Genomic DNA, 66,274 nt, shown 5'->3' on the forward strand with positions numbered 1-66,274 from the left:
TTTTCAAATGTTAAAGGTGCACTTACTTCAAGCTGTGCTTACTGAGTTGTCACCTCCAGTTTGTCATTACTGAACTATACTGTTACGGTTGTTATCACACGAATTGATCTGGAAATAAATGTTCTATTGAATTGAATTGAATGATTTTTCTCACTAACTTCTTGTCAAGAAAGGACACGGAAGATCGGAAACGACCATGCACCACACAAAGGGGTATTTGGATTTCTGTGATAAATCACTAATTTCTTGATTAATTTGACTGCTATTTAAATTCATGATCTAGGAATGATTTGTGCAGAACCGATTAATTAGAAGTGTTTGATAATCGATGCTTCATCCATATTGTAAACAATAAAAAAAGTTCTTATATCGCAAAAGAATCCCTCCACCAGGGCCCCTCCCTTTCAAAACAATAACTTGCCACCTTTTTCCCTTTAATGGACGAAAAGAGCAACGGCATGAAATCATCATGTCAATTATATTGTTTTAAAAAAGGTAAAGCGAGAAACATAGTTTGTGTATGTGCAGAGATTAACAAATTACGCGCTGGTACAGTACTGGTGGGTACAAAAGGCCCTTTCATCACGAAGACATACCGGTAGTCCTGCCACACCCCCGCATTAAGCCAATCAACGTCATCAAACATAACCCGGAAGTCCAATTTGAAGAAACCGCGCGAGAATTATACTAGGGATACACAACGCATGCGCGGTGTTTCATCGACCCTCACACACACAACACACACACAGCGCCGGATCGTGTGTTTCCAATGTGTGGATGATGACACCGCGATCGCGCGCTTACATGCTCGACTCCGTCCGCGATCCGATCCGTACAAGTGTGCATGCAGATCAGTTTACCCAGCCAGCCCTACCGCTACCTGCGCCGTGCCTGATTGACGAGACAGCTAGACCACCACACTGTTGTGAGAAATCAACGCGTGTTTCACTAATTTCAATCGCCGCAAGACAAACGGAAGCCGGCATCTCTTCTTCGCTAAGCCTGATATTCACCATAGATATAGTAAAGATGTCTAACCACGTAGCTGTAGAGAATAATTCGAACTCTGCCTCAAGCAATACGAAGAAGTTACGATCACAGCCCGTCAACAAAGTCACTGTCGTTCTGGGCGCCCAGTGGGGTGACGAGGGGAAAGGAAAGCTTGTCGACTTACTCGCTACAGAGGCTGATGTTGTTTGTCGATGTGCGGTAAGTAGGCCTACCACAATTCAACAGACACAAAAATTGATGGTGAATTAAATAATGCTATTCAGTAGCCTATGTAATGTTTCACTACGAGATCAATCCCAGATCAGGATCAAGCTCTGAATAGATTCTATCTTACTAATAATTTGCGGAAGAAAAAGCAATCAGCAGATCTTGTCCTGTCGTTATAACTTGACCGACAAGTAATTTATGTCTAATTCCGCGAAAAACTTCTCATTTATAACTAGAGATTGTAATTTGTCATTACTGACAAATTTAAGGTGATCCGATATTAATCAATGATTCGAGTCCTGATCGCAATAGGCATGACCATACTTAGAGACATTGGCCGTGTGATGTTTGGATTCTCATTTAGAAAAGGGAGTCATATCTGCCATCTTTGGTACTAATTCTGTATACACTAGATAACGAAGATACAGCAGCAAATACATATGACCTTTGACCCACCTTTACACTCCCAAGATGGCATCTGAGGAAAAAGTGGCTATTTTGTGAAATGATTCTCGCGACATCGTCTATACGTGTGCAAAATATGGGAAAGATAGGACAGGTATTCACCAAGATACAAGATGAAACATTTATGACCTTTGACCCTAATTTACATACCCAAGATTGTGTCCGATCAAGTAGTTGTGATTTTATGAAATAATGTACGTGACATGAACTAAACATGTGCAAAATATGGGGGTGATAGGGACTGTTTTTCTTGAGTTATTGCAAAGAAAGTTGCAGAAAGAAAGAAATATCTCAATACATCGAAGATAAGCTTTAATTTCAACCAAGTTTTTTAATATGATCCCGACATTGTATGAAAAAAACGAATGCACACATTCGATCGAGCAAAGTCTCAGCTACAACATACAGTGTATTAAAATCTGAGACAAATTCAATGAAGGGTAAGTGAGCTAGTGCTCGATAAAGACAATCATGTCAATTTTCACATCTAGAAAAATTCCCTCCCATAGAGATAACACGTCATAGCGAAGATAAAGAAAGAAGTACATATGACCTTTGACCCCACTTTGCATGGACAAGATGGCATCTGAGCAAAAAGTGATTATTTTGTGAAATGATTCTTGTAACATGGTCTTTACGTGTGCAAAATATGGAAAAGATAGGACATGTATTCACCAAGATACAGGATGAAACATCTATGACCTTTGACCCTAATTTACATACCCAAGATGGTGTCTAATCAAGTAGTTGTTATTTTATGAAATAATGTACGTGACATGAACTAAACATGTGCAAATTATAGTGGTGATAAGGTATATTCTTCTTGAGTTATTGCAAAGAAAGTAGCAGAAAGAAAGAAATCTCAATACATCGAAGATAAGCTTTAATTTCAATCAAGTTTTTTAACATGATCCCGACATCGCATGAAAAAATGAAGAGCACACTTATGATAGCCCAAAGACTCAACTACAACATATTAAAATCTTGGAGAAATTCACCAAAGCAGAAGTGAGCTAGTGCTCGATAAAGATAGTCATGTCAATTTTCATTTCCAGAAAAACTGCACTCCCATACTATAGAGATAACACGTAAACTGGTCAAATTTGACAAGGTTACTTTCAATCCATTCTTTTGAGGTGATGCCGTCATCCAATCAAAATTATGTTATAATAGTTATGAAAGAACATTAAATAAGCTACAACGTACTGAAATCTGGGTGAAAATCGGCCAAGGATTAGTGAGATACGCTCGAATGAACGTGAAATTTGATGACGTCATTTTGAAACTTTACTTTTTTTACTTCATTAAGGAATTTGATATCTTTTAATCATTTTGCCAGCATTCCCACCCCATGAAATGACATGTACAACTCATCAGCTTTCAGAATATGTAAAGAAAATGGGGGGTCACCGTCCATCCTGACGAGTAAAATCGGGTTTAAAATTGGCGTTTTTTTTTGCATAGTTGCACTGTGTATCCCCATTGACGCTCACGCGGAATTTTGAATTTGACGGGCCCGTATGACGTCATATTGAGTCGGATCGACTTGAAACTTGGTAGAAATAATCCTTGACATTTCAAACATCCGATCCGTGTGAAAAAAACTGAAAATTTCTATTGCATATGAGCTGTGTGTGCGAATATGTGCATGCGCGTACGCGTCCGTCCAATTTTTCCAATTTTTCAAAAAATGCTCCAAATGGTCTGAAATGTGTGCAAAAAAATTTTGAGCTCGATTTGAGCATACAAATATTTTAACGAGCGCGTTTTAAGATAAATATGAATTTTGAGAATATGAGTAGAATCTGCTTAACTTAAAATATATGTGACGTAAATTTCATTGAAGAATTCCATTCTATTAAAGGACAAATTCACCTTCATAAACATAAGGATTGAGAGAATGCAACAATATTAGTAGAACACATCAGTGAAAGTTTGAGGAAAATTGGACAATCGATGCAAAAGTTATGAATTTTTAAAATTTTTGTGTTGGAACCGCTGGATGAGGAGACTACTACAGCTTGTGAGTCATATGCGTACAACAGTATAAAGAAAATGTAAAGAAAATTCAACATATTTTCACTTTTTTTCGCATAATAATAGAGCACTTGACTTGCCTCTTTCTAAAGGCAGGGGGAATAATATTACCCATAACATTTGTCGGTAACGAGTCGGGGGAATGTGTACTTTTTTCAAAAGATGAAATTTTGTGAAATTCTCTTTATATTTTCCTTATATTGTTGTACGCATGTGATGTCTAAGTTATTCACACACTGCAGTAGTCTTCTCATCCAGCGGTTACTGCACAAAAACTTCAAAAATTCATAACTTTTGAACGGATTGTCCGATTTTCCTCAAACTTTCAATGATGTGTTCTACCAATATTGCTACATTCTCTCAATCCTTATGTTTATGAAGGTGAACTTGTCCTTTAATGAGATATGCATGAAAATGTGTTTTCATATAATGACGTCATAGTGACGTCACAGTCGACTGATCACTATGATTTTACTTGATCTGTCGTCTTTGGGACACGATACATATATGGTATAAGTTTGACAATGATAGGCAATGCACTTTCTGAGCTAACCTCTGCACAACTTTTGCGGAGAAATAACAAAGAATCAGTACAGACAGAAGGTGATCCGAAGGATACTCGGATCACCTAAAAAGAAGAAAGAATCCGTACAGAAACAGAAGGTGATCCGAGAGGATACTCGGATCACCTAATAACATTTGCTGGGTCAGTTTTTCACTTCTTAGACAGCCAACATTGATACATACACTATTGCAACGATTTTTAACCGTTCTGGTTAACGCAACTGACCCAGCAATTTATGTCATTGTTATAAAAGAATTTTTTTGTGGAATTAGACAGACTTGTCGGTCAAGTCGTTAACATGAGAAAACTGAGTTGTCATTCGAACCGCATTATCCTGAATTCAATATTTAATGGGCCTAGAACCTATATTTGGAATGAACTGTCTAGTTAGTTATAAAGTCTGTACTACATCTAAACAACCATCCAAACTATACATGGATATGAAAGTGCGTCGCGAATCGGCAATCTTCATATAAGTTCATGAATAGTGTTAAACAAAATGAATTTTTTCATGAGGTGTGTGTCTGTCTGTATGTAAGTTTATGTGAATACAGTCTAACTGTTACACTTATCATGGATGTTTGTTTGCACTCTAGGGGACTGCATTTCTTGACTGACTTCTTTCCCTTCAGGCATGGTGAAAAATTATTTGCTATTCACAGAGATATTGACACGTGGAACAGTGTCATATTTTTTAAAGATGATTTGGCAAGACTTCCTTATGTTGCACCCCCCCCCCAAAAAAAAAAAAAAAAATAGTGCACAATCTGTGTGGGACTTTGAGTGCGTGCATCTGAGAGTGAGCTAACAGTAACAAGGGTAGAATGTAGAGTACTGTATGTAGAATGATATGGACAAATTAAGGGGGGGGGGGACATAAGGAAGTCTTTCTGGTGGTTTTTGCCAGCTTGTTGATGCATTTAAGAATAGATCTACACTGGATGAAATATCAGGATATATTCTGAGTTATAGGGGATGTCACATCAGCCTGTAATAGCACCATGTTTCTCTTCAAAACAAGCACATGAGTCAATTTCATCCTTGTGAAAGGCTGCATAGCCCTTTGAAGATTACAGAAGAAGAGGGAGAAAGGTAGAGTTTAGCTTTGAGTAATCTGGCCCTTGACCCTCGCCATCATGTTCAGGTGGACTATAGCTACGGTCATACTGGTCAAACTTTTAAAAGAACTCCACAAGTTCTCAGAATTTTGCCAATGTGACGATTGTGATCAAAAACTTTTTGTGAAATTTCCCACTAAAGCTAGGGAAATTTCCTAACGCCCTGCAAAATTTGAGCAGTTGGAATGCACACAGCTGAAACTTTTGAAAAAAAGCAATATTTGTCACGTGACCAGTCCTATTCCTGTTTGCAGTGTCTCTGATGCTGTTGGGCAGCGCACATTTGTTGTTGTTGTTGTGCGTGTGCACCAGTGGTCCAAACCGATCAAGAACTGATCTTCGAGAAGTTTGGCCACCGGTGTGAACAGACAGCAAACTTTGCGAAGTGTCCTCAAATTAAAACTTCTCATTGTTTTGCAAGTGTGACTGTTGCTGCGTCTACTGGTTAAGATTATAAGAAGAGGACTTTCCTCTGTTTTGTTTTGTTTTTTAATTTGGTGAGCTAGAAGACATCAATTTTTAGTGGCCTAGGGCCACCTCTAATGGCGAGCCCTGATTATTGTCTCTTCGTTATTGAAATGTTATTGGCACTATTTCCTTCAAGAGACTGGTAGGCCACATAGCCGTGATGGCTATTTTGAGTTGTCTGTAAGCTGCCTTGTTGAAATGGTGCCAATTTTAACCATCCCATTCAGTGCTACAGAGAAGATATATGTTGACTTCTTATTTCTGTCGTAGTTCATGTCAACATTCTGTTGCAGTAAAGTTTTCGGGTGGGGGGGAGGGGTTGGGAGTGGGGGCTGATCATAATGAATCGTTGCCATGAGAAAATGGCTCTCAGTTTTGGTGAGACAGGAGACTGCTACTATAAAGTTCTGTGTATGTATGGTACAAGCTCTCATAATCTTGACTAGTATGAATGTCAGTTTGGAACTAAAATCCTGATGCAGTAAGTGAAAGCCACACCATTAATTTACAGCATGCAGTGCAAATTTCTCATCAGTTACATGAAACCGTGTGCATTCAGCTATTTTGTTATTTTTTTATCTCATTTACCTGTAGATGTATACTTACTGTACATGGGGGAAAAATAGAGGAATGCAATAGATCATATAAAGCAAGACCTACTGTATACGCTATAATTTTCGCGTACATAAATTTTCGCGAATTGCCGCTGTCACACATTTTCGCGAGTGGTTAAATTCGCGATTGGGGGACCAGAGAACATATGAAGTGGCGAAGAAAGTGTGAATTTTCAATTTACTAGCAAATAAGAATGATATAGTTATACACTGCATGAAAAAAAACTTACCAAACTCTGCTAACTAGTAAGTTGGAATTCAACATTTTTGAAGTGGTTAAGTCCATCGCGCTAGATTTCTGACGAGTGGTCCCCTTGCGATAATGGATTGGCTCTCTACAGTATCCGTAAGTAGACTTGGATGTGCTATATGTATGTAAACAAGCTTAGCTAGCCAGTATGGTCTGTTCGGTAAACCTTGACATGGTATACTAGTACTGAAATGTTCGTATCATCAAGGCAAGGGATTCAGTTTGGAAGGTAATATATTTGTGTGTTGTTAATTTCGCGAATAGCTCCCGACTCGCGAAATTCGCGAAAATGAAACCCCCGCGAAATATATTTAGCGTAACAGTTAAGTAATCAACAAAGAGACAACCTTCAAGCAACACATTTAAGAGACAAGTTGTATTTTGTATATATATACAAGATAACTTTCTTTTTTTTCGGACTGTGGGCAAGACGTGGGGGCCCATACTGCAGAGACTTCGTTTTGATCTTTGGCATAAATCTCCAAGAGCGAAGTGAGGCAAAATTGACCACAGAAGTGAACAGTAAAAGATTTTAGTTGAAAAACAGTGGCATCCTGTAAATCTTGAGATTTACTGGGAATGACCAATCACAGCTCATACAACATATCCAAGGCTCAAATCAATCTTAATTTCATAGATATGCAGCATCTAGGTACATTGCTCACACCACACATACATGTGTCCTGTAGCATTAATTTCTTTATCAGCATAGGCAAGGAGGTTCGAGAAATGGAGTCACAACAGTCTTATTCGCTTTGATCCCATGCTCGAAGCCGCCACTCAAAATATTTGAAGTATGTGTCAAACTGGATCTGCCGCTCAGATGCGAAGACAATTGACTCGTGTCTCATTGCATAATCACCAGCCACTTTCCAAGGTTGATACATATGTCTTTGTGATGGTAATTACTTTTCGCTATCCCTAGTACTCTACTTACAAACGATGGGCGGTAGACAATGGTAAAGGCATGGGGGTGCGCGAATAGAAATTGCTCAAATATTGCTGAAATAGATATCAAAATTACTCGACTGTACACGTACGTGTCTGTACGCTAATCTCACATATTAATTTATGAAGAACTATACTTGAAGATGATACCATATCAGTTTCATTTGGCGGAAATAAGGAGAAAAGTGATAAAACCGGCTTTCCATGAGGGTAAAATGTCAAACACTTTCACAAAATACAGCTCAGATCTACACTTTTGCACATATTTTCGAACGGAATTAACTTTTGTTTTATATGCTTTATCATTAGGTGAAATTTCATTGCATTTGATATATAAACGAGCAGCATATACCCGATATTATGTTAGCGTTAAAAATTAATCTTCAGATTGGTCAGAAAGATGGCAGCTTCAAGCATCGAACATCAAAAGCACAAATGCACCTGTGGAATTCTTTTGTCCATCCATGGAAAACTGACAGCTGATTGAATGATTATAGTCAGTTGTAACTCCATCTCTCGAACCTCCTTGGTATAGGCAAGTCTCAGTTGTGTGACCAGTGTACAAATCGCATTGATTAGCTTCTGAGACACACACCGCTGCCTTAACTTGAAACATACACACCTGACGTTATACAGGATGAGTTATCTGGTACAAGCAAGCAATGTCAAATACACTGTATGTGGAGTTTTGATGCACCATTGTTATAAATGCTGTTTGTATTCCTCCTGTGAAATTCTGGATTATTTGACTGCGTTTTGATGAGCAAAATAACGACAACAACAACAAAAGTCAAAATGCAAAATTTTCAGTCAGACACTTCAAACATTGTATGTATTCTGTCATGTGTATGAGAACTGTTGCATGACAAAATTGCAATATTTATTTCTGACTCTAGCAACTGTCAGCATTCTATTCTAAGCTTTATTGTTCATTTCCTTCCCCCTCTTAATTCCAACCACATCTTTGTGTTACAGTCAGTCTTATTCATTTATTGCAGATTTCAAGGCTATTTCTGCAACATTTACTCTTTCTATTCATTAGTGGATTTGCAACTTATATTGTACATGTAAGTCAGCCAGGGGCACACAAATTCCTCAAATGCTCCAAAGTGTAAAAAAAAAAACAAACACTTTTGTGCTTGTGATTTTGTTATTAGTGAAGGATCACACTCTATTCAACAGTTAGCATTCTAGGATGTATCTTTTTTTTTTTTAAATTTGTTCTCAGGAACAAAGTGTGTATGTTATTGTTCTTAGGTAAGAGTCACAGATGCAGTATTTGCATGATGAAATGGCTGCATTTGTATCGGATGCAAATCAATTATGTATACCGTACGTATAGTTATCCCTGTATAGAGTGAAATTGCAACTAAGGACTTGTAAGACAATTTAGCGAGTTGTTGGATTTGCGAGTGAGGACCACCTTTATGGAATGAGCAGAAAGTGTTATCTTTTTTGTTGTTGTTAAAGTGAACATTTAAGTTCCACCATCAGACAGTCATACTGTTTATCTGTGAATTAAGGTTTGAATTTGCTGCTGAATTTGGGAACTTTGTTCCACAGTTAAAAAGTCAAAGTCCAAGGCCAAATTTCTTGACTTCAGTTTCAAAACCATGGAGAAACAGTTGATGAAGATCAATTAAGTATCAATTCAGTCATACTAGGTGACAGGGTTAACAGTAGTGCCAGACAGAATATATGAAATTTAGAAATGTCAGTACATTACTTTCAATAAATTTTTGTGCTTAGCCCATTGAGGACGAGTCCCGAATATACTCGGGCAAGCATCTACGGGAAATGCAAGTTGTAGCAAAAGCAAACCGTCCTCAACGGGTTAAAGAATTTTTTTTTCTCTCTCTCTCTCAGTTTTTACCTGTAGCCTCCTGACAGAAGAATCTATTTTCCCAAGTGTACTATCACAGCTGCTGAAAAGGGTACAGATAAACATGTTTTTGTACAATGGAGTTAAATGATGTTTAAAAGCTTTGGCTGCTGCAATGCTTCTATATTGCATTTTGAATGTACTTATTTTGAACAACACAGAGGAGTGGTTTTCCTCCTGTAAGCTATATGGTCTACCACTCCTTTTGAAAGAACGTGGAGACGTGAAATGGTTTTAGAAATGACAGTTGTGTCAGATTTCTATCAAAATGCCCCCCTCGAATGTGCTGGCCTTGATGTATCAGTTCAGTGAACCACATATTTATTGATTAAATGAATTCCTGGTGCTGAGATATCTTTGCAAAACATGGTGGTGTTATTTACAGAAGGAGAGTCTAAGAGAGAGAGTACTGTATGATACAAATAATGGCTTATGCACCTTTAGTTGTGGGGGGTGTCTAGCCTGTTGCTGTGTTTGTGAACTCAACAGAGGATGAAGGTGACAACATGATGGATTGAAAAAGACACTTGTGTCAGATTTCAATCACAGTGCTCCCCTTTGGTCTGCTGCCTTTGAGAGATCAGAAATGAATGGTCACACATTATTTTGAGTTTAAATTCCTTTCATTAAGGATATTGACTTAAATACAATGTCAGTGTTGTGCCCCTTGAATTGTGTGTGTGTGGGGGGGGGGGGGCAGTCCAGCCTATTGCTGTATTTGCAAACAAAAAACGAGGATAAAGATGACAACATCATTTATTGATGGAATGAACACCATTTCCACTCCCTTGCTATTTCCGCCATCAAGGAAATAAACAAATCACAAATGGGTATTAATGGAGGGGAGAAACATGGTATAAATTTTGTAGCACAACCCCCTCTCAGTGGAATGGAAGAGTCCAATCTTTCAAGTCTGGTCAAAGTAAGAAAATGATGCAACATGTCTTAACCGGGGGTGCCATCATACCCCAGATTATGCCGTTGTGTAGCACCACCTCATTTTCATAGAAACCTCATCGCTATAGGCCCGGCACAGTCGCACTTCGTGAGATTCGCCGCTACCAGAAGAGCACCGAACTTCTCATCCGCAAACTTCAATGTTTATTTACCCACTACTGTAAAATGGATAAAAAAGCACAAGTGATTTTTCGCGCTCAGCCAGTTAAGATGTATTTTGTGTGTTTTTAATTCTGTGGAATCAAGACACCTCTTGTAGGTCCTATGTACACATGCAACAGTGTAATAGCACCCAAGTTACTGTTTATACATTGTAGTTAACGCAGGGCTGCACACTGGCGACGGTCCGACGGTCAAAGACCGGTAAAAGTCACTGTCGGACTGGTAACTTTTCAGGAAATCCACAAGTTACCGGTCCGACATGACCATTAAAAAAAAAAAAAAAAAAGCATTGGTGGGGTCAGTAGAAAGAAAAAGAGCAGCCCCGGTCAGGGAGAAACAGAATGCAAGATATTGCACTGTTAAACAAGTTTTACGCAAGTTTTCGTTTTTGTCTACCGGTGCAATTTGTACAGTAAACATATTAGTTTTGAGCACTAGCAGTCGACCAGTTATTCGCGCTCGTTTGCGCATTTGGCGCTGCTCACGCACTGCCATGCAATGCAATACATACAAAGCATGTACAGTGTATTTAGACTGCTTTTCGTTTGCTTGCGATCGGCGGTCATGCCAGACAAGAAACATTGATAGAAGCGCACGCATTTCTGGGTCATTTTACTCATGATTTTTTTAACGCAAGATCGATCCGATCCCGGCTTCACAGCAGCGTGGCAGTTATGTTATAACTAATTTGCTTGTGTCAATTTTTAGAAAAAGTAAAAAGATATTCGATATTCAGTGATACAATAAATGGATCTGATTGCATTAATTTTCATTTTACACAGTCATTTCACAAATGAATATTTTCATTCGTTCAGAATGGTCTCATAATGAAGATAGGCGCAAAAAGGATCACGAAATCGGCCCTTCCGTGTACTTTTTAAGAACGCATGCACAAAATGTGAAGAGAAAATACTAGGGAGAAAAAAAAAAATCATGAAATCATCGCAGTCCCGCTTACATATTTGAGGTAGAAATCGTCCCAAAAAGGATCATGAATTCGACCGGCCGCGTCGTATTTTTCAAAAGCTTACTTACGAAATGCGAAGAGATTATAGAGGAGAAAAAACAAAAACAAATAAAGGACACATTTGGTGAGTGCATCATAAAAGATAACAGCCGAATAACAATTCATAAAATCAACGCAATCCCGTTGAAATTTGAGGAAATAATAGGCGCAAAAAGGATCTTGAATTCAGTCCTGCATGCCGTGTTGGTTATCAAAAACGCATGCACAAATGCGACGAGATTATCGGGAGAAAATTAAAAACACATTTTTACCCTTCTGGTGCGTGCATTACAAAAGATTACATCCGAAGTTATTCATGAAATCGCCACAATCCCGCTGATATTTGAGGTAGAAATAGGCGCAAAAAGGATCGTGAATTCGGCCGTGTCGTATACCTTTTAAGAACGCATGTACGAAATGGGAAAAAATTAGCGGGAGAAAAATAAAGGACACATTATTTCACCCCTTTTGGCGCTTGCATCATATAGATTACAGCCGAATAGTAATTCATGAAAATTTCGCAATCCCGTTGGAATTTGAGGAAACAATAATAGTCCCGCTGATATTTGATAGAAATAGGCCCTAAAAGGATTGTGAATTCGGCCGTGACGTATAGGCATGTACGCAATGCGAAGTGATTATTGGGTGAAAAATACAGGACACATTTTTAACCCCTTTTGGCCCCTGCATCACAAAGATTACATTCGAATTATAATTCATGAAATCATCGCAATCCCGTAGAAGTTTGAGGAAACGATAGGCGCAAAAGAATCATGATTTTTGGCCGTGTCGTGTATCTTTTTAGAACGCATTTACGAAATGCGAAGAGTTTATCGGGGAAAAATAAAGGACACATTTTCAACCCCTTTTGGCGCGTGTATCATTTAGATTACATCCGAAGTCATACATGAAATCATCGCAATCTCACTGATATTTGAGGTAGAAATAGGCGCAAAAAGGATCGTGAATTCGGCCGTGTCGTATACCGGTACCTTTCAAGAACGCATGTACGGAATGCGAAGAGATTATGGGGAGAAAAATAAAGAACGCATTTTCAACCATTCTAGCTGGTGCGTGCATCACAAAAAGTTTCATCCGAAGTAATTCATGAAATCGCCACAATTCCGCTGATATTTGAGGTAGAAATAGGCGCTAAAAGTATCATGAATTCGGCTGTGTGGAACATCTTTTAAGAACGCACTTACAAAATTCGAAGAGTTTATCGAGAAAAAATAAAGGGCACATTTTCAACCCCTTTTGGCACGTGCATCATAAAAGATTACAGCTGAAGTAATTTATGAATCGTCACAATCCCGCTGATATTTGAGGTAGAAATAGGCACAAAAAGTATCATGAATTCGGCCATGTGGTGCATCTTATAAGAACGCACTTACGAAATTTGAAGAGTTTATCGGGAAAAAATAAAGGACAAATGTGACCCGCTACAACAAAAGGATCCTACAGTCGCTGAAGGGTAAGCCGAGAAAATCGAGTTTGAAGTCAAATCACCAAAATCTGTCAATACGTTCGGATTTCTGTTTTTAACATAATTTTGTAGTCTAATGTATCTTCTATCATCTGCCGAAATTTCGAAGCTAAATGATCAAAGAAAAGGCCTGAAAATAACATTTTTCTGGGCCATGCTTGGCTCGCCCATCAGCGACTTTAGGATCCTTTTGTTGTAGCGGGTCACAAATTTTCAACCCCTTTTGGCGCGTGCATCAGAAAATATTACAGCCGAAGTAATTTATGAAATCGTCACAATCCCGCTAATATTTGAGGTGGAAATGGGCGCAAAAAGGATTGCGAATTCGGCCCTGCATGTCGTGTACCTTTCAAGAACGCATGCACAAATGCGTATAGATTATCGGGAGATAAATAAAGAACCCCTTGTAGCGCGTGCATCAGAAAATATCACAGCTAAAATAATTCATTAAATCGTCGCAATCCAACTGACCACCAAGAGCAGGTTACGCAGCAAGTTCGTGCGCCAATGTTTAGAAAAAGTCACAAACGCATTTGATACAATATGATTTTGTTCATTATCATTTTACACTGTAATTCACAAACAAACATTCTATTTTTATGCCTCCGCCACGAAGTGGTGCCGGAGGCATTATGTTTTCGGGTTGTCCGTCCGTCCGTCCTTCCGTCCGTCCGTCCGTCCTTCCGTCCGTCCGTAATGAATTTTGTGGACAAGGTAACTATCAAAACCTGTTGAGGTATCCTAATGAAACTTGGCATGTATGTGTATTAGGGGGTGAAGTTGTGCCTATCAACTTTTGGGTGCACATGCTCAAGGTCAAAGGTCAAAAGGTCAAGGTCAAATACATAAAATTTCACTATTTCCACCATATCTATTGAATGCCTGAAGATATTTTCTTGAAACTTAGTGTATACATGTATTACCCAATTAAGATTCTCTGGTGAAAGTTTGAGTCATGAGGTCAAAGGTCAAAGGTCAAAAGGTGAGGGTCAAATACATAAAATTTCACTATTTCCACCATATCTATTGAATGCCTGAAGATATTTTCTTGAAACTTAGTGTATACATGTATTACCCAATTAAGATTCTCTGGTGAAAGTTTGGGTCATGAGGTCAAAGGTCAAAAGGTCAGGGTCAAATACATACAATTTCACTATTTCCACCATATCCATTGAATGCCAGAAGATATTTTCTTGAAACTTAGTGTATACATGTATTACCCAATTAAGATTCTCTGGTGAAAGTTTGGGTCATGAGGTCAAAGGTCAAAGGTCAAAAGGTCAAGTAAAAATATTAAAACTTCTTTTTTTTTTCCGTACCTTGGAAAATTGTTCAAGGTATCTTATGAAACATAGTGTATACATGTACTGACTGGAAGTGATTATCGAGAGAATGTAGGGTTCATGGGGTCAAAGGTCAGGGGTCAAAGGTCAAGTGCAACACTTCAAAATTTTACTATTTCCCTCATATTTATGCAATGCCAGCAGGGTTATTTTTTTTTTTACACTTGGTGTATGCATGTGTAACCTAATAGAAATTCTCTGGAAAGTTTTTTTTTTCTTCTTTTTTTGCCCAAAAGGTCAAAGATCAAGTGAAAGTGCTGAACTAACTTTTTCCTCCATATCTCGGAAGTGGTTCAAGTTATCTTGAGACTTAGTACATATTATGCATGTTCTACCTGAAAGTGATTATCTTATGAATTTTAGGGTCAAGGGCCAGATGAAAATGGTAACAATTTACTATTCAATTCAGAAATTGCACTTTTTCTCCACACCTGTACCGTGAAAATTACTCAATGCCTAAATGTATGAATAGGTCAAAGTCAAGTTAAAGTCCTTAAATCCCTAGATACATGCTCTCCTATTCATCCAATTAAACCTAGGTCAAGGAAGGTGAACATTCAACACATTTGTGACAAACTTGTCATTTCAATATTTTGCCAATTTCGTGAAAATGTAATCACACATTGTCCACATGTACTATCTAGACCTATTGGGAAAATCATGCATTATGGCGGAGGCATACCAGTCGCCAAAGCGACATTTCTAGTTTCCTATCTTTTTTTAAAATTTCTTGTGCAATAAATAATGCAAGTTTTACAAAAAAAAGATATTAATCTGTAAAATGTACATGGGTGGGGGGGGGGGGGGGGGGGGGGGTGTACATCCATAGAAAACAAGAAAATAAGTTTGCAATTCATTTAATGGTTTTTTTTTTAGGTTGTCATTGTTGACCGGTAAATTTTCTGTTCGGACTGGTAAAAAATGGTAAAACGGAGCATTTACCGGTCCGACAGAGACAGGTTGGACCGGCAGAAAAAATGGGTTAGTGTGCAGCCCCAGTGGTTAACGGTGTTCTTTTGGACTTACTGGCCATGGGGGTGTATTGTTGGTTTACCTTACCCCCTTGGTGAGTGTGCAAGGTTACCTTTGCAACTTCTTCTATTGTGTATTGTCATTTTATAACGATCATCATATAAAAGAACCTGCTAGGGGCTTACTTCAATACCGAGATCAATAAAAAGAAGGTGAAGGTAATTTTTTGTTTTGTTTACTTTGTTTATTGAGTGTCTGGTTGCTGGCTCACTCGTTCCTACAGCCAGTAGTGACACAGTTCAGGAGAGAATAAAAGTTGCAATTATTAGTGCCATGGGTATTGAGCAGCTTGGGCACAAAGATCTATAGCTATTTGAATTGCAATTTTAGTGTTGGTGGGGGTGTAGGTGTGGGGGACCCAAAGTTGGTCAAAAGATAGAGCTCTACATACTATACGTGTGTAGTCTTCTGTTAGCTATGTGTACAAGAAACTGTTTGGCATGGGATGTGGATGTTAATACTTGTGTTGTTTGTGGTTACAGAAGAAAATGAAATGGATGATCTTTTTGTGGGGGGGGGGGGGGGAGGGCTAACAGTTTGAAATGGTTCATTCTCTTGATGAACAATTCAAAAATAAGAATTTGTGAATTTTGAGCCTTCCATTCACACTGAAGATGGAAGTGATAAAGGTAGAAATAGTTTTCAAGTTTTGCTGCTGTAATGCACCACATTCTTATACACTTGGCTCAGTAGTCTAAGTACTGTAAATGCAGACATTTTTGCCGTGCATTGATTTTCGCATATTTCATGTCACTTTTGGCTAGCGTGAATTTTAAAATGTGAGAAAATATCTAGCTGCAATTTTCTCTGCTCATTTTGAACCTGGTTGACAATTGCACAATGCAGATATTTAAGAACCATGAATATGCATGTTTTTGAGCTGCTCAGCGTCAAGAATTAATCGCGCAAAAATAGTGATGTTTACAGTAGTCTACTATATTTGTAGGCTGCACCAACGGCCATGATGTCACACCAGCATGTTTCGTGATTGGCAACGGGGAGGATTCAAAACACCAGGTAGAAGTCATATCTATTATAATTACAAATTTCATGATTTTTCTGCGTTGCAAAATGTTGACAGTAAACTTCCTGCTGAGTTACAAAATGTTGGAAAATGGCACACTGGTCTGAACATTTTCCTGGCAATGCTCTGGGTGGCATATTGGTAAAACTGCTGGTATAGATTGATGTGACATACAAAATGTTACATTCATTGAACATTCTGTGTAACATTTTATGACGGTCATTAAAGTCAGACAATATGGAGAAGCGTTTTATTGGCAGTGTACACTGTATAACGTAGCAACTTTGGCAGATAGGTACATAAACATACTGTGAATTTACTCTGTATGTACAAATGTACGTGTTAGTGGGCCTGTGTCTACAATGTACTTGCGTGTAGTGTATGTCTGTTTAACCCGTTGAGGACGAGTCCCGAGTATACTCGGGCAGGTGTCTATGGGAAATGCGTGTTGTAGCAAAATCAGTCCGTCCTAAACGGGTTAATTGTGTTGCTTTCCTGTTATACTGTAGGTTCTTAAAAAAATACTTGTGTGACGTACAGTTGCAAGGTGATTGAAATGTGTCTGTTAACCATCACATGTTGATACATTGGTGTATTCCATTGCTTCCACCTGTGGTGTTAAACCATACATCTTGATATAATTTGTTTTTGTAAATCAGTCAGAATATCCCCTTCAGTTCTTGTTTCTTTGTTTCCATGAAGGTAAATTAAAAACAACAAAAAATATATACTAAAGAACTTTTCTAGCTTTAAACATATGTGACCCGCTACAACAAAAGGATCCTAAAGTCGCTGACGGGCGAGCCAAGCATGGCCCAGAAAAATTTTATTTTCAGGCCTTTTCTTTGATCATTTAGCTTCGAAATTTCGGCAGATGATAGAAGATACATTAGACTACAAAATTATGTTAAAAACAGAAATCCGAACGTATTGACAGATTTTGGTGATTTGACTTCAAACTCGATTTTCTCGGCTCACCCTAGCGACTGTAGGATCCTTTTGTTGTAGCGGGTCACATATCAAGTGTTCAGACCTCCAAACTGTTCTGAACTTAGTGGAGAGTTGTTTGAATTTTATCGCTTACAGTTAATTGTCAATATCATGTGGATGTTACCCATGATATATTGATGCGAGATTCCACCTTTGTGTGAAAAATGCAACTTGTATTTCTGCACAAAATTGTTTCAAGCCAAGTTTTCCTAAATGTTTTTTCTTTGTTTGTTTGTTTGTTTGTTTTTTAAATATTATTACCTGTTTCCTGTACCCGCCTCAACCCCCCCCCCCCCAACATTGCACTGTGGTGGTCAGTGCAGGAACATGTGACTGGGTCAGACTGACATGATATATGAAGGACCAGGGTCCCATTTCATAAAACTTGTTATCAATAGCAACTGCCACATTTCTCTGACATATTTACTCTCAGCAAGTGAGGTGCAAGAATTTCAGTAGCTTATAACAACTATCGTAACTTGTCATTAATAACAAGTTTTATGAAACGGGGGCCCACGTCATACTGAGTCCTTGGTAACCATGAAAGTGCAGAGTGAGTCAAGTACAGTGACTTTTTATCATGGAAAAGGGATGGGTTGCATGCAACTATGTATAAGCTGTGGAAGTCAAGTTTGTTGGACAGTGTCTTCCTTGGTACCATTTAGGTGACCTTTAACCTTTTCCTGAACAGCTTGATGTCTTTCCTGTCCTTCTATGGTGTCCACTAATTGGGGAAGATGTTGAGTAATTGGTCATCAGTCTTGAACTCCCCGAGATGTGACACACTGGCCGAGTACCACGATAATGATGTTAAGAGATAGCGGCATGCTGGAAAAGGTTTACGGGTCATTGAAGGATTGGTTCGGACTTTGTAAATGTTGGTTGCGCAGGAACACCATGGTGTTTTGGCATTCCTTACGATGTCTGCTTTGTGTTTGTTTGGGTTGTTTATTTTCATGTTGAGGATTTTCTCAGGGTGTGTATAAATCCTTTGCTTTGTTCATGAAGTCTGCACCATGAAGCAAGTACATGTATAGATAATTAGGTGATACGCTATCAGCGTATCACCTATTGTGATTGCCAAAATTTCTCTTTTTTTTTATTCTTCTTTCTTTCTGCCACATTTTGTGTCGTCAATATCTCAACAATGACATTACAGAATAACATGACATTTTCAGTCAACATGTCTCATGACAAAATCTAGCCACAATAAGGTTTTCATGACAGTAACATATCTATGACGTCATCTAGGCGCCATTTTGTGATTTTCGGACCTTGTCACATGATCGATCATAACTTCATAACTGGATATCATTTCTGTATCATTTTCGGTGGACATAAAGTTCAGGTCACGCTCTATCTTACTTTTTAACGCTAGTTACCCAGGTCTTCATTACGCGCGCGTTTGCGCGCGTCAAAATTTTAAAAGGCTCAAAACGACTTCCCAATGGGAAATCTCGAAGTTTCAGACAATTTTAAGCGTTTCAAACATTTTCTCGCGTGCGCGTCCGTCCGCGCAATTTCGCGCGCAGAGGGCGTAAGCAACATGAAAATGCATTTTTTTTGACTGATTTGGATTCCTGATACTTTGAGTAACAATATCCATTGATTTCCGATCGATGTTGACCTATAACAAAGAAATGCACTGGCGTCAAAGTTGAAATTCCGCGCGCGCGTCTTTCTGCAAATATAGTGAAAAAACATGTCTTTGTTTATTTCGGCATAGCTCTTTAAATCGTCCATTGACCCTATATTTCTATTGCATATTACAAAAGCATATGAATTGGAAATAATGTTTCAAGTACCAATATTGCCAGGAAAACTCATGACGTCATCATATCATCATCTGAAATCAAAAAAGTGGAATTAATTTTTTTGAGGTACTGTTTCTGTCATTCATTTACTCGTATCTCTGTTGTTTAAGCTCAATATTATCCCAAATTCAGATATGTTGTACTTTGAACATTTGCCTTTTAAGTCCATATCATGCTTTTGATTTTTGATGACGTCATCATACCTTAAATTGTGATTAAAGGTAAAGACGCAAAATCGGACAAGTTTACGTGTATTGTCTATGGGAGGTGAGGTTTTTTTAAACCATGCATTGACTTAACAACGTTTAAGCACCTTTATCTCAGCTGATTTTGTTTCATTTCCTCTGAAACTTAAGTATGTTGTAGCTGTGACAATAAGCTGCAGTAATCATGCATTTTATTCTTTGAAATCTCCTCATGAGGTTGACAATTTTGCAATTTAAAACTGAAAATGAGAATGGAATGTGGACGAAACGATTCCTGATTCATCTTTCACGTACATAAATCTACGTTCCTCTAATTTTCTCGTCGAGACGTATGGCCGAGTGGTTAGAGGCGTCGTCTCAAAAACGTGAGGTTGCACACGTACGGGTTCGAACCTCACAAGAGCACGAAAGAAAATAATTATTTTTTTAATTTGTTTTTTCTTCAATGGAGTACTACACCTTCGTCCATGTAGAAATCACGTTCGCATGTAAACACAACTATACGCACACACTCACATAGTATCCCTTTGTTTTGCGTTGGAGACTGCATTACTTCGACTGCTGCAAAATTTTGCAGGCTGGGCTTTTCAAACTGATTTAAAATATTGTAATAAAATGAAATTTGTTCATATCAATTCAGTAACACAATGTAGTCGTGGTTACTTTGTGCTGATTTATACATGGAACAAGCTATACATTGTAAAAAGGTATTTGAATTGTTCCTTTAAGTCAGTCTTCTGTATTGATGATTATTTGTCAATTAGTGGTTTTTGTGGAGTTTCAGATAGTGATAAAAAGTATAGATGATAAGTACAGCGATAATTCCTACAGTTAGTTCAAAGTTGTGTTACAGAGGTTTGATACATACATTTAGCATTGTGTGTGTGTGTACGTGTGTATACAGGTTGGCCATATGACACATTCTAGACAATTAATCTTAATTAATTAGCAAACGTGATCAGCTATGGAACTGAATATGGTACTAATGTATGATGTTAATGATTCTAATTAAACTGTGACGAGTTTAAAGGGATAGCTTAACTGTGTGTAAAAATAAAGCAATTATAAGGAAATTTTAGGGGAATTTGATAACCATGCCTATAATAATTTCATACAGGTACTAATAGCTGCCTCATGTTCATGTGATCGATCGTCATGTCAATAGCAAACTGACAACGTACGATGAATATGTTATACATTGAACAACTTTCAAGTCCATATCGTTATTTTCTAATATGATGACGTCATCATGCTAGAAGGTGTGGTTAAAGGCGAGATATCGAAATCAGCGAAGATTGTACGTTATGTCTATGAAAGGGGATTTTTGTTTTTTATCCATGCATTGACTCGATAACGCTCGAGCACCTTTACCTCACTTGATTTTGATTTCCTCTGAAACTTAAGTATGTTGTAGCTGAGACAATAAGCTGCAGTAATCATACATTTTATTATTTTTTTTTTAATCTTCTCACCAGGTTGAGTATTTTGCAGCATAAAACTGAAAATGAGAATGGAAGATGGACGAAACGATTCCTGAGTCATCTTTCACATATAAGTTTACGTTCCTCATATTTTCTCGTCGAGACGTATGACTGAGAGGTTAAAGGCGACGTCTCAGAGACGTAAGGTTGCACACGTGCGTGATTAAAGGCAAGGTATCAAAAACCAGCCGATTATAGGTTTTATGTCTGCGGGACGTATTTTTCCCAAGTTGCCAGAAATGGCATAGCGACCTCAGTCGTTACAAGGCCGCTTTTCCGTCTATCAATGCAATAGATGTTCACACGGCCACGTTTAATAGTTGAGTGGGCATTGACTTTCCCCCTGTTATATCTATACATTGTTGTGTGTATTTTTTTTTTTGTCTTACCATTTCCGTGGATGACCCGTGGCCGAGTGGTTACAGAAACGGTTTGGCATGCACGCTCAATATATTTTCAAGGTGCCTATATCACATTCTTTTCTTTGTCGATCGCAGATGACCGTCATCTGATCACCACAAGCGTATCACCTAACTCGTCCTCAATGTGACGAGTTTTCATGTCTCGTGTGATGTTTGGTTTTCTATCAGAAGCACTTCATTAATGTTGACAAATCTTGATGCTGTACAAACAAAGATTGGACCCATGATAACCCCAAAAGCTATTGAGATGCCTGCAAAGTTTGGAAGAAAAAAAGTAATGTAAATGAGCAGTAATAGTGCAGAGTAAAGTCTCCACTGCTTAATTGGGATGACTTGAGACTGTAGACTATTTACTTTGTTGTCTTGGCAACAGATTCTTATCTGCTACTTAATATTCCCACTAACATGTGATGTCCTCATTCATTTATTTATGAACATTTTTTTTTCAATACCCATGGCTGCATGTTTGTGAACATTCATCCATTTTTTCCCATTTTGTAAAGTTAAAAATGTTTTTATTTTGTTGGAATATTTGATAGAAAAACATGATATTCATTTTGCAGGGGTATATTTGATGAAAAATCATGTGTCGGTTTGCCTGTATCACCCTATAAGTATGATAAATATAAGATGCCTTGCATACAATTGTATGTTGTCCAGATAGTGCCCAGTCAGGGTAGTGATCCTGTATTAAACGCTGAGGACTTTACCCTGAAAACCAATTCAGCGGAGACGTCTTTGGTGGATTGCTACAGGTGAACAAATAGCAGGTAACTTGGGGGTTGGGATGTAACGTCTTTGAAGACACTCGATCGCATTAAATCTGTGTTTATCCAGCTCCGCAAGAAGCCGTCTTTACCTGTCCTGCCATCAATACAAGGCAGCTCGGCAGCACTATTGAGCAGGTATACAGTCGTCTCTCATCCCAGAGACAGCATCTAAATGTCATCTGTCATTCATACTAGTGGATGGGTAATCGTCTGCCCTTTACCAGCGGGAGATGTTATGATAAGGACCAAGTGTGACACGTTAGCAGTGGGGTCTAAAGTGGCATTTGTTTGCTGTATATCGTGGGTAACTCTCTTGCCAGCCTTTGCTAATGGTGCCTTTTAATCTATCACTGTTGCTCTAAACTGCCTTAAGGACCAGGTTGAGAGTTTAACCCCTGCGCATGTACATTGTAATATATTCTTGAATAGTTGGAGCGGAAAATTCAAAAAGCAGCTGTGTCAGCAACTACAGATCTTAATAAAGTTTAGCAAAAGAGATATGGAGAGTACCAGAGGAAATTATGTCACCAAGTCTTGATTTTGACAAGTTACAGACAGACAGACACACACTTATACTCGCACACTTGCACATACACACAAGATCGATTAATAAACAAATTATCTGTCAAGATCCGTGTACTAGGATACTGATATGATGGGCACATTGTCAGAAGAAAAATGTTTGTTTGCAGTGTGTGTGTGTGTGTGTGTGTCAGTAGAAATCAAATTTCGCAATGTACGGAAATACAACCGTAGTTCTTTGATGTGTTCTTCCAGCTCATTTGGAAACAAAAACTTGAACTTCAAATCATAACTACTCCAGTGTGAATTTTGACTTTAATCGTTCGTCTTAGCAAGGTAATTAAAATGATAGGTCTTCTAATTCAAAGTGAAATATATATAAAGAGTTGAACATAATATATCGTACCTTTATTATTTTTTTTTTGACTTGTAGAATGTATGCAATTTTCCAATCGACTTTGATTGGTACGACTTGTGGTAATACATTGATGCTGACACATGAGATTTACCAAGAATATTATGATGGAAACATGAAATTAATTTGATATAATTTGTGGTTTCATATTTTCAACACATATGACACATGTAATGAGAATAGCAGCTGTGGTAAAAGATAATATAAGACAACCCCTCCCCCTTTAAAAACAGAAAAAACTCATTTATCAATAAATCTAAAATTTTTAAGCAATGCCCAACCATTGATATATTAGTGTTTCCTCATAAAATGCAGTGATGAGCAATCAACCCATATAAATTAGCAGCTGAATGGCAGTAATTGTGCCTGGCATTCATGCATTGCAACCATCCCCTCCCCTTCAAGTGCAGTCCTCCCTCCACCCCCCCCCCCCCCCCATCAAAATTGGTTCTTTTGTTAATTCAGGCACTCCCACGCACTGCAGTCCCATGTGTATTGGACGACAGATTAAAAGGGATTTCTCAATTCCCCCCTACCCACGAGCAAGATATGTGCAAGGTTCTCAGAACTCGGTGGTGCCGGCAAACCGGAAACGGGTGTATTTGCCTAAAAAGCGCAGGGAAATTGGCTGCCTGCAGCACGCGATCGTGTGATTGATGAAGTAGATCTGCTCGCGGATAGGTGGAAATCTTTGAAAGCCCTTGCAGTAATATTCTTTAATGATGAGAGTGGGCTGGGAGATTCCGGCTTATGCATGTTTACTCTATATATTCCATCTCGAACATAATGAGAAATAATGTTTACAGATGCCTCCAAAATTTAAAAAGGACTTGTTTTGATAATTATAATTCAGCCTTCTCAAACTTGAGACCTCCCTACAAACCTGTTTTTGCTGTTCTCCTTTGATGAGACACTTTGGTGTTTATGCTAGATTAGCGAATATGGAGATATGTCAAGTACTGAGACTGTGCTTTGTCTGCCCGTAGCAATTGCTCATCTGGCTTTTTATTAATGAATATTCAATATTAAATCTGATGCTTTGAGAAGCAACATTTTACAGTTTTGGCTCATCCCAAGGATTTGTTTTGGCTTGTGCACACACAACAGCTGTGTTATTGTTATCATTGCCATTTTGTATTATACTAAATTCTCCCTTTCAGATTTTTTTTTCAGTCATGCTCCACTTACTTCTGCAGGAACTAAGAGCTTTACATTTACTATGTATTGAATGAGATATTTCTTTTGAGTACTCCTTACTTTTTTTTGAATGGCAATGTGTAAGAAAAGAAATATTTTGCAAGATTGTATCTTGTAATTCCACTGCTACTAATGCTACATCTGATAAATTTCTACATACATTATTATTGAAGTCAATATTATCAATAATTTGACGTTTAACTCTGGTGTTATTTTCTTCTTATTTTTACTCTTTTTTTCTCTGCTCACCTTCTGTTCTTCTCTCTTTCCCCCTCTGAATTGTTTTCATTCCTTCCTTCTAACTTGAACTGCGGACTTGGTGACTTGGCACGTGATGAAATCGCAGGGAGGAAACAACGCTGGCCACACTGTTGTCGTCGGCGACAAGGAATATGACTTCCATCTGCTGCCCAGCGGTATCATACATCCCAACTGTACATCGGTCATAGGTATGTCTTATCAAGGAGGGAACATCTCTTTAAAAATACCTCCTTGGTCTTATCAATAATATACCTTTGGGTGCTTTGAGTACTGACTGGCACAGTAAACCCCATAGCATTGTACACACTGTCCAAAGTCTCTGGTACAAAAAGTGTTAAAGGCATAATTTACCATTTGCCTATAAAAACAAAACCTAGTTTTAATGCTTCATAATAGTTCTAAAATTCGAGTTAGGGAACCAAACAACCAATGTAGAAATTTGAATCAGTATAATTAATGTTAAGTATTGTTACATAAACAAAATATGAACAATAGTTATAATAAACATGGTCCGATAAACCGCGTACAGTTATGGTTCATTGAGAAAAATGGTGATTACATTTTAGGCTTTATTGCAAAATTTGTAGAATGTTTTGTGATACATTTGTACAACTGACCTACATATATTCATCAAATGTGATATCTCAAACATTTCTTTTTTAAATCAACGGTAAACAGTACCTAAACCTTATGCATCATTTTAAAGTACTTGCCTGAGAATTCAACATACGTGTGTCTGTCATACCTGATACAAATGTCGTAAGGAAGGAAAGTGTCAGTGAAACCTGTAGCTTGTCCTGTGACTCTGATTCAGCTTTAGATTCTCTTTCATGGTCAATAATAAACATGGGAATTTACATAACTGATCAATGAATTATGGTACAATGCACTGGATAAAATGGAAACAACTTGGTTCAATAGCACAATGTCCCTGTAACAGTAATGGTACCGTATCAAGAATATCTAAATATAGAGGACAGGCTCTTGAATGAATGAACTGTAGATACTTGATGTTATCACCTGATGTTTAATATACAAGTGATACATCATTAGCACTTTTGCTCTCGCAAATACAGCTCTGCTGCGCGAGATCCAAAAAGTGAATTTCATTCTGCATCATTAGGGTGACGATACAGACTTTCATCATTGTCATGGAAATGCTATCAATGTGAATTTCATATAGGAAGTCCAGTGCAGGGATTTAATAAATATCATCCTTACTGTAATAATGTATATTAGTTATTATTGTTCATTTTGTATGAGGTAGGATAGCACCTATAGGATGGGGTGATCTTTTTGGAAGCGTCAAATTTCACAGAAATGGTAATTTCTTTGTGCAATGTTCATGTTACATGCAGTCAACTGAAATGTATATTTGCCTGTGTAGACAGACCTATAAACTAAATTACTTGTAGTATTAATTTTTTTTTTTTTGTTGTACACTGGTGTGCTGGGCACAAACATACAAAGGAATACATGCACTTCGCTGCCATTAACTGTGACTAGATGTGATTTTTTGTTTTGTTTTGTTTGCAATGGATGATTGAGTGTTGTTGTTTTTTTCCCCCTCACTGGGATATTTATTATTCTCCTTCATCTGTACACGTACAACATACACTCAGCAAAAAAAGAAGAAAGTAAATGCTTTTTCAAGTTTAGATTTCTCATAGAATATTTGGCTGAAAGCTAATGTATTATATACCATATTGAAGGTAATTTAATTGGCTATCAACCTGGTAGATCATCAAAAAGGGAAATCTCACGCATGAGTAAACACCATTGTTTTTCTCTTCCAGGGCACAAAAGTAAAAATTGCAAAACTGAACAATTTGCCATTCATGTGTATGTGCTCTTCCATAGAACAATAAGAACAAACAACAGATTTCACACAAAAAGAAACATGAATTAAGTTGCAAAAATAAACCTTTGATCTCTATGATATCTTTAAAGACCAAAAGATCATTGAAAGCTAAAAATAAAGGGGGAAAATAAAGCATCTTATGTCAAATCTAAATTCAAATTAAATGAGAGAAGAAGTAATAATTAACAAAAATGGTAGAAATTTAAGGTTTTTTTATAATTTGGAAATTGTAAATAATGTTTGGTTCTTGAAATTGTCACATGGATTCGTAAATCACTAGATTGAAATAAATAGATAAAGAAATTCTGCTCATTTAACCATCTTTATGCTTATTATTCCCTTTGTCATTTGAAGTTTGACTTGACAGAAAGTTTTTGTTTTTCCCTTTAGTTTCCCACTTTGTTTTCTTAGAGGTTATAAAGAGATAAAGAGAACAAAAACTTATTTTTCCTATTTTATTTATGTCTCTCATTGTGTTAAACTGGTCTTTTGTTGTCAATGTTATTATGAAGGGCATTTGCAAATAAAAGAGAACTTGTCAATTTTTGCAATTTTTAATTTTGTGCCTTGGGAGGACAAAATCGAATGTGCTTACTCATGCGTAAAGTTTTCTTTCTAATTAACCTATTAGCTTAATAGGCAATTAAATCACCTTTAATATGGTATATAATACATTGATTTTCATACAAATCTTTGAGGAAAAATTTGACCTCGAAAAAGTGTTTACTTTCTTTTTTTGCTGAGTGTATTTCAAATAGCATCATACTTTTTTCGAATTCAATACAATATACATCAAGAAAAAAGGTGTCTAAAGAGACACCATTTTTTCTGAAACACTTGCAACTTATGATAATTTCTTGCAATAAATTTCTCTTTATCATAATATTCCCTTATACTATATTTACATAAATCAAAACGAGGTATTATTTTGTCTTATTTTACAAACATAAATTTCATATCTCACAAGCATGGTAATACAATTCAATGCCGAATTGTTAATACCCCCAAAACCAAATAATTTATTATCCATCGTAAAAAAATGCTATTTCTAACCCCGTGTTAACATTAATCCATTCTCTTACTTCAACCCACAATCTATCAACATATTGACACTCACTCGAAAAATGTATTAAAGTCTCAACATACACATTACAAAATAAACATTCTTTTCTCTCAACCAATCCAATTCTATTCAACATCTTATTTGTATATAAAATTCTATTAAGTATTCTAAACTGAAACCATCATAAATTAACATCTTCCGTGCTCTTGAATGGGGCCAACGAAAAAGATTGCCATTTCTTTTCTTCAAGTTGTATCAGTTGTCACCATTTTAAAAATCCTTTACATTGTACATTGTTTCTATTCTTTAGCAAAACAGCATAAATATGTGAACATCCTTTACGATGTTTTACAACCAATTTTAAAATATCAGGTATAATTCGTTGACAAAACTTTTCCATATTATTCATACTTCCATCACAACCTGCTTTTTTAACCGCATGACATATTCCAAAATAATCTAAAAAATTAACGTCAACATCTTAAAGGCAGTAAATGATAATACATTTCCTTCTTCGTCTAACAAATCATTAACAAAATATGATTGAATGTTGTTTACAATGTAATCCTGGAATCATGCAGGCAATGGCCTGGTCGTCCACTTACCAGGGCTGTTTGAGGAGGCTGAGAAGGCTCTTACAAAGGGACTGAATGGATGGCACGAAAGGCTCCGTATCTCGGACAGGGCCCATCTTGGTGAGAAGTTGACCCTCAGTGCTCTTTATTTCCATTGACATTTGTCTTCATGATTTCATTCTTGAAATTAAGTCTTCTGCTCATCATCTTCCATAATCCATTTCTGAATGAGACATGACAGTATCTTATATTCTTCTTCTTTGTTTGTTTTTAATGGAAGAAAAGTAGGCTTCATATTTTTGGTCTGCCATATTTATCCCTTTCTGGCAACTGATTATTTAGAAATGGTGTTTGCTGAGGGTTACTGTCAAGATGAAAGTGAAAAATATAACATGATATATAATATTCATTGAAAACAGCTTAAGTTTGGGTATTTGTCAGCACATACGTGTATAATTCTGTCAGGAATCCAAGCATCTTATATCAGTGGAAGAGTTTGTTTTGTGCATGTGTGTGTATGTGTGTGTATGAGTGTTTGTTTGGGTTTTTTTTAATCTTCTGAAACTACATTTGTACCAATCCCCTATTTCCAAAGTACTCTCCATTGTTCTTACTGCTATTTCTCAGCATGTTTACACAGTTTTACAGACCGTTTGACAGTTCTTTTTTTTTTTCTCTGTGTAGCAGCAATGAGAATTATTATTGATATATCTTTTTTTTTTTTTTTGTTAGTGCTGGATTTACATCAGCAAGTAGATGGCTTGCAAGAGCAAGAGAAGTCTAAGAACAAGTCAAGGTGAGTTATTTTCTATGCCATGTATATGCTACAACTTCTATTCATAACACTTACATGAATATAGATTTGTGGGACAAGGTTAGGCTTTAGTTTTGTTTGTGAGAATCGGTGCCTTTCTTTGAAGTCTTTCTTTTCTTTTGAATTTCTTGGGTTTTTTTTTTGGGGGGGGGTTTTGGGGGGAAGGGGCATTTATTAAAAGAGTCTGCTTCAGAGATGTTACTCAGTTCTTCTCTTACAGTAGAGAAGAATAGTATGGTGGCTTGGATGTGTTTTGAATTTAATGCACAAAATCATGTATCACGTTCAAGCATGCACCCCTAACCTTGATCTCTTTATGCCATACGTTAAGTTCACACAATGGTGCAAATCTTAAAGATTAGATTTGAAACTTTTAAAGTTTTAAACTTCCATGATTAGCTTGTAGTTTATGCCCATGTAGATGCATTTGAAAGTGAGCAATGTTTAAGGTTGGTCAATGATTAAAACTTAAGAGATTCGTATTGTTTGCACTCTACCCACAAGCTGTGGGGCGTCCCCACCTTTTTTTTTAGAATCATGTGGAAACGATGATCAACAAACTATAAAGTTATTTAAATTCAGGAAATTCTTCTGTCGAGATGTTTTCATTGCAACTGATTGACAAATTGCCCTATATCGACGTAAATAAGACTAGTAAGTTAGCGTAACCTCTCCAGTTCATATTAGCTTCCAGGTTAACCCCCAGTGAGTGAGTGGAGTGCGTAGTTGCTGTATTGTCTCACATTATCAGATCCCTCACAAGTGCTGAAAGTGTGTGTTTCTCCCAGTTCTGTGTGTTTGTCACCAAGTGGGACTCCCACTTGAGAAAGTATAATCTTGAAGATTAGGTGTCGTGTGGACACTCACTCTTTCCAGTAATGATTAGCTGCCATCAATGATTAGCCTCTGTGTGAATGTAGCTATAGTAAGTTGACCTGATGTTGGTGGAGTTAAAGTGTAAGAGAGAGAGAGCAAGAAAATGAGATCAAGATACCAGTATTCATAGCAGTAAGTGGCTATGTTTCTATCCCCTTGTCCAGGGATAGCTGATTTTTTTTTTCTTGTAAAACATTTTAAACTTTTGCACAGTATTTTAGGACACCCTATGGCCACTTTTTCACAACTTGTACATGATACGATGGTATAAGCTTTTTGCAGCTTCAGCACTGACTGAACTAATTAACAATTTAAACCCCTCAGTCCATTTACCATTCTGTCCGGTATCTATTCAACCCATGACATTTTGAGCCATTCGTATTATACAGTGAACAGCGCAGTAAGTTTGTCCCTTCTTTTTTTTTTCACTTGGAAGTAGGCAAGAATGCCTTTTGCCAGTGTGAGTAGCGCCTGGAAATTGTTCTCACTGTGTCCCGACAATATAGGTCACGCACGAGTCATCTGTCGACCACTTTAAAGGCTGAATGGGCAATCGGAAGAAAAGCTCTTGATTATTTTGGCGATAACTGCCTTTGACGTGTTATGTGAAGTGATTAAAAGGGGGAATCAGTGTGAATAAGCTGGGTTAGTTTGATTGCGATGTACGGATATGACTGGTTTTGCTTTCCTATTGCCTAGCTGCCAGAGAACCATAATGCCCCACATGCACACAAACACAGCTGTGCCAATGTAGTGAAACATTATATAGATCGCAGCAGTTACTGTATCCAGCCTAGCCTTCCTTCCAGGCAAAAACTCCATGATTCACACCTGAATGAGTTCAAGGAATGATGAAGGCAGACAAGAAAACCTGTGGCTATGGTGTGTCTTTTCAAAGCTTTATTCTACACAAAGATATTGTGCTCTGCATATATTTATTGCTGTTGTTTTTTAACTACTGTCATTCCACACCTTAATGCAGCTAAGATTGGCTTAAAGGGCTCGTATAGTTTTGGTTGAGACCTAACTTCAGGTTTTTAACACTTTGGGTGAGATAATGAGAAACCTCATATGAAATATGAAAGAGCATGTAATTCCAAGAGGAATTCAATGATTATTTGATGAAAATTGGTTATGAAATGGCTGAGATACCCAAAACAGAGCAATACTATTAAAATATGGGACCCACAATTTATTACGATCGCTTTGTTTTACCTTGTTTTTGGATGTCTCAGCCATTCCAAAACCGATTTTCTTCAAATAAACTTTGAATTCCTCTTAAAATGGCATGCTCTGTACCATTTCAGAAGTGGTTTCTTGGTATCTCGCAAAAAGTTAAAAGCCAAATCCTCAGCTCTACCAATACTGTACCATCCCTTTAAATATTGAGCAGCCTGGGAGTGAGACCACATGACCAATACATAAAGGTCATTGTACAGCTTACCATGGTCTGATTCAGATATAGATGGTGAGGTATCTCTAGTAAAAACAAATAGCATGTTTCCTATCCTGCCTCTTGTAGTAAAGCTGTTTACCATTCAATACTCTCTCTCTCTCTCATACTGGTCGGTTGTCACTGGTCTACTATGACAGGTTATCAGGGGGCCAGTTCTAGTGAACATTGTTCCAGTTTTGATTTTTGTCAGTATTTGTGTTCAGAGGGTCCATATATGGAATTAAAGGACAAGTCCACCTTCACATACACAAGGATTGAGAGAATGCAGCAATATTAGTAGAACACATCAGTGAAAGTTTGAGGAAAATTGGACAATCCGTTCAAAAGTTATGAATATTTTAAGTATCTGCGCAGTCACTGCTGGAAGAGAAGACTACTACAGTGTATGATGTCACATGCGTACAACTATATAAGGAAAATAAAAAGAGAATTTCACAAAACTTTACTTTTTGAATAAAGTGCACATTTCTTCGACTTGCTACTGACGTATGTTAAGGGTAATATTATTCCCCCTGCCTTCTGAAAGAGAGAAGTCGAGTGTTCTTTTGTTATGCGAGAAAAATGGAAATATGTCGAATTTTCTTTATTCTTTCTTTATATCGTTGTAGTCATGTGACATCACAAGCTATAGTAGTCTTTTCATCCAGCCGTGTCTGAGCAGAAACTTCAAAAATTCATAACTTTTTAACGGATTGTCCGATTTTGCTCAAACTCTCACTGATGTGTTCTACTAATATTGCTGCATTCACTCAACCCACATGTCTATGAAGGTGAACTTGTCCTTTAAGTGCTAAATCCTGATTTGCTAAGATGTAAGTCCAAATACTAGAAAGTTGACCATATTGCCATTGGCATCACATATGACTTTGATGTGTGATTTAAAGCCTTCCAGCGACTTACGAAATGTGATTACTATTTTCTTTGTTTTGGGGGGGGGGGGGCGCAATATCATAATTTGTGGATGTGCAGAATTATGTTGCACTCAAGAATATGAAGGGGAATGAAAACCCAAATATACATGTGAATTGAGTGAATTCAGCAAGTTTAGAACACTGAAGTTTTAGGAAAATTCAGACAATTTGTTGAAAAGTTAGGGATTTTTAAAGTTCTTGTGCAGCCTTCACTGGATGAGAAGACTGCTACAGTTTGTGACATCACATGTTTACAGTATGTATGACAAGATAAAGAAAATATAAAAAGAATTAATTTTTTTTATCAAAAGTGCAATTTTCCTCGACTTGTTACTAGCATAGTAATGTTGTGAGTAATAGTATTCCCACTGCTTTCTGAAAGTTCTGTTAACAAATTCTAAAAAAGCAAAAATATGTTGAATTTTCCCACTTTTCTTGATGTCGTTATCCATGTGTGACATCACAGACTGTTGTAGTCTTCTCATCCAGTGATGGCGGTACTGAATCCTTGAAAATTCATAAATTTTCAGCTGATTGCCAAATTTTTTTCAAACTTTGCTGATGTTTTTTTACTATTGCTGCATTTCCTTTAATTCAAAATATTTAGGTTTCATTCTCCATACAAGACATCTTACCACACAGCTTCTCTTCTACACAAGTCTATAATGCAAAATTAATGAGACTATAAAATAATCCTGTGAAATAATCTGCGCATAGCCCTGAGTCATGCATGAGTAATTGTGCGGAACAAATCCTTCCAGTTTTCATCAAATCTCCTTGTTATTAATGTCCAAGGACTGAATATATATATACATGTATGTATACAGTGTATCTATGTTTCTTGTGTGATGATGTAAGTGAGAAAGAGAGGTTTGTGGGATTATAATGTGTATAATGTAAAGGAGGGAAGTGACATAGGGAGAGGGTTTTTTTTTTTCTTTTTTTTTTCTTTTTTTTTTTTTTTTAAGGTATAGACAGCTAGCGACAGTGGAAGGACAGCAATGAGCCGGTAATTAAGGCTGCACTAATGGAGATAGGAGAATAAGATACAAGGACAGTTGTTAGGAAGGACAGTGAGAATCAGGTAAAGGGTATTAGATTACCATTTCTAAAAAAAAGTTAACATTTAACCATCTTGCACATATTTGTGCATGATTTTGTTTGCCAGGTTTAGCAGTTGAATGTTAAATCTTTGCGATTATGTAATTGGCAAGTGCATACTTCAGTAACATTTTACAGGTTTTAGAAAACTACAATTTTTTTACAGATTTTTTTCCCCCATGTCCTGTTCTTGGCACACTAAATTACTGAGCACTGCAAAAATATTGAAAGGGAAAGTGAACTGCTGCTTGCAAGGCTTTTTGTTATTTAGGAATGATGCATACCTGTGGTACCAAAACAGAAGTGCTCTCTTCTGTCAGAGCGATTTATTAACACCTGCGATGGAGTGCATTTACGTATTAGTATTAACTTCTCCGCGGCACAGAGTATGGGTGCGAAAGAGAGATTCCGATTTCTTCTCTTTCTATGACACTTTCCTGGTCAGAGGCATAATTCCAGATTAGAAAACCCATACCTGTACCAATTTATTAACCCAGTTTTGACTTGAGGTCAAATACAACTGGTGCAGCTGGCGTAATTAATTTGACAAATTATGCACTTAGATAAGTCAAAAGGCATGGATTAGCAATGAAGAAAACCAATAACAACGGGAGCGGGAGCAGCTGGATGCTTTTGGTATCAGAAAGAGGCGAGGGAGCTCTCTAGACAGCTAATGATTGAATTCATCACTGTTGAAGGTTTCCATTTATCCCAGGCAGGTGCTCTGATCTCATTTCTAATGCCATTTCCAACTGCTTTCATAGTGGAATCTTGTTTGTGGATGTAATGTGTATGTGTGCTCCATATTCCAGCGGCTGTCTGTAGGCTGTGGACGTCTGGTATGATTTATAGATGTGTGTTCCATGTCCTTTTGTGCTACCTTTTATTGTAAGCCGTTTTTTGTGGCCATTTGTTTGTTTGTTTGTTCCCTACTAACAAATGCAAAATCTATTGTATTTATATGCCATTACCACCCTTTTCAACGATGTCGTAATTTTGCTCAGCCCAAAGTCCAACTTCATTTCTTTCTCATTCTTTCTCTTTCTGATGTTCATGTGTTTCTTTCGTTTTGTGCTACCTTGAAATGCTTATCAGCTTTGCTCTGAGTAAACATCTTTCCACGTTTCAGTGTGCTTTGGCGCCTGACGAAGAAACAAAACAAAAGTGGAGCTCACCCTGTTCACGTTAGTCATAAAAAAATGTTCACTGGTGGCGGAGGATGACACTAAACTACACTTATTTCGAAACCAGTGCTGACTGATCAACATGTGTGCATGTTTACCTGGGCGGAGGGTATCAAGTTTGTCACATGGAGCCCTGTAAGAGGGCGTTGCTCTTTTGTTAAATATGGTCATGTGACTGTCATGTGACATTGTTACAATTCAGTTTGTGCCAAGATCAAACCAAAATACCCTCTCATGTTTTTAATTTCCAAACCAAGGGCTGGTAATTCGCATGCGTACATACTCACACGCACACGCTCACACATTCATCCAAACACACATACACACAAAGTTTAATGCTGTCTATTAAATAGTCTGTATGTATAGAGTGACAGAAATACTTAGTAGATTAAGATGTGAACATGAACACTACTTCTTCTTCTTAAAAAAAAAAAAAAAAATTAATAAATAAAAAAATTTGGCAGGCCAGAACCTTTGTATTGACATAATGTATGTCCCAAATCACAGTGCCATGAAAATAAGATCTGTCTGGCATGCCATTATAATCCATGGACATGCTTAATTGATGACGCTGTTTCTCAGTTAAAAGCATTTGTTATCATGCAACATCAGTCAAGTTTGTTTCCTTATGAGTAATAATGCTTCTGACACGAAGTCACCCCGCCAGGACCGCGTCCTGTTTTGTTTTTATTCCAATTTATATCTGTTTATTTGCCTCTTTCTGTTAGCCTATGAGTTGTTAGATAATGAGTCGTTCATTATTGGTCCCCCCCCCCCCCCGCCAACATTGTCTGTGTTGTGCATCCATGTGATTGTTGTTATTTTCTTTTATTTGCAGAGGGTTTGTCTACTTGGTTTGAATGTTGCTTATTTGTCTTGATTCAAACCTAGACTTTTCAGTATGGGAGAGAAAGAAAGATAATGCGACCATGAGAGGTTTTGACAAGAATGGCATGTGAGTTCATATGGGGTTCCCACTAAAGGGGACACATAATTATGTAGTATGGTACTTTAAAAGTGGATATTTTCATGTGAGGAAGTTTTCGTGCTCGACTAGGTGAGATGAGTTTCATATGCTTTTAATTTCGCGGAATGGACACGTCAACAACTGGGACATATGGCAAACAATAATTTTCGTGTGCTTTTGTTTTTGCGCTAGTTTGTGGTTGCGCGAAATGCGCAAATTTCAACATCGCAAAAATTTTCACATTTACAGCCAGTACATTACCCTTAGCGTTGAAGATTTGGAAGGTGTTTGAATCGCCACAGCCAGCCATTCTACCAAAGAAACAGGAAGTGAAAATCAGTAATAGTCATAGCTGGGTTTTGTAATTTTTCCCCCCCCCCCCCCGTTGGGTATGTTGTGTGTGTTTTGCGAGCCATATATGAGTCATGTGAATTAATAGAGATCATGAATTATGGTTCCTGCAGCTTTTAAGTACAACTGTACATTGAACACCTCATTTAGGGTCTCTGGTGTGTATCCAGGACATGATAGAATGAGCACCAATAATTTCTGTATTTGTTTTGACTGTTTTTATAGCAGTTGACTCTACTGTTTTGTACATTGAACACCTCATTTAGGGTCTCTGGTGTGTATCCAGGACATGATAGAATGAGCACCAATAATTTCTGTATTTGTTTTGACTGTTTTTATAGCAGTTGACTCTACTGTTTTGTACATTGAACACCTCATTTAGGGTCTCTGGTGTGTATCCAGGACATGATAGAATGAGCACCAATAATTTCTGTATTTGTGTTGACTGTTTTTATAGCAGTTGACTCTACTGTTTGTATGGGAATTATTGAGTAAGGGAAGTAAAGTCACTTTGCCTTATTTTTTTTTTTTTTTTTAACATTGAGCGTGTATTTTGAGGCCTAAGTTTTTCCATAGCTTCATACTTTAATACACAATATCAGACATTCTGATATAGCATGTAGGACCGTAACATGTAGTTCAGATTTTTATACTAAAAACATTGTTAAACAATGCTTTCGAGCTATTGTTTCCTGAAATCAGTGATCAGAAATATTGGTCCACTGGGAAATTGAGAAGTCTAATGAAGACTAGCACTTCTAGGCCTTGCCACTGTTTCTCAACAGAGGAAAATTGAGATATCCTTATCTTGGTTTGGTACAACAGAGTCATAAATAACTGTATCAATATAATAGTGTCTAGTATGTGTCTGAGGTGTTAATTCATGGGAACACCTCCTAAATGTGTTTCTGCCCATAGCATTTTGCAAATGCTGCAGAATGTCATGTAGCCTTGATTGCCATGTCATGGGAGGGGTGGGGGGGGGGGAGTGGTGAGGGGTATTGTCAGCACAAATAATGAGGTGCAAGAGTTTGAAAAGGAGTGGTCCTGTCCTGGGAAAAGATGGTATTCAGACGAGTCACTTGCCCAGAGCAGGTTACTGTGGTGTGGATACCATTGAGTAGAGTGTGAAAGGTTGACAACAGTGTGCTGCTGTGCACTGATGATTATAGTATGTGCACAAATGATTATGTAACCAGCCGATGATATCAATGCACTTAAGACCAGCTAACAGCAGTTCTGTGTACATCTGGAAAGGGATCAGAGTATGCCCTGTGCAGTATGATATAATACACATATGACAATGACAGGTATCTGTTTCATGTTTTTACTGCGATTTTATATCACCTTAGCTCAAGAGTAGGGCCAGTCATTGAAAAATGTAGAAAAGGAAAATGCGTAATGATTGGTGCTGAACACTTTCTGAGTACCAATGTTTAGTTGGGTACACTTTTCAAGCATGTTTATGTCTTATAATAAGATATTTCGTAAAACATTAAGTACGTTTTGTAAACCACTAAAATGTGCTGCATTGATACAATATGAAATTGTTCAGGTTTTATTCAAATGTTGAAACATGTCAAAAATGAATAATAATAACAAAATGAAAAAGAAATACCCAATGAAAGTGTGACCAAGTTACATAAGTGTGCCATGGTTTCCGCCATATTGTGCACACTAATCCTATATTGTGTCATAGAAAATTTCTGTCTAGAATGAGGTCATTGTGCTTGACCTGTAGACTTAAGTCTCCATGTCCACATTGAAAGTTAGATATTCTCTTCTTTTCATTGTAGATATTATTAGTGATCAGTGCACTTTAACCATAGAAAAGAAAAGTTTTTGATATTTAGAGCAATACTCTCACTATCACTGATGAGACTCACACATATTAATGCAAGTTGGAGATACTGCTAACATTTTAACTTTAGTACAAGAGTAATGCTAATACTAACTTTTGATTCTCTTTCTACCTCCCTGGTACATGTAGTGCTGGTGCCCCAATTGATTGATCACCATATCTTTAGCTTATGAACGAATGCATGGTGTGTATAGTAACTGTGATGTATGGCAAGAGATGAGAATATAAAATTATATATATCACCTGTCAGGGGAATGAATATATCATGTATATCAGCCCCTCATGGTCTTTAATCTGCCACCCCCACCCCCCCCCCCCCCCCCATTCCATTCCCACCAATGTTATCTTGAGATCAGGATTTAGATTTTAACTTTTTGCGAGATAATTACAAACCATTTATGAAATATTAAAGAGCATACCATTCTAAGAGGAATTATAGTTTATTTGATGGAAATCTGTTTTGAAATGGCTGAAATATCTAAAAACTAAGTAAAACAGTGTGGTCCCAATAAAAGGTGGTACCCATCTTTTATTAGGACCTCTTTGTTTCTGGATATCTCAGCAATTTCAAAACCAATTGTCATCACATAAACTTTACATTTCTCACAGAAATGTATGCTCTTTATATTTCATAACAGGTTTCTCATTATCTCCCCCCAAAGTTCAAAACCTGAAGCCCCATTTCAACCAAACTATATCATCCCTTTCAGCATGTGACACAGCTTAACAGCTCAATTACTCCAGGTTTTTTTTTTTTTTGCGCAGAAAATGGAAACTAGTCGTTGAATTTCCTGTTGTCGTCAATGGGTAGAATGCAGCGGAGTAAAGATTTTGATATCGCAGTCACACTGTGAACAAGGAGTGAAAGTTTTGCAGTAATTATCACATGATCAATTATGCTATTAATGTCCACTAGTTTTACTTCTCTTATGACCACATCTCAGTTAATGTTTATCAGATTTGAACAAATTATGTTAAGGGTTAGCATGCAAATCTTTGCCTTTGTGTATAAATGTCCTTGTGTGTTTGTTTGTGTGTATGTGTGTGTGTGTATGTGGGTTTTTGTGTTGATATGTACTTGACATTGTCCTCTTTGCTCATTCTTTTGATATCTTTTCCCCTTCACTCTTGCAGTCAAGAGATGTCCAGTTTTCTTTTTTTTTCAAGCCTTTTGGTCTTTTTTTTCTTCGTTATTTTACTAATTTTTATGCATTTTTTCTATTTTTGTTTTCAGTCTGGGCACCACCAAGAAAGGCATTGGTCCAACCTACTCCTGCAAGGCCAGCAGGACTGGCCTACGGGTCTGCGACCTCATGGGAGACTTTGAGATCTTCTCGGACAAGTAAGACCTATTTCATCAAGCGTCCAGGTTCAAATACCTTGTATACATATATATGAGAGGGGACATGTCGCAACCCCAGAGTAGGCTTTAATGAGAAAAGCACCTGGAGAGTAGACTAGCCGCTGGCAGGTGCTACTCTATCTGATGTGGAACTCTTTCTCCCTGCCTCAGATACACTTCTGGCGGTGTGTATGCTATCACCAGCAGTGGAGACATCGTCCCATGTGACATACAGAGTTCTGTAGCAGACGGCAAGACTGAAGGGGGGGGGGGGAGGGGAGGATATGTTCTGCATTCCAAGATAGAGTCAGACAGGCTGAAAACATTGATGCAAAAAAAAGAAAGAAAAGGAATTGTTCCATATGCCCAAATCATTGTAACAAATTAAATTGTCCTTGAATACCAGGCGCTACTGTCAGCTACATATATGTATGATTGATAGAGATGCAGACGGACAAATATGCCTGTTTTGTCATTTGTTTTGTTTCTTCGTTTGCGGTTGTTGTTTTTTCCAATAGGTTCCGAACATTGGTCAGGATACACAAAAAGCTCTTTCCACAGCTTGAGGTAGACGAGGAGGCTGAGCTTCAGAAATACAAGGTGGGTGTGGTTCCCTGGCACAGGTCCCTCATGTCAAAATGTCCACCAAATCAGCTGATACGGTCTTGAGCTTTAACGTCTGATGATGAGATGTGAATACTGTAAAACATGATATATTCGCGGCATGAATTTTTCGCGAATTGGAGCCGACGGCCTTTTTAGCGGCATGAAATTTTCGCGAACTGGAACTGGTATTCAATGCATATAGTGTAGAAAAGAACTTTCGCGTGCATTTTAATTTCGCGAATCTTCGCGCTCGCGAAATTCGCGAAATTAAAATGCACGCGAACATTTCTCGTTTTATGTTTCACACTCTAAGAAGAGTAGTTGTAAGCTACCTACCAGTAATATGTGTTTTATTGTAAATGTTTTTCCTCTTTCCCTCATCATCTTCATCTTTCCCCATCTTCTATTCCTCTTCTGCCTTTTCTTCCCGTATCTGTTTCTCTTCCCATTTGCATTCCTCCTTCACTCTGTATTCCATTTTATGATTATCAATATTATCAATTGTGTTTTTATGATAGTAGGTAATTGTCAATATGTTGCCTACTATGTTATCAAAAATTAAAGCAGGTAGAAGACAAATTGAATATGTGTTGATCATTCTCTTAATATGAGTCATTTTAGTTTCATACTTTAATAGCAATTTCATCAATAAGTAGGTCTAATGTTACCTGAAGAGAAACATCTATTCAAGGATGCCACTCAAACTTGCAGGGTAGGATGTGGGTGGATTTGATAGAGTAATTCTGTATTTTGTTATTCAGTTTGCATAGATAATATGGATAGTTGTTTACATACATATACATGTGTTCTCAATATGTTAATTACTTCCAATTTTTTTGTTTGTTTTTGTTTTTGTTCCCTTTTTGACCACCATAGGTGTACAAAGAAAAGATCAAGCCCATGGTATGTGACACAGTGTATTTCATGGACTCCATGCTCAGGGAACCTGGCAAACGCATCCTGGTAGAGGGCGCCAATGCAACAATGCTTGATATAGACTTTGGTGAGTTTTGCCATTTGTTTCTCTCTTTTTTTTGGGGGGGGGGAGGGAGGTGGGGGTAAGGGGTAAACAATGCCAAGATTTGCTAAATTGATGATGTAATAAGAATTTGGAAATTGAAATGATACAAATCTGTGTGTTAACTATTCTCCAGGCTTGTTGATGTTCATTGCATGAGTACAGAATTTGTTTGTGAACTTTGTTTTCCTTTGATGCACTGTATTACCGTGGTATTTCCATACATTATATCCAGACACTGAAATTTTGTAAGGGGTACTATTCATTTGATGTCAAATATTTTTTGTATCTTTGTGTTTAGATCAGTATCAGAAGATTAGACTGTGACAAAGGTTTCATGTTCAATTGCAGCATCAGTATGAATTCCAATATGTTATTAACCTTTCCCCAACAGGAACATATCCATATGTGACGTCGTCAAACTGCTCGATAGGGGGCGTCTGTACAGGACTTGGGGTGCCACCCCGCAGCATCGGAGAGGTGTATGGTGTCTTCAAGGCCTACACCACACGAGTGGGCGACGGCGCTTTCCCAACTGAGCTAATGAATGTAAGGTTCCAAACCACCTGAAGCATGATTAATTGTCTTATTGGTCTTAAAAGAATGAGTGTATTTGTCAGCAAAACAATTTAGTTGTAATTAGCTTCCCTTTCAGAAAAGAAGAGATTAAGTGTCAGTGAGTGCATTATGTAATCTTGTCAATAGTAGGGAGGTAGCCCTCATGAATATGTATGAAGTGACCTCAAAGATAAGACCTTGGGAAAGCGCTCTTGAAATAGTTTGACTGCTGCTTGCTGTACTCCCAGATGTTTGGTATCACCACCTGTCTACTAACACAGTTTTCATCTCTTTGTGTTGCCTGCAGGAGATCGGAGACCTCCTCCAGTCGACGGGCCAGGAGTTTGGCGTGACGACGAAGCGCAGGAGGCGGTGTGGATGGCTGGACGTGGTCCTACTGAAATACGTCAACATGATCAATGGATTCTCAGCGTAAGTGGAAGATGGACGAGTGCAATAATGATCACAGTCATCATGCATCCATAAGGGAGTTCATGGTTAGCTCATGTCTAATTTGACCCTTACACCACAGACTTTCAAATAACATGGAGAGGACCTGTGACAGAGCCTTTTTTGTTGAAGCATGCCACCTTTGTATTCAATGTCAATGAAATGTGTGTGCAGCTTTTGTTAAACATTATTGATGAATCACTTTCACCTGTGCATTCTAACAAGGTGAAACACACAACTTAACATTCCAAATCCTCATTTGCCTGAGGATTCTTTTCGTTTGAAAGTCAATGGCAAATATACAAACATTCTCATTTGACCTTTATTTTGCACATGCACAAATCGCAACCGTGAACTCCCACATTGGTGCCCTCTGAGGGTTCAAGAGTCAAATATTCTAAAAGTGCTTGTCTACCTATCCCTCAGTTGGTCCCTCTTTTTGGTTGGCTTCCCCTTACCTCACTTCCTGTTTCCATGGCAACATGCCCCATTAGTTCGCTTCCTTGGCCCCTCTTCCTTCATTCCTGCCATCTCCGTTCAAGACCTCGCCAACAGAATAAATGCACTCTTGCCTACCGAGAGAGCATGTTCGTATGACACAAGCAATCCTACGAGAGATATCCCTGAATCAAGATGTAAAAGGTCCGGATTCAGAAGCTGTGCTGCTATCTCACACGGGTCTGGGGCAATTACCCCCTGGGCAATTACCCCGGACCCTTCCCCTGACCGTTCCCCTGACCCTTTCCCTGACCCTAACCCTAATCCTTATCCTGAACATAATCCTAACCCTAACCCAAACTCCGAATCCTAAACCTACCCTTAACCCTAATCTTTACTCTAACCTTATAACTATCTAGTAATTAGCCGGGGGTAGGGTGGTTATTGCCCTGATATGATCTCACACATCATTTGAACACTTAACGATGATTGCGTTGGTTACTTGTTTATATAAACCTTTTAAACCCAAATGAAATTTTAGCTTCAATTCTCCTTTCCTTCACGCCATGTTATTCCCATGATCACAGCTCACTACCTGTTGCAGCTGTAAGAGCGTGATAGTGTGCACTAAAGGAGATCGATTATGAGAAGAAAATTGTTTTCAGGAAGTCTGCTAACTGCATAAACCCAATAGATGTCAACATTTTTAGAAGCAATGGAAGAGAGTGAAATTTTTCGTCTACTTCAATGTTTTACACTACAGCCCCCTTCAAAAAAAAGTGACTTCTTTTATATACAAAGGCATTGTTGCCATCCATTTCGAGCATACATTAAAATCAGAATGTCACTGATTTCTGTTTAGGCATAGACAGATACCACATGCAGATATGAGTGCAGGCAGAGTCTGCCTGTTTGTGACATCTTTTGAAGCCTCCCAGTGATCATGTCTTTTTAGAATAAAGGTATTTACAGAAAAAAATTGTATATATATATTGTAAACTACCGTAAAATTGGAAATTTTCGCACATTTCACGCGACCAGAAACTAGTGCGAAAATAAAAGCACGCAAATATTTTTGCTTGCCATATATGTTCCAATAGGTGGTATCTTGATTCTGCAGAATTAAAAACATGCGAAACTCCTCTTCTCCGGCCGAACGCGAAAAGTTAGTCACGCGAAAATATTCACTTTTACAGTAATCAAAAACAATGAAGAATTGCACTTGTGACACAATGTCGAACCCCATGTTGTACTTGTCTTTGCAAGGCAAGTGTAAATTGTAACTTGCAATGAAAGCATAGAACATTGTCTGGCATTGTGACAAATGAGAGATGCGAATGTATCAGTTTTATTTCTCATTTATGTAGAGATGATTTCACCATATTCATTTGTTTTTTAATGTCCCTACTCAGGCTGGCCATGACCAAGTTGGACATCTTGGACATCTTTGATGAGATCAAGATAGGAGTCAAGTATGTCCTCAATGGAGAACCACTAGAGTCCTTCCCAGGTGAGAAAGCAAGATGAAGGCATGTGTTGCTTGCATCAGGTAGTTACGACTGGCAGGAAAACTTTCAATTGCTCAAAGAAAATTTTGACGTACTTTTGTCTTAGGCAAGTAATGTCGGTCAAATGTCATTGAAACCTTTTAATTCATAAAATCTCTTTTAAGTCCTTTGATTTATTAATTGTTGGGATTGGAGTAAAACGTGCATGCTAAGTAATTATCTGTTGTTGATGCTTTGTGTCTAATTGCTCATGTCATCAGAGGCTGAAAAATGCTGGATGTAATATTTCCGTAGACCTGTTTGTTTATTTGTAAACATAGCAATTTGAAGTGGAACATGTGATTGCCAAGTATTTACCAGTTATTGCTCCCTGACTCATGTTGAAGTACCCACTTGTCTTGCAGCTTTACAGGCATTTCAGGAATTTAGCAGTTTTGACAGAAACCTGCAAATAACCAGTGATCATTGTGAATACACAACAAACATTTTGCTGTCAGAAAGAAATCATAAATTCTCTGTTGAAGATTCCTTTATTAGATCCTCCCTTTTCTTAACCTCTAGTGAAAACGGCTTGTTGGAACAAAGCGGTACCTTGTATCGGGCCCATTTATTTGAAAGGCATGTGAGCATAGTTATGTACAGTTTGTAAGGTTGCTGCAGGAATAGCAATATCAAATAAGTTGTAAACAGTCCTCTTTTCGTTTTTTTTTTCCTGTGGTATATTTCTTGAAATCACATGATTTCCTGTTTCAGACCACTTTTAGAACTTACAGTTACTTAGTGAATAGGAAACATCATCACATTTTTCTTGACGAATTTACAAGTCTGGCCATATGATATCATTATGGTTGACCAAGTTATAAAATGGTTTAACTAAAACATCTCAGCTGTACACCTCCAAACTGCAAGCTTCCAACAGTACATTTGATGTCAAATCGTAAAAATGATTTCATTTTTTGTTTTTTCATGTGCTTGAACACAAACAACAGCTCGGCAGGATGTCCTGAAGGAGGTTGACGTGGAGTACGTGACCATGCCAGGATGGAAATCGTGTACGGCCAACGCCCGGCGGTTCGAGGACCTTCCCGAGGCTGCCCAGAACTACGTGCGGAAAGCAGAGGAGCTGATTGGGGTGCCAAGTAAGCTCGATGAGAATGTCTGTCCCTTGGCCAATTAGGAAGGGATAAATCAAATCAATCAAAACAGCTCCGTTATGTCACCCATCAAATCCCATAAACTGCATATCTGTTGTTTGGTGCGTCGTTTTTATCATGATTTTTATTATTCAGTGTCAGTGTGTCATGGGGTACAGTGAAAATGCGTGGTCTTTCAAATTTAACCCTTTGTTTATATGAGTTTTGGTTTTGGTTGCAAAATTTTCAAAAGCCTCTAAATTGCTAACTTCATGATTGATTGTAAAATTGGTAACTGTTTAAAGGGGAAGGCTAGTAATTGATCAGTGGGAATCAGTGGAAATGCTGGGAGATGATTGTTCCAATCCTCATGGGATTCATTCAAGAGTTCATTGTTTATCTATTGTTGTGTGAAAATGATTTGCTTCAGAACGGTCTCATATTCAAGTAATGTGCAGATTAATGCTCCGTCACTGACCAGGGACGCTAACCTGGAAGCATTAAACTGCACATTACTTGTATATGAGACCATTCTAAAGCAAATCATTTTCACACAACAATAGATATACAATGAACTCTTGAATGAATCCCATAAGGATTGGAACAATCATGTCCAAGCATTTCCACTGATTCCCACTGATCAGTTACTAGCCTTCCCCTTTAAAAGATTAAAGTGCTGTTTCTCTTTCAAATTCAACATTTTTGTTCATTTCATCTTGATTTTGTGCAGATTTTGATGAATTCTGCCATTTCCATCAATGTCTTTGCAATATAGGATATGACATTGAATTAATTTTGCTTCCACAAATCATGGCTCCTCTCAAAAATTTGCCGAAGTTTCATGCACGCAAAAATTTCTGGTTTCAGAGTATTCATAAAATGTATTGTGATTTTGTGTCACATGCAAACTGGAATAGCTTGTAATTGTTGTGAAACTTGGCAGTCTGTCACATACTCATGCCATTTTCTTTTAATAGGTATGTTGCTTTCATCTTAAGGGAAGGATGGGGGCGGGATAACACATACCCATATGTGGTATGTCCAGTATAACAATAGCATCTTCATACAGTGCAAATTAGTGGCCATTACTTCAGATAGTTGAAGTGCATCAGCTTAATTAAGTGTTGATGTCACATGAACTTGTTTGTTCTGGGGTTTTTTTCTCCACTATAGAAACTGAATAAGGGAAGTGGAAAACTCGTTGATGAAGTATGTTTTGAAACTTTTGCCTCAGAATGTGGTCGAGAGTTAACAGTGCCCACTTTTTTTTTTCCTTGGGTATTTTTTGTTTTTTGTTTTGTTTTGTTATGGTTATTCTATATCACGGCAAAGCAAGGCACTGCAAATACTCAACAAAGATGTAAGATAATTTGAAAAACAATCTAGTGGCCGTAGCTCAACCTGAAGGTGGTGTGAATGTAAGTTTGTCAGCTATGAGAGGTGTCGCCATCTTCTGTTTATTGCCGTATGAATCACTGCTGCCAGCTATGTATGCACATCCTTAACATTAATTGATTTCATTTCCATCGTCTGCACATTGTAACTTCTTGTCTTTTCTCACCGCCGTTCACCTCCACAGTCAAGTGGGTCGGAGTTGGGAAGAGCAGAGACTCGATAATCAAGCTCTTCTAGGCAGAGGCTTGACAGACGAGGATCGCGGGGAAGACCCGTCACATCGACACGTCGGAGCAACAAGGTTAAGATGAAACAGCAGATGACAGAAAAAAAAAAGTGCATCATCATTGTCTGTTTGTAAGCTGTGTGCTACACTGCAAACACTTTGTGAGATCAGGAACGCTGCATTGATGTAGCATTCAGAGAGAACGCTTGGATGACGCAGGGAGATGCCACACCCAGTATGCCATCTTCACGAATGTAGTTTACACCACTCGCTCCTCGTGCAGTAGAATTAGAGATGTACCCACTATTAAGTCCGGTTATCTACCTTTTATAGCCGCAGCGTGTAAATTGATGATCGGCCATTGTTTTTGATACTCCAGGTGTTTTAACCCTAACTTTATTCACATCCTAAATGTGTTTTTTTTGAAGAGGCGATGTTTGTACCCCACTAGCACAAATTTAAATGTTTCCCCACTCATGCTGCATAGCATCATAACTATCGTATCTCCCCGTCTTGTAGTTTGCCAACATTGTGTGCGTAAAATTTTGTTATCTCACATTCTTTTGAAATAGTTAGAGAGGCTTGAAGACTTGTAATACTCATCTCTTTTCTTTTGTTAGGTTTTGTATAGATTTATTTAAATTTACCACTGTGAATGGTAGGAGTTAACACAACGATAGGAGAAGAAAGATAGTGTCTCACTAGGTCATTTTTTTATTACCTTCATGATGAACCAGCTTTCTGACATTCTTTTACATCATTCTTCCCTCTACAAAGTCAGCTGCTATGTCTGCTAACTCGTCATGATGTGGTATAATCTGTGTGGTGATTCTACCATAATTGCATTCCCATTTTTTGGAGAATGGGAGAAAATATCTTGGCTAATGAGGAATGCATATTCACCACGATGTGGATTTTGATCGAATTATTTTTGTACTTCATTCAAACTGTGTTGCTCAGGAATCCGTGGGTACTTTGTATACCCAGTGTTCGTCGTATAAATTCTTTTTTTTTTTTGTAGTCAAAGTTTGTAAGATGCATATAGTTCATGAGCTTTAGTATCATGTTTGCGTGCAGTTTTGTGTGCTTGAGATACCACTATTTGCTGTGAAAATGAGCACAAGTGTGTCACCAACTTATTTAGATGTCATGGACATGCGTTTTGCAGGGAACTGATGCAATTGCATTTCATGAAAACAAAAACAAATTTGTCATGCAAAAAAAAAAAAAAATGAAAGCCGTCTGTTCATACATTTTGTTTTGTTTAATGTTTGACGTGTGAAGAAATATTGACTTGCAGGTGTATTGGAGTTTGCAGCAAGTTTCAATAGTACCAAAGTTTATTCATATTCTTTATTTTCTGTTAAGTTAATCAAGGATGTTATCATTTTTACCTTCTTTCTGACATTACTTGTTACATAGATCATATCCACAGCAAAGAGAAATCCATTTTCCTCGACGACAAAATCAGAACTTGGTGCAGTGGCATCAACAGGCAGGAAGAGACTTACGTAGACAGTGCATTGTAGGGGTTGAAAAGTTGAAGGCACAAGCTCAGTTGTATCACCACACAGTCATCCATTTCCACATGGTGGGCATTACAAACAAAATGGAGGTAATAGATCTTATTTATGAACACCACCAGGATTTTCATAATAGTTTGATTTCCTATCACTCACAGGTTTGTTTCATCCAAGGCAAATTTGTGTGAAGCCCTCTATATCACTGTTACATAAAAAATCAGTTGTAAGTGATTTCATCATATTATTTCCCCAGGATAGCTTCTGTAAGGTGAGCGCCCAGATGCCCTTGCCATTTTCAGTCATTGCCCGGAACCCATTTTACACCTCATTCGAGAGGGGCAAAATTAAGTACTAGTAACACGATTTGTGTGAGGGTGCTTGCATACTTCAGGGTGGACTCAAAGCCAGGGCCATCCTGTCCCGATCCTTATCCTGAATCACATTTTTCTGTTTAACCATTTCTGTGCCTGGGACTTTAGACAGTATTGGGTTTTTTTTGTGGTAGTCAGCACTCAAAGCACATAAAGGGTTAACAGAGTGATAACATGATCTACCAACCGTACTGTCCCCTTTCTCATCAGTGTGTCAATTGAAAGTAATATAAATATGTGATGATAATAAATGACTTAATCAGGGAAACGGTAGACACTTAATAGTTCAGCGGGCAGATTATTTGCATCTTGTTTGCAATGCATGTACCAACTGCAAAACAAAACTAGCCCCACCAGTTTACACTGCACATGCACTTCGTCTTGTATACCCGCTCTGAGCGTGTTGCCACTCCGTTTTTTTTACCACATCAAGTTGGTTTCCATAGTGTGTCTTCGTAATGTGTGACTGGTTCTTTGCAAAGAATTACAACACAAGTATATTTCCTTGATATATTTGTTAGAGTGATGCGTCCCTGTATCTTTGTTTGGGGGTGAAGCAGAGAATCTGAAACAGTTCAGGTATGACAAAAGGGCTGCAAATTACCTAGGCAGATGTTTTTAGATTATGTATGAAACAAATGCTATACATACAATAGTCTCACTGTTCCTCTTGCACACTTACGTCCAAAGCTGAGTTGTACAATTACATGAATGTACCATATAGATATTAGCAGTGATTTATGCAATCATCAGAAGCACTGTAGCCTCATAAACTATGACGTTGAAAAGAAATTTTTGCTGAAAAATTTTCTGTATGAGTTTTTGAAGAGTTTTGTTATTTGTTGTCTTTTTTTGGTAGGTTTCGTAATGAGATGGCAACATCATTTACTGTAAACGTTGATATTTTTGGGTGATTAATTTTTCGCACTGAGTTGCTTGAAAACATATTTGCAGGTTCTTGAATTCGTGCTGCACAATTACCAACCTGTTCAAAATGTGCAGAGAAACTTGTGAAGAGATTTTCATTGGTTTTAGAATTCATGCCAGCCTAAAGTAGCGCAAAATACGTGAAAATTAAGGTACTGCAAAAATTTTTGCGATTACACTCTAACAGTATATGAGCGTTCTTGAAAAACGGCTATGTTGGGTAGGAAAGATTGTACTGGAAATATCTATCTATCTAAACATATTATGCATTAACTTCATTATTGACGGAAAAACTAATGGATTTTCCTTTAGGATGCACCTTCACCTCTTTGGAAATTACAAACATAAATGAGGCTAAAAACTGTATATCATTGTGGTGTTGTAGGATTGTATTCATGTATTTATTTTTCGGTTTCAACATCAATTATGTTGACTACCTTTCGTTCTGGCATATGTAATCTGTGATGTCACTGGTTTGTTTGTGGTATTTTTTCGGCGTGTATGTAAGGTATAGGAGGTGAGTTACCATGATTATCGTATACCCTGTTTCTGTTTTTTTCTTTTCTTTTAATCCCATTATCAGAGCAGATTAAAGGGTGCAGTTAGATACTTGCATTTGATTTTGAAGTGAGATTAGGAAGAGTGTGTGTGTCCCATAGACTTTATGTGCCTCAGGAAGATAATTCCTGTGTTCAGTCAGTTTAGATGTTTCATGCTTGTGACATTTTAACGATGTATGTAAAATAGCAATCGACTATGTATATAAGGACGACACATTTGTACAATATATATTGCAGATTGGTGCAGAAGATTTGATAGTCCAGCCAGCCTGTAATGGGTGCTCTGGCCATAGCATGAAAAACTCCAGTCTAGCTAGACTGGACGAAAGCACCTACACCGCATGCAACACACAAACGTAGAACTCTGCTTGGATGCCGACTACATGTGCAGACTAAAGTACAGTAGCTTGAATTAGTCGTACTACGTCATGAAGCTACTCTGACTGTTTATCGTGCTTTCAAGCTCTGACCTTATGACCTCAAAGTTCTGTATATTTGAGACGGGAAGGATGATGGGGAAAAGTAACAAGAAATTAGTGCAAAATATTGTAAAAGTAAGAAATCACACTTCCAATCAGTAAGACAAAAAGGAATAATGATAATACAGAGGAAGGGAAAAAAAAAACTATATTTCTATAAAACACTTTTTGTCTTCCTGAGTAGATTTTATTGTACAAATTGGTGTGTGATTTTAAATGATGTGTATGATTATTTGTGACCTTCATACATGCGGTGGTGTGGATGCTGGTTTCTGCTTTTGTCATTAAGTTGTTCAAATTTTATTGTAAATCGCTGGATTTAACGGAATAAAATGAGAAAGCATCTTGTAATGATACGGTGATATATGAGTTGAGTCTCAACTTATACTTGTATGCATTTTACAGTGGAAATCTGGTTATAAGAAGGTCGTACATTTAACAGAATATGTGATATAACACTCTCATTCCGATGGTCATGAAAGAACTGGGGCCCGTTGCATAAAAGTTACTATTATGGTAACTTTGCCATCCAATGGTAACTACCATGACAACAATACTCAACAGCCAATCAAAATCAAGAATTCCATGGAAGTTACCATTGGATTGCAAAGTTACCATAATAACTTTTATGCAACGGGCCCAGATTTTCTTGTTTTGTATTCTTGGTAGCTGATAAATAACAAATACAAAATACCAAGAACAAAGTAGCCTGCCCAAAGGACGTCTTCATACCAGGTTTCCAGCGCACCCTGAATGATGTGTGCTGTGGAGGTTTGTTTGATTGGTGGTGATTTTATGCCAAAATTGAACAATTTCCAGTTTAAAAAGTGTCATCTGTCCAAGTGTAGTGGTGTGTATGTGTGTGTGTCCGGTGTTCAGAGACTTGGTTGTCATATTCTTCAAACTCATCTCAGTCTTCAGAAACTTACACATTGATTTGTTATTGAAACTGTTCATATTGTTATTATTATTTTTTTTAGTTAGGGGGCAAAGTATTGTAATAGGTGTTCAGAGTTATTGTGCAAGTGCAAAACTTTCCCATCTTTTTTTTTTTTTTTTTTTTTGGTCATGTTTCGTGATTTTGAGCTGGTGTAATATATCAAATGTAGGAGTGTTGTTGCTACAAACCCGAGCTTCAACCACTACAGACTTGAGGGAAAACTCCTCAGTGCTATTCTCAGAATTTTGTCCAACCCGACTGGTCATCACATCCTGTGGTCAGTCCACACACCCTACCTCCCTAGGAGCCTAACCTCTCCCATAAACATTTCTGGATAACCTGTCTCCCCATTGTCTACCAGTGCTAAGTTTCTCCCCCATCATCCCCATCATGTAATATGTGAGTCACTGGTGTCAGTGATCCATGGATTGACAGTGGTCATTATTAACCTACACCTTTGTTTTATTATAATCTGAATCCCTCTGTTTTGAATATTTGAATATTATTTAGATTAAGCCCCTCCTTTGAGTATAGATGTACTATAAAAGTGACCATGTGCTTTTGGTCAAGAGTTCTCTCTTTCACCCTCTTCGGGTAGAGACACACAAAGCGTTGGTCTCCCTTGCCATCCCTCTTTAGGGGCAATATATGGCCGCTTGATGGGGAGTACCTGTTAATATATATCTCTGCTAAGCGTTATATCCTACTGTGATTAAATAAAGAACCCGGATTGTAGAGGTATATAAATTGTCATCGTGGTCTCTTCTGTGTGCTGTCGTCGAGTGTCGAGAAACTTTACCAATGTAACACCGCCTATCGTACGCCATCGAAGAATAACATCAACACTACAAAACAAAGGTGTTACATTCTGGTGGCAGCGGTGTGTGGATTAACGATCCCATCTACACATCATACCGCTTTGGATTTTGCTGTTTCTGGACTGTTGTATGTTATTATTTGTGGATCATCGTGAGACAGCGACCTAACCTGCCTTCTACGGAACTGAATTTGAGCCTTTGTGCAGTATAGGGCTCCTGCTGACACAATATATTTTTACACTGTGAGATTGCAGTTTCACACAGTGAACAGCTGTGAACTATCACATCTGCAGAATTACCTATCCCTCATCACTTTCCTGGATTTTGGAGCAGTGGATTGATATCCGTTTTATACTTCAAGCGACGTGATATTGTGCTCCTTAGCGGATTGTATCCTGTCGTCATTGTGGTATCATCATCTATATGCTGGAGTGTTCTGTATTTTAATGTAAGCTGTTCGCCACTGCTGGAGAACCAACCTTTATTACCTTGGATGAGCTGTTCTTCTTCATCCTGGATCTTTTTTCATCGCTGACTTGTGCTGTGTTAACGTGAGTCTACCTATGCTGTACCTGGCTGTGCCTCCTGTTCAGTCGTCATCAACCAGTGACGTCATACATGGACTGTACAGAGCTACCGGTCATCTACGAGGGATCTGGATGAGTTCTTCTTATTCATATTAGTTTTTCCTTTTTCACTGAACATTAATTACTAAATTTGGACAGACTCTTATTACAAATAGCCTTTTCTTTTGTCCTAATCCTGTCCTCATTTTATGAGATTTGTTTATGATATTCAGAGTGTTGGTACATAGCTTGATTACACTCTGTTGTTTTAACAATTTTTTTTGCTTTCATTTTATGCGCATGTTGATATACGTATTTAATTGTAATTGTGTGATGTGTGTTTGTTTGCTGATGACATTACTTGTTTTTCTTACATTGATTACGGTTCATGATGTATTGCTAGTTTTTTTTGTCAGTTTATGCTTGATTGAGCATAAGTTTGTTTGCTAAATTTTTTTCTTTTTATGTTTGCATAGGGTGATTTATTCACATCTGCATATTTTTTTCTCTTCATCTTTCTTTTTCTTCTCTCTCTCTCTCTCTCTCTCTCTCTCCTGTGTAATCAGTTAAGTAGATTTACATAGTACTCGATATTTCTTTCTCATTCTTGACTTGGTTAAACCTTTTAACTTCTAACAATGGCTACTGAACAACCCACTCCTACCACATCTACGTCTCCTTCCACCTCCCAACCCCTCATCCGCATTGATCTCCCTCCTCCTTTCAGCGGCGATGGGAGAGAAGATTTCTCCCTGTGGTGTAGGAGATTAGAAGTAGCAGCAGAAGCATGGCCAGGCAGTAGTCAGATTGATCTGGCCAAAATCCTCCCCTCCCGCTTAGAAGGCTCTGCCTTCACTGTCTGGGATTCCTTACCAGCTGCTGACAAGTGTAATTTTCCAAAATGCAAGACACATTTGTCCAAAGTGTTCTCTAAAACGACAGAAATTTCAACATTCCAGCGAATGTTGAACGCCCGAACCCGCACCCAAAATGAACCCCTTGAGGTTTATGTTGCAGACCTCACCAGATTAACATCCCTTGCTTTCCCTAATTTTGACAAAAAGGCGAGGGACGACGAAGTTTTCCGTCGATTTTTGGCAGGATTGGATGCCAAGTTGCAGCGAAAATGCCATGAGCATGGCGCTGCAACTCTCGACGATGCACTCCGCATCGCTCATCAGATCCAAAGAGCGGATGAGGCACTTCGTCTCCCCTTTCCCCATAACCGCCCCCAATCCCCAGTTGTTGCTGCTGTTGCTGCCCGCTCTACAGATGTTTTGAACACAGTAGTTGAGTCGCTTGCTCAACTTCAGGTTCAAGTAGGTGATTTGGCAAAAACTGTCAACAGTCGTTCGCACCACAACCACCCTCCCAATACAGCCGCTCGACATCGTTCCCCCTCCCCATACTCTCGCTCATTGTCACGTGCACACCCCTCCCATTCATCTACATCTCGCAGGCAGGATACATCATATCGTTCCCCTTCCCCGTACTCCCGTTCTAACTCACCAACTCGATCTCTTCCTTCATCCTCCTATTATCACCATCCACGTACTCGCTCCCCATCCCCATATCATCCTAACAATTCACGGCAGTATTCCCGTCGGGAATATCGTTCTCCTGATCGGTCTTCCAGTTATGGTGGACCTGACGTGCGATTTTCACGCCGAGATTACATGCGATACAGGACTGATAGTCCCGCTCGTCCCCCTCCATCTCACCCCCCGTATCGTTCCCATGACTACCGCACCCCCACTTCCTCTCGCCATGTTTCATTTGCAGACAATCAAAATGGCGGCCCCCATGGATCTCAGCATGCCTTTTCTCAGCCGGGAAACAGGTATTAGCTGGTACTGCGGGTCGACTACCAGCATCCATCTCTCCTGATAGACCCACTGATTCCCTTCGCTCCGATTGCCTTCCTCGTATCTTGGTCAGAATTGACAACATGCAAATTCCTGCCCTTATAGATACTGGTACATCTGTCTCTCTTGTTAGTGATCAGCTGCGTTCAGTCATTCCTAGTTTGCGTACACGCCCTTTCCATTCATTACCTCTTAAGGTAAATTCTGTGTCTGGTGTCCCCCTTGACACGTTAGGTACAATTAATGTGGATTTTTCTGTGACCTCTCATTGCTTCACATTTCCATTTCAGGTGGCCCGTGACATTGATCCCCCCTTAATCATTGGCTGGGATTTCTTGCTTCACTATCAGACACAGCTTGACTTCACTTCAGGTGTCCTCATTATTGACAATGCCACTATCCCTCTCATGCACCCACATGAGTTCATACCACTGGTGTGTAATGCTGTTGTTGAAGAACAGATTGTGCCTGCATGGAGTGAAATGACAATACCACTGTCTCTCGCTGATGCACCACTCTCTATCCTCCCTGGCGGCTACGATGCCGTTCTTGAACCATCTACAGATGCCCCCATTCCTCCTCCTCCACCTTTTCCACCACCTCCTCCTCCACCTCAAACTCCACCACCGCCCCCTCCACCTCCCCAACCTCATCCTCCACCCCCTCCTACTTCTCCCCTCACTTCTTCAATATCTGACAGTGATAGTATCCCTCCTTTTTCACCTGTGTCTACCTGTGATACTCATGACTCAGATTTCCATACCCCGGAGGATAGTAATGACCTCTGTTTCTTGTTAGTTAATGAAGGCTTCAGATTACATCAAGCACAACACCAGGACCCCATCATTCGTGAAGTTCGGTCCTGGGTGAGATTTGGAAAATTTCCCCACAAATCCTCTATCCCTCGTTATGAGACTGCTCTTCGCAAATTTCACTCAGAACGTGATCGCCTAGTGCTCCATGATGGCTTACTTTGTAGATTAAGACGTGCTTCAAATGGTTCCCTCGATCGTCAGGTTGTCATACCGCATTCCCTCGTTTCTAATGTGTTGGCTATTTTGCATGGTCCCCCATTTTCTGGACATTTTGGTGCTGCTAAAATTATCCAGCAAGCTGACAAGGTTTGCTATTGGCGGTCTATGCGCCAAGACATTACAGATTTCTGTCTCCGCTGTGCGCCGTGCCAAGCATGTCGCAATCCCGTTCCCGCACTCCATGCCCCCCTTCAACCCATTACCTCTTCTCGTCCCTCTGAACACATTGCCGCTGACCTGACTGAACTGCCCCTCATCTCACGAGATGACAAAGGCATTCAGTGCCATCTCATTGACCCATCCTCCCCTTCTTCACAGCCGAAAGTAATACACTATAATCGGCTAAAGCCCTATCTCGACACTTCCCTGCCTCTGTCATCCCCGACAAGTCCACCACCTTCCCTCGATGTCCTCCCTCCACCAGTACCCCCACCATCACTCTCCACTAATATATGGCTTGTCCCACCTCCCTCCCCACCTGTCCCACCTGTTGCGTCCCCTCCCAGTCACCCCAACGTGCCTCCCACTCCTCCCTCACCATCCCATGATGCCCATGCACGTAACCATGATCCTCCGAACCGCACTCGAAGTGGCCGGATTGTACACCCTCCCGATTACTTTGGTAACCCCATTTCCTCCGACTTCACCTCTTTCTCTCGTTAGGCCTTGGTAAACTTGACTTTCAGACAACCTTAATTAAGGATTGTTGCTATTTTCAAGTTTATTGCATCATTTGTTTTATGTTCACTTATGTTTCTGTTGTCTGACTTCTGAATGCAAAGTAAGAAGGTATTGCCTCCTAATGCCATTCCTTTGTATATATTTTTTTCATGACCATCAGACAGTTAAAGCAGGTCATGTTTATGGACAAGTGTAGTTCCTACCGATTAACGCCTTGACATTTGTATTTGTTTGCTATAATTTTATGTGTGATTAGCTTTTTTAGCTAATGATGTCATGCTCATATCCCACACAAGTGTTGTGTGGTTTAAGTTTTAATAATAGCCTTTCTATTGCTTTGATTTTTTCTTTGTTCTGCCTGTTCTCTGACTCCTCAGCTTTTGAATCTCCTCTCTCTATTTCATTTCACATGATGCTTTCAACATATTTCTGCCTGTCCACAGCCTCATGTGGACCAATTACTAAGCTTTCTTAGCACATTTTTGTAAGATCTCCATATTTCACACAGTCATGTCTCTATAACTTATCGCCATAGATTGGCCTATTTCTAATATCTGTTTGAATGTATTCTTTTTTAATTATGTTACATTAACAATATCCTGGTTTTAGGTTTTCAATTCCATAAATGCAAGATTATTATATTTTTATTCCATTATTTCAAGTTGGTTTTATTTTTCCTGCTTATTGGAGACATGGACCTAATCATATTTATACCAAGATGTGTTTATTTTATTGACCGTTTTATTCGCTGAATTTGAGTGATCAATGCAATCACTTTCTTCCTAGTTATTATTCAATTTTGTTGGAATTTTTTATTCCTTTTTGTGTGTTACACCCTATTACACATGAAGTTAATTGTTTTGGCTTAATACGTTCAATACTGAAGTTTTCGTATATTGTTCAGATGAAGTTGGGTTTTGTTTAGTTGTTTAAATTCACTGTGCATACATTTTTTTCCTCATAGTTTGAATCAGTATTTATACGATTCTTTAATTTTTGCCTCAGTTTTACAACTTTCAGTATTCCAACACAGAACCAAGAACATGTTTCATGTTTTTTTAACCATATGCTCGTTGCCTTTTAACTATGATTTTTCTTGATATTTTAGTAGTAATGTTAACACCATGTCGAATTTGATATTTCTATGTTCTTTTGTTTCCTTCTACCTCTTTCCACTTTCTTTCATTCCTTTAGTCATGCTGTATTATTCTGTATGTTTTATTATTTTGTACACATAAGTTACATTTTGTATCCAGTCCCCTCTCTCATTTTCTCACTGGAGAATACTCTCGATTGGTTTTTTTTTTTTAGGTCACCTGTCCCACTGTAATAAACCTCCTTGAAACGAGGACGTTTCATTTTGAAAGATGGAAGTAATGTAATATATCAAATGTAGGAGTGTTGTTGCTACAAACCCGAGCTTCAACCACTACAGACTTGAGGGAAAACTCCTCAGTGCTATTCTCAGAATTTTGTCCAACCCGACTGGTCATCACATCCTGTGGTCAGTCCACACACCCTACCTCCCTAGGAGCCTAACCTCTCCCATAAACATTTCTGGATAACCTGTCTCCCCATTGTCTACCAGTGCTAAGTTTCTCCCCCATCATCCCCATCATGTAATATGTGAGTCACTGGTGTCAGTGATCCATGGATTGACAGTGGTCATTATTAACCTACACCTTTGTTTTATTATAATCTGAATCCCTCTGTTTTGAATATTTGAATATTATTTAGATTAAGCCCCTCCTTTGAGTATAGATGTACTATAAAAGTGACCATGTGCTTTTGGTCAAGAGTTCTCTCTTTCACCCTCTTCGGGTAGAGACACACAAAGCGTTGGTCTCCCTTGCCATCCCTCTTTAGGGGCAATATATGGCCGCTTGATGGGGAGTACCTGTTAATATATATCTCTGCTAAGCGTTATATCCTACTGTGATTAAATAAAGAACCCGGATTGTAGAGGTATATAAATTGTCATCGTGGTCTCTTCTGTGTGCTGTCGTCGAGTGTCGAGAAACTTTACCAATGTAACACCGCCTATCGTACGCCATCGAAGAATAACATCAACACTACAAAACAAAGGTGTTACACTGGTAAAATTTACTTTTTTAAAGAGTACTCTGTATACCACTACATTTCAATGGGTTTTTTTTTTCTTCATTTTGGCAGATATTCATTAAATATATGGCACATATACATACATGTACTTTCTCTGCACACACTCATTCAACCACATAAAATTCTATGAAACTTTAGAACTACATATTCTGTCGAATTAGGTGTTTCAAAGTTTTCACCAGCTTGCCAATTACAAATGAGAGCATTTCTTTTAACTTCTCTCATTTAATTTTGATTGGTACTGTATGTGGTTGTTGGAAACAACTAGATTGGCTAGCGACGAACAGAGAATAAACCAAGGAGGTTCAAAGGAAGAAGTCACAACTATTTCCTTTGTTTAATGAACCCATGTTTGATGCCACCACTCCAAGATATTTGAAGCATGTACCAAACTGGATCTGCTAGGCAGATAAGAAGACAATCGTCTTGTGTCTCATTGCATCATCACTAGCCACTTTCTAAAGGAAGATACAGTGCATGTTGGTGATGGTAATTACTTTTTGCCATCTTATCAAAGATAGGCGACACATGGTAAAGACACGGGATGCGCGAATAGCAATTGCACCAAAATAATTAAATAAAAATGAAAATTATTCAACTGGGCATGCCCAGGCACTAATCTGATAGACAATGTATCTATTAATAGAACTATACTTTAAGATTATTCCATATCTGTTCTCTTTATCGGAATTATGTGGAATAGTGTTAAAACTGGCTTTCCAGGGAGTTACAGTTTTACACAATTTTACATGATACAGCTCTGATTTACACTTTTGCACATATCTCTGGACGGGATTGACTTTTGTTTTATAAGCTTTATCATTACAAGAGATTTCATTTTATTTGATAAATAAACAAGCAAAATGTAGCTAAGATAATAACTTTCAAAATGATGAAAAAAAAAGAAAGAAACAGAAACAATATCTTGCAGAATGTTGCATTGTAAATGTAAAATGAGTACAATGTGGCAACCACAGAAGCACTATCTGGAGCATGATTGTTACAAAAGAATGTGTGTGTGTGTGTGTATGTGGGTTTAGTGTAGGTGTACTTGTGTGTGTGTGGGGTGGGGGGGGGGGGTGGGATGAGGGGCAGTGTTGGGGTTGACCATCCACCCTCTTCCACTTTGAAAATCACTTTCTCATGCACAATGGTGGTCAGTCTTCACAAGGTTATCCAAGACTCGGGAACACTTGTTTTGATTGGCAAGGTATTATTTATTCAACAGCACTCTCTTTCTGAGCTCAGAAAAAGTAGAACACCAACTTTGATCAAAACCATAACAAGATATTAACCGATGCACATCATAGTAAACATGAATCTTAAAAAAAAGGAATACCTTATTGCCTCCATAATGTTCACCCTTGTCAGATTAAAAGAACAAACAAAAAACTCAATCTCATACATGTATGTCTTCATCACTGGCAGAAGTATGTTTTAACATCATCAAAATGCATAGAGAATTTACATTATTCATTGACTATGTTGTGTGTATGTTTGTTGTTGTTTTTTACTGGATACAAAATTTAAATCTTATACTTGTACATTTGTATACCCAATTTCAAGAACAGAAAGTACTGATGATAAAGGTCTACCTTTTTAAATGCCCCATGCTAAACTTGCAGGATTGAGACAACAAATCGAGGTCACCTTGTGCAAACAACTGACACATTTACTTTAATTTTCACTCAAGGCAATATCTCCTCACACACTCCAGCAGTATTATCTTGACACATTTCCTTGAATACTTGTAAGGTGAGTTTACAAAACAGAATTACTTTTTTTTAAAAACTAGTTCGGGTCACTTGTTGTTCCTAAACTATATGTTTAGGTCGAAAACTTTACTCTCGATGATTAGCTTGTAGTTTAGCACTGTGTGGACGCAATCGAAAGGTAGCAATCTTAAAGTTTGGTCGATGATTAGAACCATAAGACATCTTAGGATTTACGCTCTATCCACAAGCCACGGGGGGTCCCCACTCATAGTTTCGCTCCGTGTGGACACAATAACCAACGAGCTTGTGAGTTAGCATCAACCTCGCTTCTCGTTCACATCAGGGTCAACCTCCAGCTGCGCTATTTTGTATGGCATAAGGTCATAGCAAAGGCTCTGCACTTCTGGTATAACCATCGAGAGGGATTCCTTATAAGTTTGTACCTTAAAGTTTAGGTGCGCGTGTGAACCCGCGTCATGAATTTACGAGTGGAGCTAATCATTGACAGTTAAGTTTTCGACCTAAACTTCCAAGTATGGCAACTGCATGTGAACGTAACTATTGAAACTTCTCGACACTGACAGAACAAGATATGAATGGTAATCATAACTTAAAACCATAAAGCAATGAAATTGTCTTTTGAAAGAATATCAGAATAGATAATTTTTTAGCCTTATCATCAAAACTTGGTGATTGCAAACAACAGCAACCTGTCTCTCTGATTCAACAGTGCTGATCTAGCAGCCATTTGGCGCAACCTTCACTCGTGAGTAATACTTGTGTGATTGCAAATTACAATAAACACCATGTTTTGACACCATTTTAATTTCTGTAGTAAAATACATGTAAATGAACATTCAAGACATTGATAAATAATTAAACTCTTTTGGAAAACATTGCATTAACAGAGATAATATAAATTTGCCCGTATCACATAAAAACCCCAAAACAATGGTCCTGTCAAACAGGAATCAATTCACTTGTCATAGGACATGTTCCACAATTTGAAAAAAAAAAGAAGACATGTATATGGATGCACATTTCTATACTTTGCACTTTGTAAAACAAATCATTAGTAACACTTGCTTTCTTTTCAAGTTGTACAATAAATCGTTATAGCACTTGTGTTTTCTTTTTCAGAAGCAATCTTTGGCACTCAGATGCATCATTTACCAAAGCAGTTTTTACGTTGGATTTCATGCAGTATGTCTCTCTGATGGCTGTTGGTGCATTTACATAAATCCTTTTAATTATCACACTCATTACACTCATTAGCATGCATCATCTTATCAGTAAATGTCTTCAGATGTGTTCTATCTTTGCTGCTACGATTCACAAATCATTCTCACGCAGTCAAAGTTCAGGGGAAAAAATATCCAGGAAGATAACAAAAACAATTGAAGTAATCATTTGTAAATTGTCAATACCCCTCGGCTTTCGCAAAAAACAAAGTTAGATTTTAATGATTCCAGGCCAGCATCACAGTTGGACAAACACAGAATTTCACACAATGCCATTTTCCCTTAGTAACAATTCAATGAAAGGAATATTGGTACCAGCACTATCAGCTCTATCATGCATGAACTCTCAGAATTTGTGCTAAAATGCTACAAACGTGCAATGAGCCCGACACAATAAACTGCCAGTTGGTCATTTGAGTAGCATAAGAACACATCCAAGAATTTTGTCATATTAAAGCTGACGCTACTCCTCTTGGAAGTACTATCAGCTTTATGTCATTGAATCCAAGAAGGACATTTCTGTGGTTTAGTGTTATCTTACTGTTTTCTTCTTGTACATGTTTTACTATTCAATGTCACGGTTTGACAAGATAGACTAAAAAGATTCTCTTTCAACAGAGCTGCTTGTTGTTCAAATATAATTGCTTGTTTCCATTCAAAAATTTTTAAAAACTCTTCCTTGCCAAAATCATAATCGATTCTCTACCTAGCAAAATATATTAGAATTTTACAGTTCCAGCCCTTCTCACAAACTGCAATTTTCTTGATTTCTTTCAAATTTTTAGCAGATCTAACGAATGTAATCAACCCATCTAACCTTTATACAATATTAGATTACTGTAAAGCAAGAAATATTAGCCACATTGGAGCCGTTTTGGAGCATGAAATTTTTGCAAATTGCCCTGGCATCCAATGCTTTACAGTGTAGACAAGAACTTCTACGTGCATTTTAATTTCGCTAATCTTGGCTCTCACGAAATTTGCAACATGAACATGCATGCTAACATTTCTGGTTTTAAAGTATGCAGTGAAATTCAGAGTTGGCAACTTAATGATGACAAATGACATTTGCAACAAAATTTCACAAGTCTGTGCCAGGTACTTTGGACAGTGTGTACACGGCAAATGGGTTTTCTGTGCCTATTAGCAAAGCACACAAAGGGTCAAAACAGTGTTGACGCTTCAAACAGCTTGTTTTTCAGCGGTAATAACTGAGTGAGACCTTCTCAAACAAAAGCAATTGAACAAAGTCGGTTATTTAGGAGTAAGACAAAACTCCCCCCCCCCCTCAATAGAACGTAAGCCCTGCTATGTATAGCAAATGAACCAAAGCCGACATCCTGCCAATACTTGCTAACTACTGTACAACACAACAACAGAATGATCACACCAAACTAGCCAGCATCCAGCATACAGGAAAGAATAACTCAGCTGAGCAGGTTCTGTCAGCTCAAAATTACAATCATTTCTCCAGTACCAGGTATCCTCCTATATGTACAAAAGTTTCAACTCATCACAGCTCTGCACTGACAACATCCAACTTTGAATGAAAAGATTTAGGACAATGAAGAATTACAGTATTCCTCCATCACAACACACAAGGATATCTGTACAGAATTTGAAAGGTGCAGTCATCCCACCCCTCAACAAAAATAGTGCTAATTAAGCTCTTCAATTTACATCTGGCCACATATGACACATTGGAATTTTTTACAAATCAACATCAAAAGATATAGTAGTGCCAGGTATCTACAAACCCATTCATTTCAGTATTAACTCATTTATCTTTTTTTCTTTTTTAAAGTTTGCACTAAAATGTGGCACTACCTTTGCGAGAGGCTAAAACAATGCTGCCACAACTTCTTTTGCATACTTCAACAAGCTCACATGCGCCATTACATCAAGATTACATCATAACAATATCCACACCCAGATGAAAAGGAAACTGAAGCAAAAATTCAAAACAATGTACGAGTTGAAAAGAAGACCAACAAACACACACTTGTCCAAATATTGGTAGCAACTGGCAGTTATGGTATATGCAAACAGGGAGAACTGTACTCGATGCAAGCTGAAATGCCTAAATTAGGGATGTCAAGCTTGTAAACAGATTTGAAGTATGTTTTTTGAGGGCTGAAAGGGCATATTTTTGGTGGAAAAACAGCATTCTTAAATAAAAAAATAAGTTCGAATCTCTACTTAATTACCAGCCTGCATGGGGGTTCGATGCCTCACTATGAACATCCTTCATAAAATGTACACTCAGGTATGGATACGAGTGAGCCATGAAGTCTGTTTCTTACTACAACCTGTGTAAGCAAAACAGCATAATTACGTTGCCATTGAAAGCAAGAGAATACCAATCAGAGGGGTGAAGGTTGAGGTGTGAATTTTCTCGGGGTTACCATGACAACAGGACAGCATTTATTGCGGTACTGGCACAGGTGATGCGGTGCCGAATGCACAGCAAGTACCATGGCTATCAGTTTAACCTTCATAGAACAGAAATACCCAGAGAAGAAACGCTTGCAAATAGAACAAGCAACAACAACACAAAAAAAACCAAAACCCAACAACCAATAGCACACCATGAACATTAAGAACAAAATTACAAAGCAGAACAAAACAAAATGTTTGGCAGCTCCATAACTCCACGAAAGTTATCATAGTATGTACACCGTATTAGGAATAGGCTAACATGAAAACAACAAATTCAGGGAGATGCCAAAGATATCGGGGAAAAACTGTTAGTGTGTCATATGCAACTCAGAAGGCAAATATTAAATTCTAATACCAGGCAGACTTTTTCATTTTCTCTTGCCAGGATATAAAGAGAAGTTTTCAGGGGGACTTGGCATTATTTGTATTAGTGAACTTCACACTTAAAGGATAAACTGGCTTCTAATCCTGCTACACTCATATCATTATGCATATGCCTGCTGTGTATTATTTCATGTACACTGCAGGTTCTACTTCAATTTCATAAACTCAATCATACTGCCCAGCAAATCCCATTTTGGAACAAGTCCGCTGACTTTAAAAATTGGTCTGCAGGTGATCAAAACCTTTTTTTTCTAAGAATATAATACTTTGGGGAGAACGATTTGAGTACTATGGAAAAATTGCACCCTCCCCCCCCCCCCCCACCCACCAAAAAAAAAGAGAAAAGAAACACATCATTCTTTTGAGTCTTCCTAGTCAGCTATACCCCTACACACATTTATGTTACAGTAGTTATCTTATTCATATCAAAGAAAGTTTCTAATTACAGCATGCAGTTCTCACAGAGAATACACAAATGGCAATAAACAGTGACGTCTAGTATTTAAGTTTGAGTGGACATTACGGAGTTAAAAAAAAAAAAAATCTTTGGGTATGAAATGGTATTATCAACATAAGAAATACACATAAGCTTGACAGACAATGACTGGTCCACACCCCCCCCCCCCCCACCTTGAATAAACAAAAACCAAAAAAAAAAAAAAAAATAAAATGATATAGAATGTATAGACAAGACATTACTCACGCTTACTTGTGTAAAATTTATCCCTGGCTGGTAATAAGCAAATTGTAAGGCACAGCCCTAAGATCCTATGGTTTTTTTAAACACACAATATCCACATTGCAAGCAGGAATTAAAATCTAAACCTAGGGGCCCGTTGCATAAAACTTACCATTGAATTTCAATGGTAACTACCGTCAAAATTACGCGTCACAGCCAATCAGCATCAAGGATTCTAAAATTTACCGCTGATTTGAAGACTTACCGCTAGAAAGGAGCGGTAAGTCCAGCGGTAAGGGTTTTATGCAACAGGGCCTGTTGCATAAAAGTTGCTATTATGGTAACTTTGCCATCCAATGGTAACTTCCATGAAATTCTTGATTTTGATTGGCTGTTGAGTATTGTTGCCATGGTAGTTACCATTGGATGGCAAAGTTACCATAATAGTAACTTTTATGCAACGGGCCCAGAACATGTGTCACGTGTCTGCTGCTGAATGAAAAATTGCATATAAATATATATATGTATGTATATGTTTATCAAAGTTTTGAATGGAGTAGTAGCAGTTACCCATGACATTGCTGCTGATGTGGTTTTTTTTTATGACAATACTTTAATAAAATTTCTCTGAATTAATCAGAAAGTCAAGCATCAGTGAATTTCTTGTTGGCTTCATAAAATATATATATCAGATAACAAAGCCAATGCTTTTTGGTTGTTCTACATTCAAAATGATCATCATGCTGTTAATGCACCTGAATTTACTTGTCAAAAGTGTTTTAGAAAGACTGAGAACTGTGAATAGCTATCAACTTAAACAAAGAGAGGATAATGCAATGGTTATTCCTTTATGAACAGTTGACCAATACCTGAGATTTTTCTCAAATTGTAATGATACGTACATGTACATCTTGATATATATATATGTGTATACACTCTTGGGTTAATGGAGTACGACATCCGTTTTAAAACACTAAACTTGCAAAAAAGGAAAGAAATTCATCCAAACACATGCAAACACATTTCTGCATCTATTTCAAACACACCTCAAGTAATAGAGCCACTAGATGTCTATACTTTTGATTTTTTAAAGACAGTTCATGGAAAGAGCCAAATGAAGTAATATTTTGTGTATGATAACTTTTTTTTTCCTGTTTGACTCTTTCTTTTTTCGTAATATGTGACAAAAGAATGCATACATTTACAGTGGTAATCATTGATTCTCACACATCTTTGCTGACACAAAAGACACAGCTCACTTTCATTCCGCTACAATTATAAAACAGCTTTGTCTTTAAAAGAACACCTTTGTTCAAGTCTAAAATTCGCTGACTCAATCGACAATTACAATAATATACTCTTTATCTACACAACCATGCCACCATTTTTTTTTTCTTGCGTGATTCACTGTAAAATGCATCTCAGCTGTGCACACCACCTCGTGCTTAAATGGAACACTCCGTGTTTGCCCAACACAAAATAATTTCAGTCGGAAACAACATGAATGTTGATATAATTCCAAAAAGCTTCAATGACATGAATTTGAATATGAAACAATTTTTCTACATAAGCATGTTCATTCCT

The 66,274-nt window shown here is 38.0% G+C and overlaps 1 protein-coding gene across 1 annotated transcript; it reads left to right on the forward strand.

The window, feature by feature from the left end:
* The first annotated feature begins 958 nt into the window (after positions 1 to 958).
* On the forward strand, positions 959 to 46,386 carry LOC139733222 (adenylosuccinate synthetase isozyme 1 A-like). The gene is made up of 12 exons (XM_071644061.1): positions 959 to 1,209; positions 24,739 to 24,841; positions 28,159 to 28,272; positions 28,885 to 28,948; positions 38,908 to 39,015; positions 39,534 to 39,615; positions 40,498 to 40,624; positions 41,034 to 41,188; positions 41,505 to 41,629; positions 43,498 to 43,595; positions 44,583 to 44,732; positions 46,306 to 46,386. The coding sequence occupies exons 1-12, from the start codon at positions 1,030 to 1,032 to the stop codon at positions 46,356 to 46,358; spliced, it is 1,359 nt and encodes a 452-aa protein (XP_071500162.1). The 5' UTR covers positions 959 to 1,029; the 3' UTR covers positions 46,359 to 46,386.
* Positions 46,387 to 66,274: the final 19,888 nt, after the last annotated feature.

This window comes from Diadema antillarum, unplaced genomic scaffold, assembly GCF_040938485.1.
Source record: "Diadema antillarum isolate AM-2024a unplaced genomic scaffold, OU_Dant_1.0 seq00000463_RagTag, whole genome shotgun sequence".
Classification (NCBI taxonomy): Eukaryota; Metazoa; Echinodermata; class Echinoidea; order Diadematoida; family Diadematidae; genus Diadema; species Diadema antillarum.

What these genes read in the sequence shown, in the direction of transcription:
- LOC139733222 (XM_071644061.1), top strand. Translation starts at nt 1,030, where the DNA reads ATGTCTAACCACGTAGCTGTAGAGAATAATTCGAACTCTGCCTCAAGC. An exon ending in CTGAGCTTCAGAAATACAAG is followed by an intron (nt 39,616 to 40,497) that starts GTGGGTGTGGTT and finishes TGACCACCATAG; the next exon opens with GTGTACAAAGAAAAGATCAA. An exon ending in TCCCAACTGAGCTAATGAAT is followed by an intron (nt 41,189 to 41,504) that starts GTAAGGTTCCAA and finishes TGTTGCCTGCAG; the next exon opens with GAGATCGGAGACCTCCTCCA.